This window comes from Maylandia zebra, linkage group LG15 (genome assembly GCF_041146795.1).
Source record: "Maylandia zebra isolate NMK-2024a linkage group LG15, Mzebra_GT3a, whole genome shotgun sequence".
Lineage (NCBI taxonomy): Eukaryota > Metazoa > Chordata > Actinopteri > Cichliformes > Cichlidae > Maylandia > Maylandia zebra.
Genome location: NC_135181.1, coordinates 10,204,547 through 10,276,635, shown reverse-complemented (window position 1 = coordinate 10,276,635; position 72,089 = coordinate 10,204,547). Strand labels below are relative to the sequence as shown.

Sequence of the window (72,089 nt, the reverse complement as noted above, 5' to 3'; positions counted from 1 at the left end):
CCAAGTTTGTAGGGAATCCACAAAACTGTTTGGTTCAAAACTGTCTTCAGTTCCTCCCTATCTTCTTTCTGTCCTCCATCTTTCCCTACCCTATTCCTATCCTCTTCCTCCTTCCCTCCTCCTTCTTCTCTTCGCCGTCCTCTTCAGCCGTCCAGCTAAACTTAGAAGTGACAACAGTTGCAGGGTGACAGCAAGGGCTAAATAAGACCAGAACAATAGCTTCTCCCCCTCTGCGCTTCGTCTCACCCCCTCATCTTCCCCTTTAATAGACTGCCATTGTTCTCTCCCTCCACTGTTGCTCTTTCAGGGAGTTTGTTAGCTATGCTAATGAAGGTTGGGCTTGTGTGGGTTTAGCGAGTGGGGATTTGATGCTCTTTAACTGGGCACTTTTAGAAAGGAGAGGCGATCATAAGTGTGGCTGGGCAGCTATTCACCGCCAGTCAAATGTCACAGGCGTGTTGATGTGACACAGCAGAGCAAGTACGTAAGAGATCTGTTACATTTCCTAAGCACTTGCTTCTAATTAATATCTGTGCACTGAAAGTGTCACAAAACAAATAAATAAAGGATGTATAAACAAATAAAAAGGGAGTATTATGGAAGAATATGTACCACTCATCCTCTAATGTACATTATACTGTATTCATCACCAGTCCTTGCAGAAAAAAAAAGAGTCACGTAAGACAAGATGCAGAGACTACAGTTAAGTATAGTGCAGTCAGTCATCCAATCAGTCAGTAAGTCTGTAAATAGCCTGGCCGATGGCTCCTTTGAGCTTTCCTCTAAGAGGAATTCTCTTTCTCCTTGGTGTATTAATAGTGCCTGTGCATTGTTTCCTACAGCAGCACTGCTGCAATCAAAGGAAGTTGGCCTGCCAAGTATACAGATATTTTCCTTTGTCCCTATGTTTAGCAGGCATGTAAGAGTCAGATATGTGTGTGTGAGAGACTCTGCCTGGATGAAGGTGCTGTGTGGCTGCAGAAGCAAGTGCATGCATGCTGATGGGATTATGTTAGGATGTCTGTTTATTTATGTGTGTTATCATACATGTACGATGAGACATCCTGGAATGATTTGTGTTTGTCAGTTTGAGTGTGACACACAAAGTCTGTGACCTTTTATTCGAGAATTCAGGTGCATTAAATGATTGTTGGGGTATTTCTGTTAGATGGACCACATTAATACATTTTACAACATGCTGTATTGGTCCACAGGTATGCGTTATAAACGAAGGAGATTGGGTACAGTGTGCATGGTCATTTAAAGTTTTGTTTTCACATTTCATCTAACGTTCTTTGAGCTTTTCTGAATGGCTTTTAAGTGCTTTTTCTTGAAAATGAGATATTGGAGCCAACATTTCAATAAAGTAATTAGGTTTATTTGAATGGAAACCATTACATGCTAATGTTCTCTGTGGCCCTTTATTCATTTTAGTTGAGAGTGTCCAATCGAAATATGATTGTCTGATATTTTAAATGTCACAAGATTGAAGTCAGTAGTTCAAGACCGGTGTCTTTGCAGTAAATTCATTAAGTGTTCAGACATTTTCACTTTTTCCCCCAATTATTTTGTTAATTCAAAGGTAAATTAATAAAATTGCCACTTTTTGCCCCCCAATCTTTTCTCAAAAGTCAAACCTGTCATTTATAAAAATATTTGGACAATTTATCACAGCACCGGCAAATTTTGTCCATTTTGGCACATCCTATTTTTCTTCCTTTTTGTTAATTATCGGGAACTTTACTGGAATTTGCTAAATCTCACTTCATGTCGGGTAAATAAATCAACTCCAAGAAACTTGCTATAAATATTTAAAGAAGATGTGGCAAAACAGACTATTTCTAAATTCTGCAACCTCAGTAACTCTGAAATGGAAGTTTAAAACTAACTCTCTAAGCTTTTGGACAAAATAAATAACTAAAAAATACGGACTGGTCAAAGTCTTGAGCAGTCAGTCGAACATATCTTTGGAAATCCTTTGCAAATATGGGCGAAACCTGCTGGAAAGACCACCATCCCACTAGTGCTTCCTTTTAAAAGGTCTTTATGATAGAGTAGCTACAAAGAAACCTCCTTTGAGTCAAAATCTTACGACACTGGGAGTTTTCCAAATGGCATTTAACAGCTCTGAAGGCACGAGGGAAGGGATTCTTTGGTCTCATTCAACAAAAAACTCTACTCGTTGAGCACAACTCCGAGCACTATGTCTACCACGTACACCATCCACTAAATACCCATGCATACCCTGTCATACCCCTGCAGGCATTAAAATACTCGGGTTAATCATCCCCCATTGCACACACGCACATTAAATGTAAGACATGTGCGGTTATATCCTAAGTGAAGCTGGTTGGTCGTCCAGTGGCCAAGTGGTGGCGTTGAGGCATCATCAGTCACTTGGAGTCTGTCAGTGACTCACCAAGGGCACAATGGAATTAGTGAGATTCTCTGCAATGTGACAGCTTGCTCTGGCTAAATGGTGTAATAATCTACCCCTCCTCTCGCAAACCTCCAGCAGCACATGCACTCGTACACACACTCATTCACGCACCCCCCCCCCCACCCCCAATTTGCCCTCCCCATACCAACTGGCACAGATAACATTGTCTTAAGCTATAAAAAAAGATTTTTTCTCCTGCCTCCATTGCGGTAATTATTGAATTAATGCAGATGGAGAGAGACATCTGCATGTTAAAGTGTTGGCCTCTCTCTTATGCACAGCAGATGTTCCCCTGTCATTTACTCAAATTATGCTGCTTAGATACAGAAGAGAGAGAGAGGGAGCGAAAGAGAGGATGCAGGAGGGAGGGACAGAGTGACAGAGAAAGTTGCTCGACATTGTCTTACAGTCCTCCAAGTGTCAGCTACCGAATTCATGTTGGATCTGTCCTTCAAGTAAAACGCCTACTTCTCTCACTCAGGCAGTCCTCACAAAATATTTGCTACTTCTTTTATTATAAGTTGTGGCACCGTAAATTGAGCAGGATTCACACCTACAATTTATGTAAAAGGAATTTAGAGAAAAACACTTGATTTTAAACTAAAATCCATCAAATCTAAACACGTTTAGGAGTTACGTACGACTATAATAGCTATTAAATGCACGCTATATTGATGTCAATATTCACTTTGATAGCTTCACCCAGCAGTTGACCTCTTGACCCTTGCAGTAAAGATGAAACCGAAAGGACAAGATCCTTTTAAGATTATGAGTCGATTATTTGAAGCGACGGCGAGACATAGAAAGAGACTGTGTATTAGCGTGTGTCCATATGTGTGTATGGGTGTGTGTCCCTGATGACAGATAACCAGGGGACCTTCTCCTTGGGATTATATTCCAGGTTGGTTTGGCCTCATCTCTCTGGATTATGTTGATAAAAACATTCTTGTATTATATTTTCTGTGCTTATTTTATTAATACTCTCAGGCAGTTCCCAGAAAAAGCTCCGTCCCACGCCTGCTTTAATGTAATCTTCTTCCACTTGAGCTTTTAAAATGTTTTTGGGGGGGGTTAGCTGTCTTTGTAATACCTATTCTCTCCCACTCTTGAGGTTATATTTACCCCTTGCTGCATCATTGCGCACTGTAAATGACAAAATTATTATAAATATTTGGAATCGGGAAGTCCCTGACTGGGCTAAAGCTTTAGAAAGTTTCTCCTTAAACACAAGTTATTTTAGGATATCTTATTGTTGTTCTGTAATGATAAGATTTAGCTGCTTTTAACAGTCAAACATTTCAGATGACACGTGTAATAGAAAAAGCAAAGCATTTCTATTACATTTTTTGAGAATGTGAAATCAGTTTTCAGCATTTCAGCTTGAAAAATCAAACAATTCCCAAATTATCAAAATTACTTGACAGTTTGTTTTTTATTCCAGTTCACCTTGTGTAGCTCTTCCATTCATTGGTGCACAGCATGTGACGCTTTTTAAAAAATTATTATTATTCCTACTCACAAATGTAGCTAAATAGCAAAATGCTGCCATCCAGGCTTAGAGAAGTAGGATGTTACTTTTCCCAAATGGGCTTTGGAGATGTACATCATGAAATAGGTGCAGCCTGTAAATTGTATTCACCCTCATCTTCAACTTGAGGCAGCTGCTCAGTAGCGCACAAACATAACCGAAATGCATTATAAAGGTGGTGTTTAGACATTTTAAACGCATGAGTCAGATTTCCAATTAGCAGGCAGTGCACTGAAAACAGACCTCATCGTGTGAATTTAAGCTGTTTTCTCTGCTTGTGCATTATTTCCTGCAGTTTGTGGCACTGAAAGAGGTTTTGACCATAAGTTAAAAAAAAAAGTCAGGAACTTACATCATTTTCCAGTATGTTTAAAAATCATCAGATAACAGGATATCAACCCTTTTTGGGGTTTTTTTTTTCACTTTTTTCCACAATTTTCTTTGTAATTGCTTTGATCCATTTTTCACTTTATTAGCTTTTTTTTTTTTTTTAATATACATCCATGATTGACTGGATGATGGTGATTTAAACCTAATGGACCTCATTAGGTCTTGTAGAAATGTTTTCGTGCTTTTCCCTCTGTGCCTTACTTTGGCGAACTACATACTAGTGTTAGTGTTTTAGCTTTGAGTGCTACAGTGTAATTTTCTTGTGCTGGTTTGCCTGCAGTGCACATCCAATAAGTAATATGCAATCAGACCTGCATGAGGCTGACTGACCAGTCATTGATCTCAGCCCAGATCAGTGATACGTCAGTGTTTTTTATATCAACCCTTGTCTGAATGTTGAGTGACTATCAATTTTTTGGGGGGTTTGTTTTTATATCACTGGGTTTTTGAGGGTCAATCCTAAATACATGCTTTTGGAAATTGACTTTCTTGGGGTTTGGGAAACTGCAGTGCCTCCAAAAGTTGTGTTTTGCAAGTTCTACAAGGTCACATTAGTTTTTTTTGTGATCTACTTGCAAATACACAGTGGACTGTGCTTGCTCTCACATGTTCTCATGGAAGTTTTACTTTATTTTCCCGAGAAGCATTCTATGAATCAGCCCATCCACACACACGTATACGCGTACTCGAAGCCCCTACCTCTTTTCAAAACCCAGCAATCCAATGGAGTCTGTAAAACTTCTGTTCTCAAACCAAAAGCCTTAAAGCCAACAGATGCCTTTTCGTTATCATTGCCAGTTATCACTCTTAGCTTCCTCTGATAAGACTTTACTTTCTGACCCACATGTTAAGGAGTTCAATTTATCAGATGCACCAGAAGCGCGGATGGGGAGGTGGAGGGATGAGCGAGTCTCAAAAATACCCAGAGGCTTGAGAGATGAGACGTAATATGCCTTTTTTTTCCCTGCCAGGCTGGTGGTGTTTCTGAAGCGGCGTTAGTACAGTAAGGAGCTCAGCATCTAAAGAGGCTTTGGTACATGCGGAAAGATGGGACATATTACAGCGAGGCTAGAAGCCTGCTTGATTAATGGGCCAGGATAATCACCTCATCAAATCACTCTCACTTATTAAATCTTGTTTAATATCGTAATGAGGGCCCTCCCGAGCTGCTTTGGCAAATTCCCCTCTCTCCCCGACTCTCCACTGCTCTTGCTTTTCCACTTCTGCCTTTCCGTTTCAGCAGGAAGGCTGCCGGTGCCAAGTTCCCCTCTGTCCTTGTCTGTCTCGCTTCCTTTTGTTGTCTTAACTTCCCTTTTCTCTGTCTTCACCTTTGCTCTGCTCCTTAATATACAGAAAACTGAACCTTTAATTTGCTGCTGTAGCTTTCAAGACTGTGCAGTTACAATACATCATCTCTAAAGCTGGAATTGTTGTATCCACAGCCTCAGTCTATTCACCTAATCTCCCTTATTTATGATGGATGATGTGCTAGATTGTATGATCATAAATCAAAGTATGTGTGGGTCAGGACCTGATTGAAGAGTGATGCTACTTCCCAAGGCTTTGGTACACTGGAGTTTATGGAAACACTTCAGGTGAGGTAATATCTCACCTGTCTCCTTCCGCATGATTTGTGATCTATATCTGTAGTATCACGGCATTCCTGAGGTTACTTCTACGTGTGCATAATGTGTGTGAGGTTTCTGGAATGGGCTGGCATCTCCTTCACTTGACCTCCGAGCGAGACGATGTGCCTCAGAAGAAAACAACATGCCATTGTCTTATTTATGGTGTTCCATGTGTCACTGTGCAATCTTGGTCGCACAGCTGTCACTTTGCAATTCTTCCAAGGAAATAAAAATATTTCTCCTTCCCTCTTTTGCCCGCTCTCTCTTGTCTCTCTTGCGAATTATATATGCCTTTCAATATTCATCCCCCTTCCACTAACTTCATCTCAAAGTTGTATTCTGGTTTGTCGTCTCGGAAGGCTGGCAGGCAACAACTGGCTCAAGGTGACCAGTTCAGGCTTGGGATAGAGGTTAGGGCTGCATCTTCTCCCTAAGTGCCTTCCATTTTTTGCCTTTATTGTTGGGGAGCAGCTGTTGTGTACCTGGACCCCATGAGTGGCGCCTATGCTGGGTATCTTGGCAGCCAAGCTCCCTAGCTTTGGATACCAGAGTGAATCAATTCTTAAAGATGACTGTCTGCGTGCCGTGTCACATGGACAGGCCCAGAGTGAAGGGCTTAGGGGGCTCTGGAGCTGGAATGCTCTTTGATGGAGGGGCTGGAGAATGAGGAGGGAGGGGAGGAAAGGAAAATATGGAAGGGTATGGTCCTATTGTTGTGCCAAGGAATGCCCTTGACGGAGATAGAGGGGTATTGTTTTAATGTCCATGAACTCTTTTGGACATGGAAACCTAAAGGTGAAGGAACTGCAAGGGTGATGAACATCATAGCATCTTTGCTGATTTCATACATGCCTGGAGAAGTTCAGCTGTCAGATCCTGCTTTTTGCTCTTAACTACGTGCTGAAAGTTTCTCTGGGATGTGGCATGTGCTAGCAGCTTAGCATCAAGCAGCCATGTGAACGTGTAAAGGTTGGCCAATTATTTGGGGGCTGATATCGCCCCTCTGCCATAATACCCACAGAACCAAACTCATCCTAAGCAGCGACTGACAACAGCTGACCAGGACCTTGGTGATCTACCTGGCTCATAAGACTAACCTGTCTAAAGTCTGCTCAGAAACCTGAGAAAGTGAAGACTATAAAGGATGATAAAAACACATTGCCACATAGCCTGACCTCCCTCCCTCCCACACTCTATCTCTTTTTCCTTCTTCTTATCCTCCTTTGGAAAACAATACCATTCGGACCGCCCCCTCCCTACCTTTCTACCTTGGAAAAAGCAGGTTTATTAATAGTTCATAGCAAGGTGCTTGGGGCAAACTGCACTAGAAGGTTAAGGATGAGGTGAGTTTGCAGTCGGTGCTCAGCAGCCATAGCAGCAGCAGTAGCGGTAGCAGTTTCTTTTTTGGAGAAAGAACCTCATGGTCATCCCGTGTCCGTATCCATTTCATGACAAATGAAATACCACAGGCCCTCGCCAGAAACAATGGCTTGTTTGGCTGGCTGGAGGCTGTGGTTGTGGAACGGTGTGTGTGTGTGTGTGTGTGGTGGCGGTTGGGGGTAGCGGGGATGGGTGAAGGGGGGATTGGAATAAGATTGGCTTCCAACCCTTGCAGCTGTCCCGGTTGTCACTCCTTGTCTTAAGGCTCACTCCTGGCTCAACGCTCCAGCCCATGGATCAAGGGGATGTGTGTGTGTGTGGGTGTGTATGTGCATGCATCCCGAACCCCAAGAGATACTGCATGTCGATTCTCGGTACTGAAAAATGGCTCCAGACACAAAAGGCAAGTTGTACGGTGTTAAGACCCCTTCGGTATGGAGCAGACCCCAGGCATGAGGTCATCAGCCTTGCTTTAGCAGCCTTTGTCCTACTGCTTGATTGACAGGAGGGGTGGCTATCAAAGACAATTGTGGGATCAGTTACAGCTATGGGTGTCGCTCAAGATACAGCAGATCTCAAGTCAAAACACTTGTGAATGTAGTTTAGAAACGTAAAACTAGAACCACGTAGACTGTGTGCAAATGCGCTGCGATGTTCAAGCATGATAATGGTTTCGCACCTCAGCCCTGGTGGGCTCACCTTAATGTCAATTATAAAGTCTGTGAATCTTTTAATCTGCGTTGATAACAGGTGATGAACTTTAATACGCAGCTAAAATTCCATAAGCAAGCCTATGTGTGCATTACAAAGAATAAGACAAATTTCCCCCCCACCCTTTATCGCTCTCTCTCTCTCTCTCTCTCTCTCTCTCTCTCTGCCTCTCTCTCTCTCTCTCACCCTTATGTCTCAGAGATTAGCCTTTGCTCAAACACCTCCTGTTCATCTAAGTAATTAAAACATTAGAATTACTGGATTATAAACTGCTTTCCATTTAATCCAGCACTCGATGCTCCCATCATCTTGCCAAATGGGTCAAAAGGAAATATAATGGGGCTCTGTGATTTCTGTTTCAGGGATCTGGAAGAGGCAAAGGATGCCAATAATGGCTATTAAAAGAGATGTGTGTTTGTGTGTGTGTATGAGGGAGTGATGGAGAGAGAGAGAGAGAGAGAGAGAGAGAGAGAGCGAGAGATCCCAGACTGGCTTTGCCCCGAGTGCCATCTGTCTTGGACCCACTAGACCCAGTTTAGCCTGGAAGAAGCCAAACCAGTTCAGCTTCTATCTCTGCCCCCAATGCACAGTTATGTACACACAAACACGTTCCCTGTGAACGTATCTTCTTTAAGTGATTAATAAAGAGCTTCTTAATGAAGAAAAACATCTAAAAGGGAGTCTTTCATCATTATTTGAGAACTCTACCAAGGTTGGGTGTTTGTGTGTGCGTGCTTCATAAAACCTGTTAACAGGTGTTTGCCCTTGGGACACCCACCTCATCCTCACGGCCTTAGTGGGTGTCTTCAGTGGGCTGATATGTTTTATATATAAAAATTTCTTTCTTTTTCTTTTCAACTGGCTACTTTTAGCACATGTTCTCACATGTGCACACATTCACAAACATTCACTTTTCTTTCAGTTTTCAGGGAAGTCCCTCCCTTCTCACTTCGCCCCCTGTGACATTTCTTGGCAGCTAAAATGAAGGGGTGCTGCGGGGATTCACAGTTGCTGTCTTCTCACCTACACTGTCTATACTAATTTGGATGATCAGTATGTGCTTGGCATGTTTTCTGTTCGTGCGTGTCTCCGAGTTTACATCCCATATCTTTGTGCAGCCTTTTTATTTATTTATTTTTATTCTGTGGTTATGGAAGCACGCGCGTAGTCTCCTCCGCAGCATGTTTTCTGTCGGTGTGTGTGTGTGTGTTTTGTGCGCTCGTTCTTGATGGTTTGTGTTTGTGCTCCTCGCAACAAGAGGTCCAAGTTGACACAGTGACAGTTCCTCGCAGAGCGACAGTGGGGCCCTGCCATCCAACAACAGAGGCTTTGTTGCTTTGCTCCTCTTGGCTTGTTACGGACTTCCTTCTTTCTCTCTTTCTGTCGCTTTCTCTCCCTTTTTTATTGAGCCCATTTTCTTGTCTGAAGTCTTAATTTGGGGCGCTGGCCAGTGGGGAGAGGGAAGAGAGGGTAACCGAGGGAGGGAAGAACAGGGGGAGAAAGAGAGAGAGAGAGAGGAGAGGAAGTGCAGAGTGGTGATAGCTGCAGATGGACGGCACTTTGTTCCTTCTTTCCCAGGCTCCTCTCTTGAGCCTCCGAGGCTCCAGTTGCGTTCAAGCCTTCCAGGGAGAGAGAGAAAGAGAGGGAGACTGGGAGGAAAAAGAGGCCACAATGAGCTGCCCAACTGGAATCTTCCAATTGCACAAACGAATTTGCACACATGGAGGAAAAATGAAAGCAGAAGAATTGAAGAAATAAGTGAATGAAGAATAAACAGAAGCGCGCAAATAGGGACAAGATGGGACATGCTTAAAAAAAAATCAGTGAGTCTAAACTGTGCATACTAACCACTAGGTGTCCCCATCACTGGTGCCAAAATGTGGGCAGCCCAGAGTTAATCCCATGATTCTGCCAGTGGCTCTGGAGCAGATCGGTGTGCTGCTCCATCGACAATAGCTGAAATCCAGTGTTAAATCACCAACACATGCAGAATGAATCCATCAATCTGTGCACTGCGGAAATCGCTTTTCATGGTTTCAGATTAAACCCGAATCATTTTTTCTGTTTAATTATAGGTCCAATAATCAAATAAAAGCACAGATGAGCAAGAAAAGGTGATGCACAAATGCGGGCAAATGTCCATTATCTGTATAAGGACGGAATTATTCTACGATTCAGGCTTTTAGCCCGCAGTCATTTTGCAGGAGTAGGTGTCAAAATGTTTCAAAGAGTGGACAGCTCATTTGGTCATTAGTAGGAGGATTGCACAGAGAAGAAATCGAAATGAAATCCTAAGTCCTTGTGTTTCTTCATCACAAAGGTTCCCCAGTACGGGGAATTACGTCAGCTCTTGTGTGTGGTAATATTTACTAAAAGTTCTTCTATTTGTTGTTGGGTCGGCGTGCTGTAAATCCCTCGCTGCCACAGAGCTGTAAAACACACTTTTAGACTAAATGCATGATGAAAGCTTAAAGGAAGCCTTTCCAGCTTAAAACAACACTCTTAACTAAATGGAAAATGTTCTTGAACCTGAGTGTGTGTGATAACAAGTGATCACGAAGGGAGGAGGGACTTGGATAGGGACCTTGGGGACCATGTCAACGTTTTGTGTGCCAGAGCAGGGACAAACATTGGACAAACATTGGGAAAGGCTGGCAGCCTTTGAGATAGTGGGCCGTTGATCTAAGACTGAGGAGCTAAAGTCCACTATCTCCTGTGTGATACGGCAGCCAAGGTCTTTCTGACACACAGAACAAACATGGATACCTGAAGACAATGACCTTTGAACCCTCAGCAGGGTCAGTGGAAAAAACAGGAAGCAGGGAAAGTGACTCTAGTGACTTCCTCTCTGCAGGCCAAGAATGAATCAGGTGGAATGATTGTAAGTACACGGGTCACTGTACATAAACCATGCGCGCACACATACACACACAGGTGCACACACAATGTTCAAGAGTAGGAAGCACAGATGTGGTGTGTGTGCATGTGCCTGCTTGCGAGCTTGTGTGTGTGCGCGGAGGAGGAAGCGAGAGAGTGAGTCTTCAGATGTAGCGACAGATGGTATTTGATTACAGAGCAGACGGTCGGTGTTGTACAAAGATGCTGTCTCAGCCCAACCTAAGGAGCTGTAGCCTCCGGTTAAGGCGAGCGCAGGGAGGCAGGCAGAGGACGAGAGGGAAAAAAAGAACACGAGAGAGAGGGAGAGAGAAAAGAATAAAAGCAAGCAAGCAAGAAAGACACAAAAGAAGCAACTCCAAAAATGAGCATCAAAGCAAAAAGAGTGAAAAGCAGTCAGGCAAGAACAAAGGAAGAAAAGGAACAGCAACGGGCAGGCGTGGTGGAGAGTACAACCGAGGTCACCATAAGAAAAAAGCAAAATGATACAGAGAGAGCGAACCGTGCCTTTAAAAAAAAAAGAAAAGAAATAGTCCCACGTTCTTCGTAAGTGATTCCTAAACTCACAAACACATATTTTTAGAAAACTAACAAATAGGGAAAATATAACGGGATGAGTCATGCATCTTCTTGTAAAATGATTTTTTAATCAGCGTCTCTTTTTTGTGGCCAAACATTATTGTAATTTGAAGAAACACGCACACACGCACATAATTTATTGGTTAAAACTGCAACGATTACATGGATAATTGCCCGATGGACAAATAATGAACATTAATGATGACACATTTTTGAATAAAAACATATACAATGCGTCTCATCTTCATTTCTTTTGGATTGTTAGCCGATCAATAGAAACGCAACTGCTTCACAGCATTTCTCACTACTAAAAAAAGCGTGACAGAGACAATAACCACAGATTAATAATGAAAACGACGACTCCTCAGCTTCAGTTGTGAATTCACTTTCAAGAGGTTTGTCTCTTTGCTCGGTCCTCAGACTGTTTTCTAAACATTTATAATCCCCCTTTTCCCACTTTACAAAGTCTTTCATAAATCCTTTAATTATTTCCTGCAACCCTTTTTTCTAATGAGGAGAATACTTCACTGTGTGTGTGCGCCCGTGCTCGATTGTTGCATTTAGCCTGATGAGGCAGCACCTGCAGTTGTCTCCGGAGCCTGTAGAGAAACTATGATGGGAGGACGGTTCTCTGCAGCCAAACTCCTAATTAATGATCACTCTGCGAGCAGGACAGCTCTGATTCACTCAAACAGGACAGAATAAATTGCACTGTCGCCAGTGATCCTTTGATAACCAAAAAACCTGGGAAGCAAGGTAGTAAATTTCAAGCGAATACCATTCACCATTAAATTACAGTAAAGTACTGACAGATTTCCCAGCATGAAACGGTGTACCTTCGATAATCCATAACATTTTGTTACTCTAAAAAAGATTTGACTGTTATCATACCGTTATTCTTCTTCTATTCTTCTATTATTTTTGTCTTTCTTGACAAGATATCCCCTTTGTTGCAGTTTTCCTATCCCTTTTATCATGCGGTTAAATGAATTTGTTACATTCAAATTTTAAAAGCTACCCTGAAGCTGATTAGTCATTACAGAACTCTCAACTATGGCCATTACTAGCTGAACCCTATTGCTTTTTGGCCACAGAAACCCAATAAACTGCTTTATACACCCATCAGCTTATACAGAAACTAACTGAAATTACCACAGCACTTCTAAATTGATCACTTGATTATTTCTATTTCCATGATTCTTTTTTTTAATGCTTGCTAGCGGAACAAAATAGATTTCTGCTAGTATGTTCTTCACTGAAAGCACCAGCTTTTACAGCATTCATGTATATTTCTAAGTATAGATATCTTTATAAAGTCAGATTCCCCCCCCCCCCATGCTTTAAACACAAACACAGAAAACAAACCACAAACAGCTGCCACTTTTCACTCTCTTTTTCATTTTTATTTCAATTTTTTATTCATTTTGCACAAGCTTGCATATATACTGCACATACATTCAGTTCATAGAGGGTGAAGGCACGAAAGGCAATTTGACTACTGGTTGTTTTTGGGCTGGGCCAAAGCAATACAAGGGAAAAAATCTCAAGAGAAAATACAAAACTGCTTCAAACTAGTTTCGGCTTTCAAGTCCACCCTCTGCCCTGTCAAATCCAGTTTTTTTTGTTTGTTTTAACTGTCCAGTTTCACGTAGCTGCCAAAATCCCCACTCATCTTTTCTGTCAATTTAACTTTTTTTCTTTTTTGAAATTGTAAATTCGTTAAAGTGTAAAATCTTTTAAGTTGGTTCTACTTATTCAAATGCAGTACAGCCTTCCCTGTTTGAAAAAACAAAATGAAACAACATCAAATAAATTAGGATAAATTAAACCAATAAATTACACAAAATCTGCAAGACAAATAGACACCGATAACAGGAAAAAAAAAAAAAAAGCAGCCATGTCATGAGTTTTATTTTTACAACCTGTGTAACTATTCAGACTGTATCTGAAAAACATGGCTGTTCCAGTTGGAATTACTGCACTAAAATTGAATAATAATGTCATACAAAAAGCATCAACAAAACATTATTTACATAACATATTGCTAAAGTTATACAAAGGCAGTATTTATCACTGTAAGTCCACGTCATTGATATTTACAATAAAAGAGGAGCAATGTGATAATAATAAAAAAGGAATTACTACTGAAAGCATCGAGAAACAAAAACCTCTTTCAAACAGGTCAGAAAACAGATCAGAGGAAATTATCGCAACACACACACACACATGCGCACACACCAAACACATGTTGCCAAACGCTTAATGAGAGTCATTTACATGTCAGGATGGTACTCCCAGGGGTGGGGGAGGGGCCACAGTGTTGAGAATTGTGTCACACACTGGTTCACAGGTTCTCATAATCGGTCTTTTCTCTCACGCAGACACACGCAGTCATATACAGTGCACACACACACATGCGCACGTACTGCAAAGCATACAGAAATTCCACAAAATTCCAAACTTTCATCAACTTTTAAACCCAGTGAAAAGGGGGTACAAATCGCTGTTTTTTTTTTTCCCCTTCAATCCGCAATCTGGGTTTTTTTTTTTTTTCCCCTTTAATCTGTCACTGTACAGTGTTCCCCATCCATGGATGGCACTAGTCTTCTGATGACAATGAGTTCCTGTCTGTCTCTTGGGTCAAATCTAGAGCTACGTTGGCGGAAATCTGCCCTTGTTCTTTTGGATGACACAAAGAGCACAGGCTGCCAACGGGCCGCGCTGTGACATCACCGTTACCCCACCGTTACCCCACCGCTCGTCTGATGCATCGTTCTGTTCGGAAAATTAAAGAAATGAATGCTGGTGCAACTTCAAGGGCACTGCCGATGGGAAACCGTTTCCCGTTAAAGGCATGGCAGAGGGAGGGGGGGAACAAACAAACCAAAAAAATACCCCACTCCTCTGTGGATATTTCAGAAGAGTGCTTATGAGTCCAGTTGGAGAGTGGGTGAAGTCTCCTTTTTTTCCTTTTTTAACCACTCACCCCTCTCTAGCACTCTGAGTGATAATAGAAAAAAAAAATCTGTACAGCTATTCTTTGTTTCATCCTGACAGTATTTACAGCAGCGACAACAATATTTCATACTCTGAAAAGGTATTCCAAGTTTATTTTTCTTTTCTTTTTTTGATCTCCAGAAGACAGCCATTCAGCACAATACAAAAAAGGTAAAGAAACCAAAAGGAAAAACTGGTCACAAAACCTGCAAAAAACCTACTACTATTGCTCCTAATCTACCAACAACTCATTCAGAATACAGATTGCAACAAAACTGTCACTAAAAATACCCTCAGGATTTCTTTTATGAAACAGTTTCTAACAGTGCCTTTCAAAGAACTTGCACTATATATTTTTTCCCATAGATTTATACTTTACATTATAAAAAAAAAGGCTATATATGCATTTCAATAATGTTATCCTAAAAATTAAACGACCCCAGAAAACAAAACCTGACAAAAATATTCTCAACACGGCGTTAAGGTCTTGCTAATCCTTATTTTATTTATTTATTCTTTTTTTTTTTTCCTTTTTTTTTTTTTGCACACAAGTTCTTCATTATCCTGAATTAATCTTTTTAGACGCAGGAACTCTTTAAGTTTAGGGTGGAGTTGCAGGAAGGGAGAGGGCATGGAACGATAATAATCTGCGCATCAGATAAAAGTGTCCTTTCCTTTCTTTATCCTTTGTCTGTGGCGCTTTAGAGCCCTTGGCTGGTGCTTTGAGACTGAGACATGCAGGGCCTAGCCCATCCTTCAGTGAGAAATGTGCGCCGCTCGCTCTCTCAGGGCTCCGGATCTTAAGAAGAACACTGTCCGGGGAAGAGAAGGGGGACATAATGAAGGGAGTAGCTCTCTGTCTTTCTCTGCCTTCTTTTGTCAGGCCTTTTGTCTCGCTTAGACAAGTCAGCAGGTTAAGCAACCTGCCCCTTTTGATCTTTTGTGCCGCACACACAGACACACTATAAGCCAATGTCGCAAGGTGAGATCACCAGCTAGCTCGCACGCACCAAGCAAAATATCAAAGTCCACTCATTGCTTCAAACTTACCTCTTCAAAAAGGTCATCTAATATCTAATACTTACTGCTTCGTAAAATCTTAACAGCCTGAGAGGATGGGTGAAGGTAAAAAACAAATCAAAAACAGTACATATAGAAGTTCAGCTCAAGTGAAAAAATTTGGGATTAGAACTTCAGGTAAAAGTGAAAGGAATGCCGTTTAACAAACTGGGCACAGTGGCTTGAACAGAGACACACTTTGGGTCTTAAAAGCTGCCGGTGTGGGACGGCAGGACAGAGCAGAGGGCTTCAGGTGCATGTTGCTCCTTGCTCTGCGCCTTTGTCCCTGGTCTTTGTAGTGCTGAGAGCTTCTCCGTCTACCCCCTGGGGGAAGAGTGCTCACCTCTAACCTCATGTTGTTGCACTGAGAGAGAAGCTAAATCACTCAGCAGCAGGTGAACATAGAGGGAAGGAGCATTGTGTGTGTGTGTGTGTGTGTGTTGTCATCAGGGTAAGTTCTACTTGAGGCAGAATTAATAAACGGCTGTTTATCAGCCTCAATAGATTCCTTTTATCTTCACGTCTGTTCAGTTAACAAACCGGTACTTCAGGTTTTGATATATTCAAGTATCGACTGCTATTAAAGTAACTTCATAATGCCATTTACACCATATATAAGCTAACCACATTAAGAGCCAGCAGTGTAAATATGTTAACTTCTTTCACGTGAGCTGTTTAGTGCTATAAAAATTAAAAACAAAACAAAACAAAAAATCAGACTTGCACTTATTATGTATGTTCACTAATTCAGAACACAGACGTAGAAAAATATTTTGTTATTAGATGAAGAAGTGCTCTTTAAGGGGGAGCAGATTAGTTTTCAAAGGTGGAACAGCTATAGTAAATCAAGAAAACACACTTTTACCAAATACTTCTTATTTACTTCATGTTTCTTTAGACTATGTTGGTTATTTTTAGCATCATTACTGGACTGATCCTGTGCAGGATGAGCTTGTCACTACAGGTGAATAGAGAAGCCCACTCTAATAAATTCCCTGGAATAAAATCCAAATCCAGCAAAGTTGCCCCAGCAACCAAACAGCGAAACAAACAAAACAAAACCAAAGTCCACGCCAGTGATGAACAAACTGAGGAAAGTGAGTAAGGAGAAGGAAATGGGGAATGAGGAAGGTGGAGGAGGAGGAGGGGGGAAATACTTCAGAATCTAAAAATCTTTTGGAATAATATTCATAGCAATAATTTATTTCTTTCAGCAACGGCATCAAGGGACAAACAAATCTTGAAGTGCCAATCTTCAGCAAGCAGTAGTGACAAATAATAATCATAAACAACAACAATAAGAATAGTAATCAAAAATAATAATGTACACCCAATAAACACAATGCCCCTATTTGCAGGGAAAACACACTTCAAAAAAAAAAAGAAAAAGAAAAATGGTAGAGCTCAGTAGCTATTTGAAACTGGTCCAAGTCTCACAGACCAGTACCAAAAGTCCAGTTTTAGTCCAGTCAACAACCTCACTAGGCCTTGCTTTTTGTGTGCATGTGTGCATGTGCCTGTCCTGTTAGGGACATCTTCAATAGCACAGTCTATTAGGCACCCACTTTGTATTAGGGAAAGAGGGGGTAGGGTGGGGCAGTTCACATGGATACCCCCCGAATTGGAGGGGCCTCTGTGGGTGCCACGAGTCAAGTCTTCAGGGAACCCAGCCTATGTTCTTAGCAGTATAAATGGGAACTCGGGAACTCTTTCCACACATGGAGGGCGCCGTTAGTGTTGATCACAGAACAGGCCAAACAGAGTGTTCACACGGTCCAAGAAAATAAAAATAAAAACACCCAATAAGATCAGAGCCTCTTCAATTCAGAGTCATAGAAAAACAAAACATATAATAACCAGCATAATATAAGAACAAGAACACAATAGCTAGGTCATTTAGGAACTGCCACAAGGGGCTTTAGATTGGGAATGCTACTCCATAACTTTCATACATTCAAAAAAAATAAAATAAAAATAAAAACAAACAAACAAGAAAAAAAAACAGGAAATCAAAAGTAAAGTTGAAGAAAAGGGAAAAAAACAAATCATAATATAATTTTGAAATTCTATGAAATCAGAAAAACAAAGAAAGCGCAAAGCGGTAAGCAAGGAGGAAGAGGAGGAGGAGGTGAAATTTACTCATGTAGAAGCTCTTGGAGACAGTTTGGGGACTTAAAGATCTCTGGGACCTCGCTGTCCAGTTTGCAGATGACCTTGTAGATGGCCTTCTTCCAGGACGGGTCCACGTCTTTGCCGGCCACGATGGCATTGAAGAACTCTCGCAGTGTGATTTCTGCCACCTCCAGGAAACGATCAGGGACCTTCGCGAACACAGAAAGGAAGGAATGAGCAATTGTGTAAACAGATGTGAGGAGTACACGGAGGAAATCCTATTTTAAGGTATTTTAAGTCTCACTGCAAAGTTTGCGTCCTTTATGTCACTCGACACAAAAGCACCGTTGTAGTGGTTTGATTTTAAGGCACTTCGTTATAATGCCAACCCTAAAAGTGTTTCGACCACTGAATACTGAGGAAAATGGGAACGAAACTTGACCGACTGCCAAAACCCAAACCAACTTTCCCAAACAGCGACAGTCTTCGCCCCCCCCCCCCCCCCCAGTTGTAGAATATGTTCATATTTTCAAAGTGGATGTAAAACCATAAATCTCCTGTCTCTTGAGTCGCTACTTCCTTAAACGCCGGTTGAGGTGTTGGCCTGAGAAAAGTCACTTCTTGCGAATTCTCAGGTTTCTCACACCTCCCACTTCCCCCACCTTCCACCAGCAGCGTGGCGGGCGTGACATGTTTATGAGTCCCACTGTAAATCTGCGACCAAACAAGAGAGCGGAGCTGAAGAGCGACAGAGAGGTGCTGGCGAAAGAGGAAGTACTAAATGCTTTGGGAACGGGGAGACACGCTGCCTCTTTAGTGTCCCTGACAGCAGCGCTCACCGACACCATGGAGATGATTAGTCTGGCAAAGATCTGTGACACCTTCCCCCAAGCCAACACTCTGTCACACACAGACACACACGCTTATGCTGGTGTGAGCACACACACCAGCGGACACACCTCCTTGTGCCAAGGAGATGACACATCCTGTACTGTGACAGAGCTCTACATAATGCTCGCTGCACGCACGCACACACACATACACACTCACGCACCGGGTACCCTGGTGTATTTGGCTGAGTCTCTTTCCTCGACTCAGAGCTCCAGGGCGACGCAGCCTTCAGGGGTCACCTGCTTGGATAATGCTGACTGTCTGCCTGCCCGCCTCCCTCGATGCTCACACACACAAACACATATTGTCTCACACACATACAGCAGCAGCCTGCCCAAATGCCTGACAGTGCGTACTCCACTCCTCTCCTCCAGTGTCCTGCAGATACTCATCAGGAGTGTCAGGACACAGCAAGGTTAGTGGCCACTGGAACACACACACCGATGGACAAGGACCCACACACACCGACAGGCCTCTTCAACCACACACATATGCACTTAAACACACATGGGACAGCTACCAACCCCCCTCGGGGTGATGAATGGAGGCTAAGATGCCTGTGTGTCTGGTTGGTGTGTGTGTGTCTGTCCACTACTCAAGTGAAAAGGTGAGTTGTGAATAAGGAGCTTGTGCACTGTGTGTCTGTGTGTGTTTGACGGAGAGAGAGAGAGAGAGGGAAAGGAAAAAAACGAAAGATAACCCAATTCCCCAAATATTGAATTCCCGTCTGGTGGGATAAAAGTGGATATAATTCATTGTTTGGGCTGCTTGTCGTTCACGGAATACTGGCACAATGACCCCGCTTTGAGGCCAGCTACAGTAAGTGTGTGTGTGTGTGTATGCCCGCGTGCACTTTTCCCGAAAGACCTCGCTAACGGGACGGTGCCGCGTAGCGCCCTGGTGTTAGATGCAGGGAGTGCCGCATTACTAAGAATATTCCTGCATGGAATTTCTCCTGACGTTTTGACTATAAAAGGACAGCAAAATGCTGACTGCAAGGAGAAAGCAATGTCAAGGAGAAAAGGGTATTGGTATTTCAGATCCTCTTGACTGAGAGAGTGAGAATGGGAGGGAGGGAGAGATGGCGAGAGAAGGAGGGGCCGAGAAGAGTCTAAGGAGAGAGAGCGGCGCAACAGAACAAGGGAGTTATTCCTGTCCCACAAGCCTTTGTTTTGCGAGTACATGTGAGTTGTGTGTGTGTGTGACTGAGCTTCCTCCTGACCAGCAGTGAGCCTAAACTGTTTGCACCCCCTTCCACCTTGTCCAATTCTAACCCACCCCCCCCAAACCGCCTCACTGCCTCCCTCCCTCCCTCTTCATCTTTCTATGTCTCTCTAGGGTCAGCTGTTGGGCCTTTGTTCCAGAGGCATTGTGGGGGATTATCCAGTGTGGCCGTTCATTCGCTCGGCTGTCCGGTAAATGGGGCCAATCGCGTGGCTCACAATCCTTCATACATATTTCATAGGGGTTTTTAACAACTTCTCAGCAGAGCCCAAAATTAAAGGACAGATGTACAAACAGAGAGGGAGGAGAGAGGGATGGATGGAAAGAGGCAGCGAGGTGGTGGAAAGGGAAGGATGTGGAGTTGCATGTGTGTGTGTGTGTGTGTGTGTGTGTGTGTGTGTGTGTGTGTGTGTGTGAGAGGAGTGACGCCTGGAAAAGGCAAACAAGGTGACTGAGAGTGAATCTATTGCCAAGCAGGCTAAATCTGAAAACGAACCTTTTCTCTTTGACTTTTGGTCCATTTTTCAAAAGTGGAGTAAAAAAGTAAGCTTAAATGTAATGCCTTTAATTTGGACTAGCAAAACACGGAAGGGGTAAACTTTCTTGTCTTGCTCATGTTGAATTTTGGCTGGCAAACGCGTGCGGCAGGCAGCGGCAAAGCATTCAAAAATCAACCAATAAAGAGCTCTCATGAAAATGAATGCTCTCGCCCTGTGTAACACAATATGAAAAGCGGAAGACGGAGTGGGAAAAGGGGTGGAAAGAATCGGCAAAGATGATAAGGCTGCAATACCCTGACATTTACATTGTGCTTGGTGTTAGGGGGCCTTCTAATCAAGGAGAAAGGCAGGGTGGAAGAAAAAGGAAAGTAGGGTTGATAGCACTAAGGCGGTAAATCAGTCTTTTTCAATGGCTGCCCCCTCTCCCCCACGACACTCTCTCCCCATTCTGTCCATCTCTCTCTCACTCGTGACAGGTTGCTTTGAGACAGAAGGATAAGCTCTTTTTCAGAGAGAGGGAATCGGATTTCCTGCTTTTTGATGAGATAATAAAATATGACGGAGGACAATAGGAGCCTGTGGACGGCTTGCTGGGAGCTATTCACTCGAGCAGCAGCCCTCATCTTAAGACTGCTTAGACAAACGTTTAAAAAGGTAGCCAGAGGCCCAAGCCCTCAAAATAAAGGCTACTGTTACACACTCTGTGTGCAAGTGTGTGTGTGTGTGTGTGTGTGTGCGCGCGTGCACGGGCCTGTGTCTTTCGCATGTGTTTCGGTAAAGCCTGAGAAATCTCTTCTCTCTCGGTGACTCAGGGTTGGCTGTTTGTTTGACCAACGTGTTTCTCCCCTTTGCTTTTGGGAACTGTCAGGAGATGTATTGCACCTTCTATTTGCACAGTGTTAGCCAAACAAGACAAGACCCTGGAAGATAAGGCTGTATGCGTGTGTTTGTGTGTGTGTAAGTGTGAGTGAGTGTTCTAGCAAGCTTTTGCCTTGAAGGATGAAATGCAGGGACACAACATAAGCCCTCGCTGCAAGCCAGGTTAATTCCTAACCCCAACTCAGCCTGGGAATACCAACACTTCCCATGCTTTTTTGGTCACTGTGTTTGTGTTTGTGAGACGTGGTATTTATAGATTTTGTAGCGCACTCAATGCCACAGATGGGGGGTTATCTGACTCTGATATCCAATAAGTATTTTTGTGATACCCGTGTCTTAAGTAATCTAAAGTTTGCACACAGTAAAGGGTCTGAAAACAAGAGCTGAAACTGACATTTGAGCGAGTCAAGCCAGAGGTTTGCAAACCTCGAACATGCACTGGCCCATAAGCCTCCCGTGCCTCACATATCTGCTCTAATCAATAATCTACAAAGGTCTTGATAAGCCCTTGGTCCATACTGTCATTTTGGACAAACACAACCCATGTCCCCTCTCTTCCTACCCCTCACCACGCTTGCCCCCCCATCCGATAAGATTGTGCCACAGCTGAAGAATCTGACCAATCGGGAAAAGTCACAGAAGATCCGTAGTTAAATTTTTTTCTTCATTTTCGCAACATTGTCCAAAATATAATTTCATTCTTGACATCTCTCATTGGAGAGGTTTGCACCAGCGTTTAGGAGACTGCTGGGACGGGAAATGGGCCTCAAAGCTGAGCAAACATCAGCCACCCTCACTCCACTGATAGCCTTGAGAACAGGGAGCCTTGAGGGTCTGTCGTGCATACATGTGTGTGTATATCTTGCTGTCTGGTGTGCTTATGTGGACACGAGCATAAGCGTCACATGGACTTTTCTCAAGGTGCACCTCTGCTGGCGAGTCAAGGGCATGCCAGGGTCAAAGACACTGATGAAGTCGCTCTCCTATCCCATCCACAATGGTAATTTTTCTTTCCTCTCCTCCTGCTGTCCCTTCAGTTTCAAGAAATTGTCAATTGTTTGAAGGCTACAATCGACAAAACGTGGTGTGTACAAAGAATAGCTGCTAACAGCAGGGGAGCTCTGAAATCACAGTTTGTCCCATGTCTGGAGACTTAAAAATTCATCGACTCAGCTTGCATGGGTGAGAGAAGCCAATCTGGGAGGGGGGGGGGGGGGGGGTCACTGAGCGCTGTAACAGGGCCTCCTGAGGTCAGGAAGTCAGCTCAGCTTTGAGAGACTGAGAGCGCAGGAGGCAGAAGGGAAAGAAAGGAGCAAGGGAGTCTGGAAGATAGGAACAGGACATCTGGAGAGGAGGAGAAGAGGGGGAGGGAGGGAGAGGAAGAATAGAAGGGTAGGAGGAAGGAGGGTGTTGGGTGGGTGGGTGGGCAAACAATAAAGGATGGAGCGCAAGGAGGTGCGGCAAAGGAGGGAGGATAGAAGATGGATGGACGGATAGGAGTAGATGGAATGGAAGGGCAAGTGAAGGAGCAAGATGGCAGGAGACGAAAGAAAAATAATAAACTGCAGATTGGATTGAAGGAGGGAGCGTCTGGCATCAGTGGGGGAAGCATGAGTGTGCGTGTGCGTGCATGTGTGTGTGTGTGTGTAAGATATTGGGGGGTTGCTTTGACACATCTGCAGCTCTGATGCACGCCCTGGTCATTTTGGCATGCGTCCCTTTGCCACGCTTCATTAGCCTCTCTCTCTCTCGCTCTCTCTCTCTCACACACACACACACACACACACACACACACACACACACACACACACACACACACACACACACACACACACCAAGGGAGACCAAAATGGTCCAGAAATAATGACATAATCAGCAGCTGTGCCACAGAGCAGGCTGCCCCTCACAAGGTGACCAGGGACAGAAGGAGGAGCGAAAGAAGGAGGGAGCAGAGGGGAGAAGAAGAGAGGAAGAGGAGGATGAGGTGGGTGTGCGCTGTTGGAAAAAGCAAGCTAGCACAACAAGATGGTGTGTGTGTGTGTGTGTGTGTGTGTGTGTCTATGTGCACGAGCAGGTGAAAAAGGAGCAAAGGGATCATGTAGTTCTTTAAGTGATTCCTTGCTACCCCTGTTGCCCCAGGCTCTACACGCAGCTCCGGTCATTTAATCGGAACACAGAATAAATCTGTAAATCACATATATGCACACACACACACATACATGCAAACACACACACACACACACACACACACACACACACACACACACACACACACACACACACACACAGCCTTCACAGTAAAGAAAAGACCTGTCAGGGTGTGTCAAACGGGGGTCCTTAATAGCCCCAAGCTATTCAGCGAGAAGCAGATGATCACACGCTCTATTCTTTTCTTTCTCTAAGTCTTCTCCGTAAGAAAAAAATTCAAAAGTCATGAGACAAGTTTGAAGTGGCGCTCACGGTTCAGTGAAGGTCTGGGTTGATATCTGAAGGTTTGTTAGAATAAGATCCATTTTGCAGATGCGCTTACTCCTGCCAGCAGATACCACCTGGGAACAGTAATCTTGATGCAAGTCTCACTTTGAACAATTAGCACCACAACAACAAATGTCTTCACTTCTTTTTCGGTGGTATCTTGCCAGCTTGTAAGAAAGCAGAATTGAAGTGAAGAATTGACGAACAGATTATCCAAAAGGTAAGTAAAGTTGTTGCTTTTTGGGGAGATGCTGATTTTTGAGCTTCAAACAAACAAACAAACAAAATTCCTTCCACCTCAATTCCAGTGACACGGCAGAGTGTAATATCCCTAATTCTATGACGGCAAACTTTGGAAAACGGACCATTCGAGCCTGTTATCGTCACCAAGTTATTACATCTCACAGTCTTATTTATCTCAGCCCGAATCTACGAAGGTCTACCTGTGACTCAGTTCAGGTTTATTAAAACAACAAATATGATTGCACAACGCAAGACATTTCCCGCCCTCAGGTCAGCATCGTTGCCTTAACTCGAAGGCTTTTCATCATCTCTCTGAAAAGCAAAAGGCAAACATATTCATGAATATGTTTACACAAGACGAGTGGATTATTTTACGTATTGCCGCTGCGCGTGACGCATTGCTCTGCAGATTTAAATGTTCAGGAGGAGAGGTGAGATTTTAATAGGCAGGAAAGTAAACCAAAGTAGATGCTGTGTAGACGAGATGAGGGAGAGAAGAGGGCGATGGGAGGTGTGTGTGCATGTGTGCTGTTGACATAAACCCACTGGCAAATTGTACTGGTTGTATTTTTGGCAGGTCTGAACCTAAATCTATACCGCCAGCTTCTCATCTCTCGTGCTCCATCTTCTACCTCCTTTTGTCTTCAATCGCTTTTCAAAGAGAACCCTAGAGCCGTTTGAGTACAAGCGCTACACCTGTGTGAAAGCCTGTGTTTTTAGGTACTTATGTATGTTTATACTTGTTTGCGTCACTGTGCATCCAATGCAGTGACTCTGACCTTTTCACCTCAAATTCCCTGAGGTCAAATGCGGTCAATGCCACCCCATCCCACCTCCGAGCCCCACAGACACACACAAACACACCGTAGCGTATGTGGTGAAGGAATAGGGGGAAAAAAGGGGGTCAGAAATGAAGGCGTGCAAGACGGGGAGGGGATAAGCAACAGTGGCGGCAGGAGGAGGAGAAAACAGACATTAGCCTCTCTGGGTGGAGAACAAATGGAGCCCCGAGAGGGACGTGAAGAGGAGGAACGAGGGAGAGCGGGGGGAAGGAGAGGTGAAGCACACAATGCTATGGGGCACGGCGGTTGGACAGACAGCATCTGCTCTCAGCTCTCTGTGGCTCTGGTAATGGATGGAGAGACACTCAGAGCACGGGAAGGAGGGAGACGCTGGGAGGAGAAGTTGGGGAAAGGAAGAAGAGGATGGACTAAAGAAAGTTTTGTCCCTTAGCTTTAAGAAACAAATAAAAACACAGCAGAGAATCTCCATGGCAGGATGTTATCAATTCAAATAGAGAGATGACAGACGGACAAAAGGGGAAGAGAGAGAAAAGGAGTGAAACATCTTTGCAATAGAAAAAAGAGCAGCTGATAAGGGAGGACACATGATACCCGGGTGTGTGTATGCAGACGGGGGCTTCTCACCGCCTTTGCTGGTACCTCCCTCTCACATAGAGATCACAGGGACTTCCTCTTTAAGCGCCCAGGTGTGTGTATGTGTGTGTGCCCTCTGTGGGAGGAGTGGTCACTGACAGAGAAAACTTGGCCTAGGCTGCCTTATGGAAATCTGAGAGTTTCCCAGAGCCATCATAAAACTGCCTCTTTATGAGACCCTCAAACTCTTTCTCTCCCCCCGCTGTCTCTAACCCATTACCAGGTCACACACATTCCTGTCTTATGAAAGATGATGTGTGTTGTCATTGGAGGTTCAAAGACAGGCAGAGGGGCTGCAGAGTAAAAAGAAAAAGGACACTAAGTGAGAATTTTCACTTGAGTCCTCACATGAAAGCGCTGCTCGCTCAAAGTCAAGGCTTTGGGAGGCCGGGTGTGTTTCGGAAGACTTTGATGGCGATGGACAGAGCGAATGAGAAGCGGAGAAGAAAGAGAAGAAGAGAGGGGATCAGGAGGGGGGTTTGAGAAAAGAGGAAAGTAGAGCCGGGGTCTAGATAATTAACGGCAAGCTCTTTAATTACTGCTGGTGTTCATTGTGCCAGAAGGAATGTGACAATTATGCCATTAAAACTTCCTAATGGGGGGGGGGGGGGGGGGGGAATGGGGAGGGATAACGGAAGACATGCAAAAAAGAAGGATGAAAGAATGAAAGGAGGGAGGGAACAGAAGGAAGAGAGAACGACGAGAGGGAATGAGGGAGGAGGGATATGAAAGGAAAAGGGGAAACAATCGCGACAAAAGAGAAGCTGGGAGGGAGATGGGGAGCGTTTTAGGCCAGCACAGTGACAGAGCAGATTAGCATCAAACAAGAAAGGCCACAGACGTGTGTGTGTGTGTGTTAATGTGTGTTTCAGTGTGCGATCACTGAAACAGAGGACATATTCATTCCAAAGACGCCACCAAGGTGGATGGAACTTTGATGATGCAGAATCTGGCAAAGGGAAAACTCAGTGTGTGTGTGTGTGTGTGTGTGTGTGTGTGTGTGTGTGCTTGCTGAATCTGCGTAGGCTCCTGTTTCAAGTGGTGGTGCAGGCAGGTAGGGGAGGAAGAGGAGGAGGAGGTGGAGGAGAAAGGGGAGAGATCCACAGAAAAGGGCCTTGGGGGCATCCTGATACACATCCAGTACATTTCCATCTCCACATTACCTCTATGACTCACACACACACACACACACACACACACACACACACACACACACACACACACACACACACACACACACACACACATAAGACGGGAAAAAAAACATAACAAATGTGTCCGCGCACATATGTAATACACACAAACACATCATTCCCACACAAACATCAAAAAGCAAAAAACACACAACCCACGCACCCACACACACACACACACACTCACACACACATTAATAACACCCACACATGTGCACCGAAAGCCACACACTAACACTCTTGCACGCAGAGTCTTCGTGCTCACCAAGGCGGTTGGTTTGTCAGGGGGGTTAGAATTTGCATGGCTGGGCAAATTTTCCTTGTGCTAAACTCTAATCAGCTCCTGTATCTCTCAGACACCTGCCCAGCAAAAAAAAAAAAAAAAAACCTTAATATGCAAAACACCTTCCCACCCTCCTCCACCGCTGCAACTCCTCGGCCAACAGAAGACTTATTCACCTGGCCTCTCTCACTCTTTTCCTCTCTGTCTGTCTTCTTGCAAATTTTTACATTTATGTATGCAAATAGGCTGTTCCCCTTAAGCCTGTTTCAACAGTAACTTCCTGGTTCCAGGAGAAGAATGATAGTCTTGTCTAAAAGGTGCCTCATCTAATTTATGCTTCAGAAACAAGGGGTTTTGTCGGGGGAGGGGGTGGCATGTGAACGCTGTGTGGGCAAGTACGGGATATTCACTGGATGTTGCGTGCATAGTTTTTTAGGATTTGCAAACTCCAGTCATGGAGATTACGTGAGTCACGCAAACCTATCCAAGAATGTCATTTCGTGTGTTTTGTATGTATGGTGCCATTTGTAGTGTGAGCTTGTACGCTGTGTGTGTTTACAGGTTCACTTAGTTACATTTTTCAAATTTACTTACATTAAAAGCCAAAAAGCCAAACCTACTTGAAATTTAAACTCCATCTTCAGCCAACCTTTACTAGTTTAAGCCATTAGTAGTATTAATGTGCAGTCCACATATGAGCAACTATATAATTAATATATATCATTCTGCATAGAGCATCTTTTAAAAGATCTCTGTCGGCCTGACTGTACACCCAGCAAATTTCTGGAGTGGGGTGTTTTTTGGTAGCTCGTTTCCCAAAAGGGACTTCCATTTCCTGTTAGGGGTGTCAGGTGATTCCTCACAGGGAGAGCATAATTTGATATGAAAGCTGAAGCAGTCTTCTGGAAAATATCAAATTTAAGGGAAAAAAAGAACCCTTAATGATTAGAACACAATAAAGACATAAAATAAAATAAAATCCTTACCATTGTCCTGTCAGAGTAGGTAAAGCGCTGCTGTTGTTTTAGTTTAGACCCGAGTCTTACTAACTCACGCAATAATTTCTGCGCTCCTCACGAGCAGTTGAATAGAAGGACTTTCCTTCTGTTTTGCTCTGATGGCCTTTTGCCATATTAAGACCTCATATATACAAGTGCCTGCTACACTCTTTCAAAGCCTCCCTTAAGAGGGTTGAAGATGGATGTGGGGAACTGCATGTGTGTGTGTGTTTGGGTGCACATAGAAGAGCCCCAGTGGACAAATAATGACAGAGAGAGATAGACGGAAACACAGAGAAAGAGAGTGAGGCACTTTAAATGTGAGTGCTTGCAAAACTCCCACTGCTCGCAAGGGCACTTCGCTCCTGCACGTCATCTCTCTTTCTCCCCCCCATCTCTCCTTCCACCCTTCTTTCTCCCCTTTCCATTCGCCCCTCAATTCCCTTTTTCCATCCCTCCCTTCATCGCTTTCTCCTTTGTCTCTAAGCTCTCACCCTCTATCCCCTATCTATCCATCTCCCTCTTCCCCCTTACCCCCCTCTCACTCTCTTTCTCTCCCCTTCCCCTCACTAAAACAGTAGGACGCTTAACCTTGATAACAGTGAGATTTTTCCCCCCTCAAAGTGACACACACACACACACACACATATGCTGGAGAAGTGCTTTGCCAGCATGCCAGGCCGGTCCAAGGGACGGCCGTACCCTTCGAGGTGAACAGGACACTGGGAAATGCAGCAACAACAAAACCCTCGCATACACAGGCTCAATCTCTCTATAACAAATACACAAACACGAGTGCTCACCTGCATACACACACACATGCGCGCACACACCCCAAATCCAACTCTCTTCAGGGCCATCTTAAAACAAGCTTTTAAAAGGTCTTTTGTCAGCTGACATTGAGAGAGTTCGGGTGATCCTGAAACATCATACACACACCGCCACACACGCACGAAGGTAGGCAAAAGGAGAAGTGAGAGAAATGAAACACATTAAAGGTGAAGTTGCCTGCTGAGAATTTATGATTGCAATACACTAGAAGATACACACATAAACGTCACGCCACAGTGACAGGTAAATGAATACGGGGAAGTAAAATGTCGTTTTTCAGAAACAAACCTGCAGACACACACACAGGCGCCCTCCCGAGAGGAAATTAACAACGATAAATGCAAAACTGTTAAGTTGTCAGCGAGGCTTCTTCCTCATTAGATGAGTTTCTCACGAAGACTGGAGTGAAAAACACGGATCTTCCGATCTGGTGATTCGGAACTTTCCCTTCACACAAACCCTGAGAAAATGCACCGTCACAAACAAAAACACTCTGGGCTTTATGTGATGGCGCAAAAGCTACCTTATACTGTGCATTACAGCACGGTGTCACAGGATGTATAAGACACTTGAACTCAGCATTGAGGACAGTTGCAGTGAGACAGTGTCAGAGAGGACACGGTGTCACAGTACCCGCCTACATCACCAGGTATCAGGTGAAATTCAGCAGTTTTTTTTTCTGCTCATAAGGGCGGCATGTGTACTCAGTTCCTCCTTAGGAGCATGTGCAGTTTTTACGGTGTGGCGTGCACAGAATCGCTGAAACCTGGCTGGTGTTTACCTCAAAGTCGTTGGCCTTGTTGTAGTGCATGTTGAGGGCTCGGAAGAGCTCGCAGTCTCGGCTGACGCTCAACTCCTCTGCTCCGGTGACTCCGTCATTGATGGACTGCCGGGCAAACTTCTCCATCTGAATGTAGTAGAACTCCCGGAAGTTGCTGAACCACTTTATCAGCTGGGAGGTTATGCAGCGGTTAAACTGGAATAAGAGATGAGGGAGGGTTTAGCAGGTTTTAGGAAGACTGCTTCACACGAAATTCAATTCAAAGACATTTTGAAATATGCAAATACGCTTCGTGCAAACTTTACAAAGACAAGGCTGTCTTCTGTAGACCTAATTAAGCTGTTGGATTTGAGCGTGAGGGGAGAAGAAGTGTAAGGATGACACAGTGTCTTTTCATATACGAGAGCTGAAGCGTGATCTGAGGTGGCGAGAAACCCGGGTTATGGAGTGAGGGAAGATAATAGAGATATTAACTAAGACAGCAAGCCGTGAGGGGGGCAAGGCGAGAAAAGAGGGAGTGGAAGAGAGTGTATGTGTGTGGCTGTGGTTCATCTTCCCCGCTGGGAGCAGACCTCCCCCCTATCATAACCCTGAGAGTGGAGGGAGAGGTGGAACAGAGGGGGTGAGACCGCAAACACATAATTGACCAGAAAAACGATTAAGTCATCATCTGAAGCGCCCTGGCCCGCGGGGGGCTCAAACATGTACTTAACCCCATTCACCAATTACACTCTGATCCTCCTCCCCTTTCCGCACCTCCCGCACAGGAAGAAAGGAGAAGAAAAAGAGCAAAGAAAGAAGGAAAGGAGGAAGAGAGACAGAGATAAGCACTGTGGCTATCTGATCTGTGCCGCTCGGCTGGATTCAATAGGGCGAGGTAAACCTATTAAGAAGCTCTACGGGTCTCCCAGCTCTTTTTTCCGGCTGGCCTCATCAGTGAAAACACACTGTCTAAACATCCATACAACTAGATAAGGACACCAGGGGCTCAGGATTTTGCCTAACCATAAAATGTTGCACTCAAAGTTGTAATTTAATTCCTAAAAACACATACACACAGAACATTTTTGCTTTGCTGCTCAGACTCCTTGAAACTGCTTGAGCTCAAAATTTTGAAAAGCTTGTACCCCTAAACCATCGCTCACATCCACACACACAAAAATACACACACACACACACACACACACACACACACACACACACACACACACACACACACACTCACAGGCCTTCACTCCTCCCTCCTTTCTGCTCTTTCTGTGGTGCTTGAAGAATAGGAGGACAAAACGCTACTAAACGCTGAGCGGACTGCTCGCTGGGGAGGCAGAGCGGTTTTGACATGGAGATTAGACTCTGGCCATTGTTCGACAACACAGACACACAAACACACAGACACACACACTTTGTAATCTGGGATGGCAGTCAAACACACGCAAGCGCACCAAAATGGGAGGAACCAAACGGGCAGAAAAGTTGGGGAACCAGAGGTGGTGAAACAGCCGCACCAAGGTGGAACAGGGCTAAAGGAGTGGGCCGTGCCTTTCTGGAATGATCAGCGGATGACATAATGGCGGAGTGGAAAAGAATAAGTCCGCTCGACATTGTTTGGCAGGGGTTTAGGAGGGTGTGTACAGAGAGGAGGGGTAGCATGGCGGCTGTCCTAAAGTGCAGGGTGAGCATAAATGGGGTGGAGGGGAGGGTTGCAAGAGAGGAGGATGGGTGCAGGTCAGTGCTGTCGGACAATGGCGTTTCACTGGGGGTGGCGGTGCGGGGGGTAGAGGGTAGGAACGTGAGCAGTCAGCAAGCTGGGGTCGTGACATCAGAGTGTCAAACAAACAAACTACTGACACTTACAAATACCTGGGCTGCACGGGGCTATTCTTAAACACACATAATGCAGCAGGCTGGCGAAGTGTGACGGTGCACAAACGCGTTGTTTCACTTAAGTTGTCAGTGTAGCGTAAAGCATTTCTCGCATTCTATTGGGGGCAAATTAGTGAATTGGTGTTTGTTTGGCGAATCCACGAGACCGTGCGTGTGCGTGCGCGCATCTGAGCACATGCACAATTGAGGACTACATACTGAGATTGAAGTCAGTGAAAGAGTTGCCATCGCTCATGCAGGAGACCTTAGGTGTCACTACAGCTGAGTGACGGACACATTTGTCACTTCGGACAAAGATTACTTTATTATACCGACAGCTTGGGAGAAGATGTATTAGGGCTCGACTGCAGTAGCACAGGGCATACAAAAAAAAAGATACAATATTTACTAGAGTGCAGGTAAATACACTAAATTATATTATAGCCGCATTAACTGCACTCAATACACTCAGGGATTTAATTTTGGCAAGTCCCCCTACAGCTTCCAGCAGTCTTGGTTCATTAAGTTGCTGGTGGGGGGACCGACACCCCCTGATAGCAGCTAAGGACGAGTGTGTTCAGTGTAAAAGGAGGGAATCGGTTCAAAGGAGCACATCACTGCAGCTCCTTAATCAGAGCTGGCAGGGGTCAGCCAGCACAGACATGAGATGCAGTGAGGAAAACGTCTGTGTGTGCATGTGCGAGTCACACACACACACACAGCATATAAGCATATATAAAGGTGTGTGTGTGTACGTGCACTCACTTGGCTGAGAGGCAGATGAGAGAGAGACAGTGAAAGCGTGTTTCTCACACTCACACTCGAGAGCCTGTGAAAGGTCAGCGCTTAGTGTTAAGAGCACAAGATAGAAAGCGCCGCACACACGCTCACACGCATGTTGTGCTCATGCACAAACGCATACTTAAGACCACAAAAGGAAAACACTGCAGTATCTTTAATCTGAACCATATTAGTAGCCTGCCAAAAGTATTCCAGTGCTTTGACTGTCACTCACAAACTTCACACGCACATCATTCATATTTATGTAGACTGTTTTAAAGTAGATTTTGTTTTTTGTGGTGTGGGGTTTATTCAGATGTTATTCAGATGCTGAAAGGCATGCAGATGAAAGGCCAAACTGTCTCTCTCGCCAACATTTTCTCTGATATGGTGGTCAACAATGGAGCAGAAAGCACACAGATGACCTCAGAGCGCTAAGCTACCATCCAGAACAACCGGAGAGGAGAGCAGAAAGACAGAGAAGCCTGTGCGGGCCTCCCTCGCTCTCTTTCTCGTTCTCCCGCTCTCTCTCTCGTAAGCCCCTTCACAGTCATCAGGGCTTTCCAACGTTTCCTGTTTTCGCAGGAGTGAATTGTGGGAGATAATCTCTGGCTGCCTATTGGCTGACTGCACACAAAAAGCGGCCCTGGAAAGCGGGCTTTTGTTACTGCGGTGACTCAAAATCCAGCCGCTGGCTTTTCTTTCTCCCCGGCCCCGCCGAGGCGCACATACCATGCCACACCATCAGCGAAAAAAAGAAAGGAGAAGGAATGACATATAGAAAAGAGAAAAACCGTCCTGGCCTCTGCTGCCGCCACAGCACATGACTGGCCCAAATGCTGAGGCTTGTTGCTAAAAGCCACAGAGAGATGGACCAGAAAAATAAAAAGTGCAGGTGAGGGAGGTTGTGGCTGCTTGAAAATGAAAGCGAAATGTAGAAAAAGCAGCAAAATCAAAGCTACCTATAATTCATATACTGTAAAGCCAAAGTACAATAACTTTAGCTGACTTTATTAATTGACTGAATACGTTTATCTAATATTTCATTATTCGCCAATCATTATAACAATATCCGTAACAATAACAGAGATGTCTTCGAGCTAGTGAGAGGATATTCTGTCATATCAACAATGGAATCATGACAAAACATTTAAAAAAACACCTCAAAGTAAAGAAAGAAAGTCATAAAAGAAGCTTAATGAAGGGGAACAACAGTCATGGCGTCCTCCACTTGTTAGGGCAACCCACTTCCCACGTTCACAGGGTTCTTGACAGTCCCGACTTGATTAGTCAGGACCCGATTAGCCTTCACGACTTTTTGTCTGAAGACAACCACTCGCTAAGAGGCTGCGCGGGGTGAATCTAATTAGATGGTCTCATTCCCATACATGTCTTCTAACTTACAGCTCGAGTCTATTGTCCTCCTCTGGAAACAAAAACAGACCAGTGTGTGACTCATAATCCCCTTAATTATCTTGACCTTGTTTAAGTATCTGATGAGGCCATTCATGAGGAGAGGCCACCTCCATGGGAATGATTAGTCACTGGAGCAAAATGGTTAAAAGCCTTCAATATTAAGTGTTTGCGCTGTTTAAAAAAAAAAAAAAATAGAACAGGAAAATTGAAATCAGTCTGAAGCTGTAATGTTGTTTTGTTTTTTGTTTTTTTTAAATGATGTGAGAATTTCCAAACATCCAAAGAAATCACGAGTGAAAGTCAAGTGAACCGCGAGTCACGGTTGGTGGTGACAGCACACAAGAGCAGAGGGGAGAAAAAAAGGGAACCGTTATCTTCTGATTTGAATGAGAAAACCTGGGTCTGTCACAGTGTTTACTCCTCTGTGTAGTCCAAAAAGAAGCATACATACATAAAAAAAAAAAACCGATAACACAAAACGACCATGTTATCTACAACGGCCATTGTGTTACTGGTCCTTTTTTTTCTTGTGCAGTATTGTTCTTCCTTTTCCAAATTTTTCGTTAAACTCCCAAGTGACGCTTGCACTTATCCCTTCTGTCTTCCCCGACTGAACTTGTTTGCTTCGCCTCTCCCTCCATTAAACCGTCCTCCTTACACCTGCTCAGATAACCACTCCTCTGTCTCTAGGCTCCATCCTCCTCTCTGCCCTCTCCACCCTTCCATTACTCATCCCGGTCTTTATCTTTAGAATACTTATAGGCTCTACAGCTCCCTCACGTAAACCCATTCCACTTCCTCTTCTTTCGTCTTTTGCATAAAGCCAATGCCTTAGTAAAGGAAACAACATCGTTTTAAGGGAAGACAAGTGTACATTGTTCGTGGCAACCGAAGCTGGCATATCACAATTAACAAATCAAACTTCCCCTTTTAAAGCAGGTGTGTTGGAAGTAGAGAAGAAACTGGAGCAAAAGACAAAGTCGGAGAAGGTGTCTGCCTGTCTTTCATTTGTTACACACGAGACAGCAAACAGAGAGATCGTCAAAGCAACATTAAAAGCAAATTATTGAAGGGTGTCTGGCAAAAATGGAAAGGTTTGTAAGGTCAAAGAAAGTCTGTAGATCATGAGCATGTTTTGGACTCACCTTGACATCAGAGAAATACATCTTGAGCATGTTAGAGCTTGGGTAGCGGGTATAGAAAAACATGAGCTTGGCCTTCTTCAGATGATTTGGGGAGAGACCTTCTTGGATCTGAAAACAGCTGGTATTAAGGAAAACGACAGTAGTTTGAGGGGGGAGAACATCAAAAATAAACTTCTACATCAAGCAAACACAGACATTGCCACAAACTAGAACTTGGTAATAAATGGCAGTAATTTTGGCAAGAAATAATCATTTGGATGGTGGGTAACCAAATTTCCTTTTAGGCATGAGTGCGGGGTTACTGCAGAGGGGGGTTGAGGAGGCTGAAGACAGTGCACCAAAGCAGAACCATTTGCTTGCAATTAGCATCGTGCGTATCAGGTGTGAGAGCGTCACGGTAAATAAAAAGCTGGCCAGCACTACAGCTCTTGCTTTTACATAAGGAGGCTCATTTCACAGTCAAAGCGAGCAAACGCCTTTGCCTACACCCTGTGCTAACCTCCGCCCCCCCCTAAAAAAAGGAAGAAGAAAAAAGGAGACATTTGCATATCACAGACAAAGACAGCAGTTAACGCCAGTGACGGGCAAGAAGGCCTAATGGCTTGGCGACAGCACATGCCAAGCCTGAATATGACTGTCTGATGTTGGCTTCATATCAGTGACAAAACAAGGTCTAGGAGATAGTCCTGAACACCGGCACAAAAACCCAGCTCGTGCTCACAGAGACTATATTCAAATACACGTCAGATTCCCTCGTCTTCCTAATGGATCGCCTGGATTGAGCAGCAGCGAGCGGATGGAGATGGGTTGGTGGGGGCACCTTGAGGGATAGCATGGTTCCAGCCTTCAATTACATCCCCCTCCTCCACCCCCTTGCTCCACCCCTGCCCCCCAGCTCCTCTGATGCTGCCAAACCCTTGGAGGAGCAAAAGAAGGAGGAGGAGAAGGAGAAGAGGGGCTCTGAGGCTTTGGACTCAGCCAGTGATGGGGAGAATGAAACACATCTGCGCCACCGAACGGCCCAAGCCATTTCCATGGTGAATTAACGGCCGTATAATGCAACTGATAATATCAATCTGGAGGATAAGACATTGAAAAGGGAACAAGGGATGGGGGGCGGGGGAACGTGTTAAAACCCCGGGCTGTTTCAACAAGGGTTTTCATCAGCGAGGCAGGGATTTATATCACACAGGAGATACAGCTCTAAGTTTTCCCGAAGACTGTTTACACTTGAGCGGACAGGATACATTGCTCGACATAATTTATGATGAACCGGGGTGACTGCGGCCGTTAAAATCAGTCAAGTGTCCAGATGTAGCTGTAACTATAGAGCGGGAAGAAGGCATCAGCTGCTCGATTGGATTGCCCTTGGCCTCGGGGTTACACGGCAAAGCCAGCAAATGCTGAACCACGCTGGGTTGGCTCCTTAAAGACCCTGTCTACTTTGTGTGATTCAGTAAGAGAGAGAGAGAGAGGGGAGAGTCAGTTGTATACGCAGCGAGGGTCTTGTGGGGGAAACCCTGGCAGGCTGGTGTTACTCTGACAGGCCTGGCCAAAAGAGCAGCACTTCACTTTCCACACCACACCATCTGCTCCGAGTGGAGGGGATACAATGGGATCTTCAGACAGAGCGAGCGAGAGGGAGAGGCAGAAGGAAAAGAGATCTCTGTTGCAATAAGGCAAGGTGGGATTTGTTTGAAGCCCCGCTTTTACACTTAGATTAATTTGTTTTTGCTTTTTCAATTAGTATACGGGTCGCTTCATCCCCCCCCCCCCCCCCCCCCCCTCTACGTCCTTATCGCCGAAATTAAAATTTGTTCTAAGACAAAGATGTTAAGGTCTCACCTCTCCGGTTATATCACCATACCACCTCCACTGAGCCACCAATTAAGAAGCTTCATATTTCCTAATGAGACATTTCTATTTCCAATTCACTCACAGCTTGCAAATGTAATTGTGATTGGACTTAGGGGTGGTGTGCAAGGCTATTATTTTGTCATGATGGTGCACTCACACCAGCTGGCCCACTGTTCGCCTGCCACATCTGACAAGACATCATCATTCTCACAACACTTCCCCAAAGCCCAAAGTCATGAGAGGAAAATAGCTGCTCTACTTCCTAATTCCAGGTGTAAGGACAAGAAAATTTGGAGTCGGACTGTGAACAAATGAGGAAATTGATAGCAGCCATCTGCTCCACAATACTGCCGAGACCTGGTGAACTTGAACACACCTCGCAAAATGTCTGACAAGCTGTCCCTGACTTCTGAGGCTTAGGGAAAAAAAAACACACTAATGGAAGCTGCTATAAAAACAGATGCAAATTCAAACAAACAAATTCATACATGTCACGCTAATTAAAATAAAGAATGCGCAAAACTATATCTCGTAAATGGCCAACTTTGCTTCGAAACCTGTGGATTGAGAAATAAAATATGAAAAAAATAAAAACAAGCACATGTCAAACACATGTGGACATGTTCTTTCGATTCTTTTCCATTTAAGAGTACGTCTGTTAATGCCCTGAATTTATAAATGCTACAATGAAAGCCACAGCATCTGGCATACGTGGTTTGATTGTTCTCTACTTTCTCTCAGTCTCTGTATGTCTCTCTCTTTTCATCCCTCCATCGGGAGCCTGTAGAAGCAAAGGATTATGGATCTCTGGAAAGCGTTCACCCTTGGGTCAGAAGACAAGACAAGGCGAGGTAATGAAAGATAAACAGCTCGCTGCAAACACCTGTTAACGTCCGCTTCAAAGAAAAGACAGAAAGGAGGGAGGAGGGGGGTGTGGGGGGTTGCAGGGAGGGAAAACAAAAAAAGAAGTATTTGGCTGCCAAGCAACAGCCGAAGGGCCCCCCGGGCTGTTGACAGATCTTTATGAAATGAAAAAAAGAGAGAAGAAACGACAATGATTGTGGGCTTTTTACAACAGCGATGGATGATAAGAGGAACACAAGAGAAAACACAAGCAATCATAAATATACATCTTTCCCGAATCCTCGGGCAAACCTTTTGTGACACGCACACACAAAAAGACACGCACACACGCATCCATGCACACAGACACACAAAAGGCTCTGCACTCAGGTGTGCACAAACGAGGGAACCAAAGTGTTAAGTGTACATATTCACTCGCTAATAATATCGACAACAGGTACAAAGCGGTAGGATTAATTAGTTAAGCACATAATGAATGTTAATGATACGAAGACAAAAAAAGGTAGTGTGACGCCAATCAAACTTTTATGAGGGTTAAGGGGTGTTGAATACTTAGGGACTAAGGAGGTACACAGGAAACGGAGAAGGCACTGAATGTTTAAGCTATTAGTCCCGTGTCCCCAGGGGATTCAATTTGAGCCTCCCATAGGGGATAGCCTCTTTATCCACAGGGCATGATTGGGGCACACAGGGGTTAAACTATAAGGCAGGCTATATAACACTATTGTGTGCCAAGTTCCAGGAAGCTATTCCCCTCCTTGCTCTTCCAGGCCATTTTTATAAAGAGAATTGGGGTGGTTAATGTCGTGGGGGGCCTAATCTTTTGCGAGTAAGCGATATGTGACAAGAAGGCTTTTAAAGCACTTAGGTTTGAAGATGGAAGAAAAAGCTGTAGGGTGCTGTGAGAAGGAAGAGGTATGAGTGTAAAAATAAATACAACAATGCAGTACAATGGAGAGGAGAACAGCAGTGGGAGGAAAAGTGATTCATCAACAATTTCTCAGTTTCTTAGGCTAGTTTCAAACATACTCAAAAAGATTTGATTTTTAACTCTTTGTGGCTCAGATGCAGTGTTTCGAACCTGTATCTATGGGGAATTACCACCAGAAATCTGATTTTTTTCCCCCCCCTGGCTTACAGAGGCATGAGATAGTCTGATGCCTCTGTAAGTTGGGACCACACAATGTTAAAACATTTATTTATTTGGCCTTTCAAGCGTCAAACGCAGCTGAGACCGATAACACGCGCACACTCACACGCACACCACCCTGATTTGTTAAAGGATACATTGCTGCCTGAGTAGGGTGAGATGTCAGCCATGTCCTGGAGATCACTGCACTCAGACTTGATGAGGGACAGGGAGAGCCCCTCGGCTGTGCTGCCGGGGTGTGCTGGAGAACAAGAGCGATGGTGGTGCCCCAGGTGATGACCTGACGACATCTTGGTCCTCAAGCTGGTGCTTTCCCTGGACAGGTCCATGGAGTCTGGTGAATTACGGTCCTTGCCTGTATAACTACCTGGGGGTGCGCCAAGAGGACTCTGGAAAGGGTAGCCCATGAGAGGCAGTGGAAAGGGGTGTCTAAATGATGGGGGGCTGAAGCCCATGGAGGCAGAGAGTGAGGAGGGGTGAAGGGCGGGGTGGTGGTTTCCACCGTGGGCACCCACAGCTGAGGCCTGGTGGTGGTGCTCACTGGGTGTTTTCCTCACTACTAAGGGCAGTGCCTCAGTTTGGTCATTGGTTGCGCCGGGGATCCCGGGCATGCTGGTAAAGGAGTCGAGCGGATTGGGAATGATGACATCGCCAAAGCACTGCAGCCTCTGGTTGGCGGTGTGAAAGTTGGGGTTGTCTCCATTGACAGCAGAAGGAAATCTTTCAGGAGGTATGGAAAGTGTAGGAAAGGCTTGCTGAGGTGTAGGGCGTGGAGGCTTTGCAAACACCTTAACCACTGTGTCCACCACCTGGGTCATGGCAGAATTGAGTTCCTGCTTCAGCGTTTCTGCCAGCTGTTTGCCTTCAGCATGCATCGAGGAACCCGGACCTCCGTGTCCTTTGTTCCTGCTAAGCCCTTCTCTTCTTGGCTTCTCTCCGTCAGCCAGCAGGGCTTGCTCCTGAAGCAATGCCCTCGCCCTGTCTATGAAATGGCCCGGATCCAGGTCAGACATCTCATTGTCTGAGCGCAAGTCATCTCCACCCCGATCGTCACCTCCGTTATCAGACCTGGCTGGGCTGTCCTCTGACATGTTTCCTATGTCATTGTGGAGGTCGTTGTGTTCTGAGTCATCAGTTGAGTCGTATATCTGAAAGAACTTCTCCTGCAGCTGCCGTAGTTGCTTCTGCATGTCCTCCAGCTGCAGTTTGAGCTGCCGTCGCTCTTCCTGCTTCTGTTCCTTTCTCTGGCATACCAGCTGGGTGAAGCTCTGCTGTTGCTGCTGTGGCAAACGCTGTTTACGCTTGTTCTCTCGGCTACTGCTGCACACCTCGCCTCCCCGTGGGCTGCTGGGGGCCTGCTGTTGAGACTGAGGAGGTGGGCAGTCCAGCTCCATGTCCCGTTCTCCATCCATATCATGGTCACGCTCATGACGGGTAGCAGCAGGTACTACCACGCTGGGGGAATGGCTCATGCCACGGATAATGTTCTCTACGCGAGCTCTCTTGGCACGCAGGTGTTCATCATTGAGACGTTCTATGTCAAAGGTGGCCAGGCCAGGAGGACGGCCAAATGGTGACAAACACTCTTGTGGGGTGCTGTCCTGGGAGGAGTTACTGCAGGCATCCTCTTGGGGAGCATCAGAACTTGCATTAGAGAGCCCTGATCCAGGGAAGCCAGAGTCCCCTCTATCACCCCGGTCCCCTCTTTCTCCCCTCTCGGGCCCTCCTCCATTTTTGGCGATGTTATTCTTGAGAAGCTGAGAGATAATGGTGGTGCCAGGGAAGGGCATCATGGTGTCCTCGTATGAGTTGGCCCTCTTCAGTAGCTTTCGGAGTACATTGGACTTGGACTCACTGTCACTAGCTGACACAACGCCAGGCCCACCATGTGGCTGCACAACGGAGCACTCCATGGAGTCGGTGTCTGATCCGTGGTGAGAATGAGAGCTCAAAGAGTTCATGGCACTAAAAATGGCTGCTTTGGCGCGGGCAATGTTATCAGTGGTGGCTGTGGTGACTGCTGCTGTGGAGGAGGATGTGCTGCCCACGGTCCGCTTAACACCAATGTCCACACGTCTTCGCTTGGTCTGTCTGTTCAGGAGGGAGTCGCTGTCATGGTCCGGCATCACGGGCTGCTGCTATTGGGCCATATCCCACACACCCAGTCCTCTAGGATCAAAGCCTCTGAGTACCTGGAGGGGGAAAAAAATCACAGCTGCATGACTCACCAAAGTGAAAAATATTTTCAGAATCTAACTCCCTCACTTCGGCCTGTCCTTAAGCAAGAACCAAAGCTGTACCAAAAAAAAAAAAAAAGAAAGAAAGAAAAAAGCTTAAACATTTTTTCATATACTGAAAAAGTCAGAATCCGTTAACCTCTAGAGAATTGGAGTAGCCGATTCGATGGGTCTAACCTAAAGATATTTTTCTCAAAGCAGCAGGGAGTACCTCGTCTTAGTTTCTGCAAGTGATGAACGTTAAACATTCATGATTACATTTAGGTAGTAAGGACACAGGGCTAAAGGGAGACGGGGTCAGAATTAGGCCTTGGCTCGACATTCCAGGGCAAAGTCCTACATTTTATCCTGTCCCATGTTACATGCTGCGCGACACTGAACCAATTCCCACGGAACACAAAGCTGCATAAAATTATGATAATTACTTAAGTACTTGTCCTCATTTCCATGATTGTGCAGTGAGAGCCAACGTAGGAGCTCACAAAATCAAATAAAAAGAAACAGGGTTAAGATCATCAAAAAACAAAAAAACATGCAGGAGGATGCCGTACACATTCTACATATCACTGCACACACTGAAGCCTAAAACGCTGTCGGTCAATTCAACAAGAAATTTCAAAATATTTAAAACCACGTTTAGTCTTTGCGCAATTGTAAAAGTCCTGCATTCACATTAATCAATATGGCCATCATATCGTACTCAATGGGAAAAGTGACACAAAAAAGAAACACAAAATAGGCCTATTGATTATGGTGCCAGCATGAGCTCACTTCTGTGTTTTTTGTTTGTCTTTTCATCTGGCAAGGGCAGTTAATTCTGCTCAAATGAATAGGTCACGCGGGTCAACTCTGGCAAGGAGCAACTTAAAGCGCTCTTACAAAAAACCCTAATGCCCTTCTGAAAGCAAAACGTTTTGTCAGTACAGGGCTGCATCAATAATGCTATGTAAGCAGCGGTGGCAGTGCCTCAGTCAGAGCCATATCAGATGCAGCCTATCTCAAATGTTATTGTCAGAAACAATTTAATATTTCTGTAAAAAAAATTACATATTTTGAGGTGAGTCATTTGTGAATTGTTTCAGTGTTTTCTTAGGATAAAAGTGTAGGTGGACATTTTTATTTTAATTTTTAAACAAGACAGTTTTTGTCAGGACTCGCAATGGCTCAGTCAGAAAATGATAAAATCTAATGAATTTAAGGTAACTTAATTTTTTATAGTGTGCAAACATAAAAAATATTGATTTGGCTCACATGGAAATGCAGCTGCAGTCATGTCACATGGCGGATTCAGATCTATGTTTATAATTTAACATTCAAAGGCATTCATTTCGAAGGCTCTCTTTGAAGTGCAAGTGAAAGCAAACAGCAGGAGAAATTTCTCTCTTTTGATTCAGGAATACTTTTTCCTCAGCTACAACTAAAAGAAATGTATCATCTTTACATTGTCAGTGCATGTGAAAAGACTTTTTAAAAGACTTCTGTCTTGCCACTAAGGCCCACACTTTCACACTGCATGCGCACACACACACACACACACACACACACACACACACACACACACACACACACACACACACACACACACACACACACACACACACACAACATCGCTGTTGGCTTTGTTGCAAACTGTGCAGTGTGGTGCACATGTTGCACATGGTATTTGATGTAATTCAGGGAGGAAAAATTACATTTTGTAGCAGATAAAACTGTGAAAGTACAGACTTACTGGATGCACACTGGGTTAAACTGTGACACCAGTATTCTAAAATAAAACATTTGATAAATGCCTTTGGCTCAGGTCGTGATAGCCATATCCAGGCATACAGACAAGACCTGATACATCCACACGAGTAAAAAAAAAAAAAAGAAAGAATGAAAGAAGAAAAAACGCACTTCACTGTCTCGGGAAACTTGCTTGAAATAGTCACCAGCACCTGTCTTTGCCGAACACGCACCTGTCCCCTATTGCCCATGCGCACTCTCACACTCTCCCGTTCTCTCTCTTAAAGAAAAAAAACTTGCAACAATTTTAAGCATCTGTCATACTCACATACAGAAATTCACTCAAACTTAAAGGATACACCTTAATTAAAAACTCATAAACAATACACGCATAAAAGGACCATTTAAACCTCTCACGGAAAAAAAGGAAAATGCAAAAAGTTTTTTTTAAAGGAGCAAAGTTCAAGTTTTAAACTCAATTAAAAATAATTCTTTAAGGTTTGAACTAAAAGTCCGGCAACATTTCTTCAAGTGAGACTGAAATCTGTTGGTTTGGATATCTGTTTAGTTGCCAGCGAACAGACTTGGATATCAAAAGAGTTGCGCACACAATCGAAACACTGCGCTTTATCACATCTGTCCTAGAGAGCTACCGCACAAGATAGAAACCCCATTTACCAACCGGGAGGGCTGAGTACCTCGGTAGTTTACTGTGCAAGACTCTTTGTTTGACTTATCAATTAAAAAAAAAAACCCGTAATGAGTCGAAATAAGACTTAGCCAATGGGACAAAGACAATATGAGGTCATAGCAAATTCACAGTTTACAATAAGCGCGGAGGAGAGCCAAACACATGAAGCCTAAAAAAACAAAAAACAAAACCCAAAACAAAACCAAAAAACCAACCAAAAACAGCCCTTGTTAGAAATCACGATTCCTTTCGCACAAAAACTCGCTTCCCAAACTTACTTTTTTAAAGTTGGGAAATCAACTTGATCTCTGTGCTTTGATGAGGAAGGCTGGGCTACCGCTCGCAAATCATCCTCGAGACAAACACGGGCTGCTCGCGCAACTCTCACCACAGATCAAGATGAGGGTACGAAACAGAGCAAATAATGTCGTATCGAAATGATTAGCAGTTGATTACCATAATAAATTTCCCCGTTAACGATGTTTGATTTGTTTATTTTTTCCGCCCACCGTGCGCAGGCGAGGCAGAACGAGAACAAGAGAGGGAGGTATCCGAGGACAAGGTTACTTACCCTTTTGATGAAGAGGGGGACAACCTGAACTCCTGCGGGGGGGAAAAATGAGAATACGCGCAGGGCACCGAGGATTGTTGTATGCTGGAATATAACAGTGTCTCAGAGAATGAAGAGCTGGAATAAAGTCGGCGACGCGAGCGAAAAGAACAAAATAGGGGAAAAATATAGAAGATGAAAAGAGCTCTTGCGCGTCGGTCTCTCCCTCTATCCTGTGCTGTGTGAAAGAGTGAGAGACATAGAGAGTATGCTAGAGAGAGAGAGGGAGAGAGAGCGCGAGACCGCGTGTATGTGTGTCTCCGAGGCGCACTGGATGCAGAGGACTGGATGCTGGAGCGCTCCTCCGCCACTAAGATCCACTTTAAGACACGGCTGAAGGAAACAGGAAGACGTGCGCGTCATGAGCGGCGTGATGTAACGGTCGCAACCTACCAATAAGAAGCGTCCGTCGGGTCCGGAGAACAACTCGCTGAACTTGACCAGAGAATGGGACTTGAGCATGCTACCAAAGAGAGAGAGAGAGGAGGAGAGAGAGAAAAAAAGGAAATAGCAGTCTTACTAATGTTTCTTCACAAATCACCGACGACGCGAGTAAGAATCGTTACACACTTTGACATGACACTTCTTAAGCAGCGGGGAAAATCACAACACACAGACACACACATACACATGGCTATGTTATTTATTTTCATGGTTATTCTTTAAAAAAAAAAAAAAAGAAAGTTTCTGTAATAAACGGTTTAAGTGCTGCGTAGTCCCAGGAAATGTGGAATAAAGTGTCAGTAGCTTCAGCCAAGAATTTTGAATGTTTTTGAAATAATAATTGTTGGGAATATGAATCAAATAAATTGATTCATTTCGAAACGGATTAAAAATCATATTAAAGTTATTGTTAACAGTAAACGTTGTACCGTTTTTACGCAAATGTCTCCAGACATCTTTCAGCCTTCGTTTTATTTGTTTGCAATAAATTTCAAATTAAAGGTCTCTTTTGGAATCCAGTTTTTTTTAACCCTTCTGTTATTTCAAGTTTCGATCATACTCGATTAGGCATTCTTTCAAACCCAGCCATCTTTAATGATTGGAATATAATAATATTAACTGTGTAATTTGATCCTTGTATGTCAGAGGAAACTATGCACGGCGTATTTTTTTTTTAGATCAGTCATGGGTATATACCGCATATACTTTTTTGTTTTATTTTTATCTTTCCGGCAAAAACACTGCCACACGTTTAGACCGTGCATTCTCGTGGGGGACAAACAAGTTGGGGGTCACTTGAGTATTGGGGGATAAAAATGGCATGTAGAGATATTTTACGCACGCGGGTTTCTCATTGGTTGCACCCAAGTCTGATTAATGGACGAGTAAAGCAAAGCAGCACATCACGCTTACAGCTCTGCTTTTGAATTCAGATTATCCAGAGAAGCCACTGTCTGAAGAAAACTAAACATCACTTTTGTAAAAAGCTCAATTAAGAGCCGAATATCGTCACGAAGCTTCTGTCAGCTTGCTGTCACTAAAATATCCCCCCTAAAGATGAATTCTAACCTGGTGGTAAAACGAAGAAGAATAAAGAAAAAGAATTTACCTGTATGTTTGCAAACCAAATGATTTTCAACATATTATTAGTTTTTCCACCCACCTGTAACACAACCTTGCGCACAGTGACACCTGATCCTTTCCACGAGGCTTCTGATTTATGAAATGATGACGGCTGCTCGCTCTCAGTCCTCCTGCTTTCTTACAAACTGGATGCTTCATCATAACACAGCCGCTTTTGCGCGCGGCTAAACAAATGTTTTAACCTTCGACATTTACAACAGGTGATATTCACAATTTTTTCTTAATATTACGAACATTTTACTGGGGCTGGATTTAATGTTTAGGATTGAGAGAATTATTTTATTCGATTGTTTTTGAGGGTACATGGCACATTCATCTATACTGCTGATCTTACGTTCCAGGTTGGCAAATAATAGTTTTCAGAAGAAAATTATTATTATAATTAAAATTATTATTATTATAGTAACGTAAAAACTTGATTTTTCATTTTTTTCTTTCTCAAATTATATTTAACAAATGTTTTTAAAACGGTTTAAAAAGTTCTTGCACAATTGCTCATGAAATCAGCTATTTTTATTCCATGCTTCTCGCTTCGGATCCATTTTGTTGCACGTTTTTCTTTTTTCTTTTTTCTTTTTCTTTTTCCTTCTTTCTTCTTTCTTTTTTCTTTTTTTTTTATCCTACTGAACAAACAGGATCCTAAAGTACTTAACGAGAAATCTTATTTTCCATATGCCCCTCTGTCAGGCGCCAAAAAGGAAAAGGCGAGTCTCTTTTCCATGTCGCAAGCAAGTGTTTTTTAGGACGAACGAATTGCAACGAAGTCAGCAAAGTTTGGTGTCTGGAGTGGCTTTTCCAAAGCAGGTGTCCCGGCCCCCCTCCTGCTCCCTAACTGGCCTGTGGCTGATTTGGCCTCGGCTCCCCTGGGTGCCGTCGGTGCGCACACAGGCTGGAAAAACAGGCCGGGACATTAAAGAAAGCGTGTTTGGAAAAGGAAGACTCGGATGAGGTGTAGAGGAAACGTGTGGTTTAACACTGGCTGCTCTTATCGCGGCCCATTCCAGGTGGATCAACCCGTGGATTTGTTTCAAACTCCCTCTCTCCTCCCCACCACCACCACCTCTTTTGGATCGAGTGCGACACACCTCGATGCCCAAGACTGATAATACGCTCTGACATTGCGCACTGATGGCCGAATTTACTGACATATTTATTAGAGCTGTGCCCAAATGCAGAAGGAGGGAGGCTACAAAAACAATATTTCTCCCAGAGGTGTTATAAAGCCACATTTTTATCTCGTGCTGAGTGGTAATAAGTGCACGCACTCGGCGCATGGTATGTCGAAGTGGAGAGGAGCCAGTGGATTTTTCCTTAGTATGAATTTTGATCAATGTCGCCATTATTATTATTATTATCACTGTTATTATTATTATTATTATTATTATCTATTATTATTATTAAGCCGGTGGAGATTTCATGAATTTAAGTTTCCTGAATTAATGAAAGAATGAATATTATTTGGCAGAAGAAGAAATCTCTTGAGCAGCAGTTATAAAATGACCTTAATCAGATAATGACTTGATGAGCTCCTACAACAGCTCATTTCTTTTCAGAGAGACAGTTTTTGGAGAAATGAGAGAGCGACACAGAGAGAGAGAGAGAGAGAGAGAGAGGGGGGGGGGAGAGAGAGAGAGAGAGATTTGCGAAATCATAAGCAGGGCGAGATGGTAGCGCTAAAAGCTGTTTTGTTCCGGAGAGGTCTCCGGGTCCCTGAATAAAAAGGTTTAGGAGACAGGACAGAGGAGAGGAGAGGAGGATTTCGGGATTCGAGTGTAATAAGTGAGTAGGAGTCTGAAGTCCTTGTTGGGCCTCATGTCCAGGACTTAATGTATTCAGCTTTCACGGCGGAGATGAGGATGCAGGAGGAAAATGTGCACTTGTTTTTGTGGTCAAGGTAAAATGGAATCTGAAATATAAGAAAGCTCCATAAGGCCCCAGCGCTGTAGTAAAATAACAGCAATTTACACATGTTTATTAATGATATTACTCCTTGGCTACCGGGTTGTGATAACTGGCACAGTGTGTTTACCCCCCCACTCCGCAACCACTACCACCCTCCGTGACCCACATCTCTCTTTCTAGGCTACAAGTAGTGGCGATTATGGAGGCGTGTGCTTGTGCGCGTGCGTGCAAGAGGTGGCGGGGGTTGGGGTCATCCTCTATCGCCTGTTTTATGGCAGTTCACACGCACGCACACAAAACACACACTATCTTAAATTCAAATATGCTTTATTTGCATGAATGGGTATTGGCCATAGCTGCAGAAGCAAATGTATGACACAACATAAAGAGAAGCTAACAGGGAAATATGAGATGCATGTGCAAACCAAACACGGAGCAATGATAAACAGTGACACACACACACACACACACACACACACACACACACACACACACACACACGAAGACGGCACATGTAAAAATATTTCCATGTATATATATATGTTTATTCTGACATTCGGGATAAGGTCTGGGGGATAAAACACACCTTTCTACAGATTAACCCAGTTTCCAACAGTTAGATATGAACCTGTTCGCTCAAACATCTCATGGATCTTGTCAGGCCTGCCTGAAAATAATAGCCAATTAAAAGAATGCTGCTCAGTGAGGCTGACGGGAATATGGCTGCAGTCGAACTCATTAAAATCACAGATGCCGCATATTCCGAACATCGTACATCTGCTTTGGACGCGTAAAATCTGACTATAGCTTTACGTTAACGTGTCGCTCTGATTTCTGTTAAGTCTGAGTAAATTATTTCTTGGAAGAATCTTTTTCTTTTTTTTTTTTTTAAATCATTGGCTATGACGGGAGCTGGGCTAAAGTCAACAGGAACGAAGGGCGCACTCACACATATCAGCACACACACCCACACACACACATACAGAGGGGCACACACACAGCGCCTTGGAGGTGCTTGGGCGAACAGACATGCTGGGAAATCGCCTGGAACTGTATTAAGCCTGACGTCCTTAAAACAAACAATGGCACCATGAAATAAGGGCTTATGCGCTCAAAGTCAAAGAGCCCCTTTAGCAACTCTCTCTGTTTATCTCTCCCTCTGTCTGACACACACACAAGCTCTCTCTCGCGCGCGCGCACGCACTCACCATTTCTTGGGGGGTTACACACTCAGGCTCGCAGCTCCATCGGGAGGGGACCAACTTTGCTCCTATGAACTCTCACCTGTCAACATGGAGCAGAGGACTTTACTTGGTAAACATGAAAGGACTTTAGCTGTTTACTTCTGGCGGTGACTTAGCCTGATTTATCCCACTGCAAAGCCACGGTCACAGCTAGTTATGCGAGTGCTTTTCAAGGCGAGGTTAAATCCACACCGATCCCCGTTCAATAATGGGACGATTTGAATGCGTAGCTGCATTTTCAGCGACTTCAGTTATTTCCACTGGTCACCTGTCTGTGCTAGTCCAAGCTGATTTGACTGGATTAAAGTGACACATCCAGGTAAACGTTTGGTGTGGCTTAAGATGCCATCGCCCCATATAAGTTATGATTACACTAAAAATCTCGTCATTTTTCGAATTTAAAAACAACTCTTTACCAATGAACTCTGATCATATGTTTTTTTTCCCCCCAAACATGGTGGCCCCGTGTCCACAAATAAAGCAGCATCACCTTCTATGTTTTTCGGTGTAGTGTGGCATCAAGCTCTGCATCTGCACCACCTCTGCCTGCAGTTCTTTTCTTTTCCCCCCATTTAAAAAAAAAAAAAAAAACTTCCACAGCCACAGAGCCCCCGTCTGAATATGCTGTTTGAAAAAAAAAAGGAAAGGCAAGAGCTGTAGCAGATAAGCGGCGGTCTGTTTTCACTCCTCTGATCAGCGGTAATTATATTTGTTGGCGTGGAGGCAAGTGGTCCTCCCCGGGGGGCGTATTGTACTCGACTCACTCCATGTCATAAAACAAAATTACAAGGAAAGGAGAAGATATCCTACAATAACAGAGGCGAGTCATGAAATCAAAGAGGAGCTAAATTAAATCTGAAGAGGGGGGGGAAAAAGTCACGGAAAATACATTAGTGCTATGAAGGACAAGGGCAGGGGGCCTCAAATAAAACGCAGGTTAATGAGTTTTTAATAGCTTCTACGACTATATGGTTGGTTAACAGGCACACATACACCTACCCTGACACACACACACACACACACACACACACACACACACACACACACACACACACACACACACACACACACACAAAGCCTTCTCCACCTCACTGAGACGTTTAAGAGTAATTAGTGATCATTTAAGCTTACCTGTGCTTCAGCCTATCCGCACTTACCCAAATACTATAAAGAGAGGCGTCTATATGGTCTATAGTGACAGGCTTAAGTAGCTTTAAAGTGCCTCTCTCACCACATATTAGTCTCCGGTTATAAGTTTAGCTCTTTGAAACAGTCTGCTCTCCTGTTACAGTAGTGGACATTCACACTTCTCCTCCTACCTGTTGGCACCCTCTTGCCTGCTTTATGTATCTGTGTAACCTCTGACGTGCAGCGTGGATGTCTGGCCTGCTTTACCCAGCAGGACCTCCCCAGCAGAGTGGCCTTTTGCTGGTGACCTCTCATTGACCTCTCACACCAGAGGAGCTCAGTCTGCCTTAGCAGAGGTCAGCGGGAGGGTAAGAGTTATAATTGGCCTGTAAACACATACATGGAAACAGAGACACACATAAACACATACACAGACTAACACTCACCTTTGAGGAGAGTGCTGATTTCTGGTTACTCGTTACCAGCTTATCAAAATAAACACAACTCAAATAGGGAAATATTGTTATTCTTGTGCTCCTCTGTGTGTCTGCTCACTGTAGTTACTTTGCAAATTAAGATTTGACATCAAATTAAATTTACCTAGTTTATGGACTGTGACGGTCCATTCTTATGTATATTACCCAGTACATAAATTTAGTATACTTAGATCACATTAAAATGCAAGGAGATGTTATACCATTGAGTTATAATGCACAATGTAGGGGTCATTTTTGTGACTTTTACTTAAGTAAAGGATGTCACTACTTGTTCCACTAGTGTGAATTTCACCATGACATTACTTTACTGTCTCCCATAGTTTTTCTATTAGTTACTGTGTTTTACATTACCTATAGGATCAAGTGTTAATGTATGCATGTAGCTTGTAATTACGCACCATCTATCCTCTGTTGGGCCATGCATGAACATGCCCCAACCACAGGTTAAAAACCAGCAGCCTCAAACTGCTCATTTAAGTTAATGCACACACACACACACAGAGGGCACGCACACTCGAGAATCTGCTGTGCATATACACGGGCTCATGTTAATGCAAACGCGTACACACGCACACGGCGTTTTCAAAGACTTCCCTGTGGACAGAAGCGTCTGCCAGCGCTGCTATAAATCACATTGAGGCTGGTGCTGAGGGCAAGGCGCACCTTGTCCACATCGCCCCCACTCCTGGGCTGAATAAACCATAACATCCTGCCTCTCGTGCTGCCCGACGCCCTCTGAGCATGACCCTAGAGGAGACCCCCCCCCGCCCCGATGCCCTCATCTGCCCTCCTCCTCCTCACTCCATCCCCGTCATTGTTCCCCCCTCCTTTCCAGTCTAACTTGTCTATCTTTAGGAATTTTAGCTGTTGCTGTGGACTTTTGGGCAGGGCTCTGTTTACTTGGAACAATACACAACCCCCTCCTCATCTTAATTTAGGACCTTTTTTCATTCCAATGACTTCCTGCTAAAAGAGTGGGATTAGTGAGGGGGGGAGCAGAGAGAAGGCGAACACTGAACAGCAAAACAGCAGGAAGCAAGCATTTATGGGGGTGGGCGGGGGGGGGGGGGGGGGGGGGGATGGGATGCTGACACCCTCATCCTGTCGTGTGCCTACTTGGCACAGGTGTTCTCGGCCAATCAGCTCCCTCTGTTCCATTTACCTCAGGGTGTGCCGAATTTGGCTGAGAAGGTGCACCTTCCTTTCATGACCCTCTCTGGAGGAAGTATAATGTTTCTGGAAAGAAGGAGAGGACTTTGCAGACCGGTCAGGAGAGCCAAGTGTACAGGCTTATAATAGAGCAGATAGCAAACAGACACATAAAAGTGAACAAAGACCTTATGAAGTGTTGAGTTATCTACTGACTATGGTTCCCTTGATTTTTATGGCTGCAGCGGGAGAAGCTAAGCAAACAATCCACGCAGTGGTTGGTTCTTGGCATTCCAGTTGAAGGTCTTACAGTAGACAAAACCCACATTGGAAAAGAAAATCTCAGCTGTGTGTTGCTTGGCATGAAACCACCGCGCTGATTACTTCCTCTAAAATTCAATTTCTAAAATATCTCACAGTTGCCAATAAATCCAATGATATGCAAGAGTGTGTTTTAATTTAAAATGCTATTTTCTGAGAGAAAGGTGGTTGAGATGTTTTTGGGTTTTTTTAATACTTTGTTGAAGCACAGTTACAATATGTTTGGGGAAACTAAATAAATGTAGCACTGTATTTATTTTTTTTAAGTTGCGTGGTGTAATGAAATAAAATGAAAATAAATTAAAGTGCAACAACTTTCAAATGATTTAAGCACTAAATCATCACATGACAATGTAATAAAATGTTGCTTTCAGTGAACATGTTATCATTTTGAATTTGATTGTCAGTGTTTCAGAAAAAGCTGCTACATGGATAAGAAACGACTGGAAATCTTGTATAGTGTTAAATTCACACATGGGCAAACGTCACACAACTACTTTTTAACCCAGTAACAGCTCAACAACATGACTGGGTATCAAAGGGGTCTTTTTGAGGGAATGTTGGGGAGGAGGTTTGAAATGCTGACTCCCTCTGTGGAGGCCTTATTAATTACTTTACAATTAATATAAATGACAATTGGGGAAGCTAGAACATGTATAGAGGCCATGTAAATGGTAAATAATGCATATGTATACAGGATTTGGAGAAATATATGTTACTGTCTAGACAATACTTCCAATCCATCCATCCATCCATCCATCCATCCATCCATCCATCCATCCATCCAACCAACCAACCAACCAACCAACCAACCAACCAACCAACCAACCAACCATCCCTTTAATGCTTATCCAATTTAGGATTACAGTAGCCTGAAGGTATCACAGTCAGAGGGTATAATCAATTTAGAATACATGATAACTCATGCATGTCTTTGAACTGTGGAGGAAGCTGGAGTACATGGAAAGAACCCATGCATGCATAGGGGGAACATAAAAGCTTCACACACAAATATCCCAGCTGGTTGGTGGATTCAAACCCAGAAACATTTTCTGCGGGGAGACACTGCTGGCAGAGGGGTTCTTGGTTATGTCAGCATGGTAATGCCAAACCAAATTCTGCATCTTGCATGGTTACATAATGAATAAAAATATATGACAAAAAGTTTCTAAACCTCTGAACGGAAGAAAGAAATGCTCGCAAATGCTTGTACCGTGTTAAACAGAAGTAAGAAACCCACAGTTTGAAGTTTACACACTAATATTTGGTAAAATATCTCATAGCAATTTCCATACAACCAGTTGCTTTTGGTGGCCATCAACAAGACTCTGGCGTAATTTTGGCAGGACCACTCTTCCTGGCAGAATTGGCAGAGGTTGGTTTCTGGGCTTGGTTCACACATTTTAATAGGGTTGAGTATTTAGTATTTAGTATTTAGTATTTATTTATTTATTGTCATTGTCAAGAACAATGAAATTGCGTTTGGGGCTTCCATACAACCCCAAAAAAAGAAGAAAATAATAAATACCCCTTAAAACCCAAGTGTACATATTTAACCCAGTGTGACTCCAATGCAATAAGACAATCCTTAGCAATAATGTTCGTAGAAATTCAGACAAAGACCTGAGAAACATGACAAAATACAACAATGCAACCCATTCAATATTATTGTACTGTGAGATATGATATCAGATATGATAGTTATCTATTTAAGAAAGAGGGGGGGGGGGGCAGGAGGGGGAAGAGAATAAAGATATGATGCACCAATGCAGACCAGTTCATTGCTATTAAGAAGTTGGATATGGTTATTGTCCGTGAGAGGGGGGCAGAGAGTTCAGGAGCCTCACAGCCTGTGGATACAGGCTGTTGGCCAGTCTGGATGTTCTGGCCTGTATAGACCTGTACCTTCTCCCTGAGGGCAGCAGATGGAAAAGGTGGCGCGCAGGGTGATGTTGGTCCCGCAGGATACTGTGCACCCTCCTCAGACAGCGAGTGGGGAAGATATTACTGATCTCTGGCAGACTTGTTCCAATAATTCTGCCAGCTTCTTTCACCACCCGCTGGAGTGCTTGCTGATCGGCCTTGGTGCAGCTGGGGAACCACACTAGAAATCCATACGTCAGAACGCTGCTGATGGCACAGTTGTAGAAGTTCAACATCAGAGATCTGGGAATGTGTGCGCTCCGCAGTCTCCTCAGGTAGTAGAGGCGCTGTTGGGCCTTCCGTACAACTGAGGTGATATGGTTGCCCCAGGACAGGTCCTCGGTCACAGTTACCCCCAAGAATTTAAAACTGCTCACCCTCTCCACCGCCTCACTGCCAATGAAGAGAGGCAGATGGTTGTTATGACCCCTCTTCCGGAAATCTACAATGATCTCCTTGGTCTTTTTGGTGTTTAAGACCAAGTTATTGTCGTGGCACCATGACTCTAGTTGTTGCACCTCTGTCCTATAGTTTGTCTCATCATTGTTGGATATAAGTCCGAGCACTGTAGTGTCATCTGCAAACTTAACAATGAGATTGGACGCGCAGGAGGAAATACAGTCATGGGTGAAGAGAGTGTATAGCAGAGGGCTCAGAACACACCCCTGAGGGGCACCGGTGTTGACCACAAGGGTGGAAGAGGTGTTCTTACCCACTCTGACACTCTGTCTACGGTTAGTGAGGAAGTCCACAATCCAGTTGCACAGAGAGGAGTTAAGTCCCAGTTGGTGGAGTTTGGGACGGAGTTTGTATGGCCGGATGGTATTAGGTCAGGGCTTTAGGAAGGCCATTTCAGAGGCTTGATGTTAGCCTGCTGTTGTTTATCTATTACAAAACCAGTTTTGATGTATGTTTGGAACTGTGTCCAGGTTTCAACTGTCCAGCTGCTATTTTGAGGTGAAGTTGAAGAATTGCAGAACTTTCAGTACCACTGGCAGCAAAACAGCCCAAGATCATGATACTAACACCACCATAGTTTACAGCTTCTGTAGTGTTCTTGAGCTCGAAAGCCTTTACTCATCCAAACACCCAAACTCTTATTTTTGTGGTCAAAGAACTCAATCTTTGCCTCATCTGACCACAAAACTTTACCAGAAGGAATTTGACTTGTCCGTGTGGGCAGCTGCAGTCAAACTTGAAGGTATCAATTGTGGAGCAGAGGATTCTTTCTTGGTCATCACCCTCTTAGTCCAGGACATTGTAAAACTCACATCACTGTGCACAGTGATGCTGGTGTTCCAGTATTTTCCAGATCATGCAGGCTTGAGCCTGCATGAAGAATTTCACCTTGAAAAAAGAAAGTTCAAAGAAAACATTAAAAGCCCAAACCTACCATGACATTCATGCCCATGATGTATATCTGTAAAACAACAAAATATAAAAAACATTTCTCACTTTTAACATTTGATATGTTGAGCTTTTGTGTCTGTACTATTTATAATTTAACATGGGGGTTTGGATGATTTGTAATTAATTGGATTCTGTTTCATATATAGTTTGCACAGCAGCCCAACTTCTTTTGGAAACAGGTGTATATTTGATTATTGATGTGCACATATTCACACATAGATCCTAATCTCTCCCTAACCCCTTGTATGCTTGGATACATCCACCAGAACACCAGAGGAGTCCTGAGAGGACAAGAATAGTGAGCCATGTGCCTATTTGTGGCATCATTGTGAGCGAGATAAAAGATCTCACTGTTATGCTCGCACACACACACACACACACACACACACACACACACACACACACACACACACACACACACACACACACACACACACACACACACACACACACACAGTTGCACTCTCACACACATGCTTGAGCAGCTATGCACTATATTCATTAATGTAACCTTCAGCAAAAGAGAAATATTTACTTATCACAACAGTAAGATATAACCTGAAAAAGGCAAATGTCCAACTGTGCAAGTTTCTTAACCTCTCAATCTCTCTCTCTCTCTCTCTCTCTCTCTCTCTCTCTCTCTCTCTCTCACTCACAGATGCAATGGGTAGTTCTTAGAAGAGACAGTAATTTTCTTTTTATACACCCATAAGCAGCTTCTTTTACTCTGCTGCCTGCAATGTGTTCACTGTGTGTGTGTGTAAACAACACACCGCGGCTCCATGCCTTTACCATGGCCTAACCTGACTATAAATGAGTTGCAGTGGCACCTGTGCTGGTGCAGCTCCAGTGTTCGGACAGAGGAAAGTCCCATAATAGGACACAATCTCTTTTGTTCTGTTGGTATGAATAGCTCTAGGAATAAGTTCCCCTCCTCTGACCTATAACTGTTCTGAGATGGACCGTGTCAGTCTTAAGGTGCCACTTGTGTTTTACACAGCAGATAAAGACACCTGAACAGATCGGTATTATAAAACATTCAGCTGTAAATGTGCTATAGCTCAAGGTCTCATAAGAATCAGATCTGAGTAACTGGGACACAACATTTCTTTTTCTTGAGCCTTTGTTGCTTTTATCCTTCCTTATTCTTGTCAAAGTTTATGGGATTGTCATAAACTTTATTGCACATGAATTTGAAAAATTTTGCTAAGCTAAGGTGTCCTCTCCTGTCATTATCAGGTCAATCTGATTGATTCCCCTTTGTAAATCCATTAATTTACTCATATGTCTGCTAAACTTCAGCCTTAGGAGTCGCTCTTACACTTTTATCCGGTTTTAGCTTTAGTTTTCTTTGTGGCATGCAGTGTGATGAGATCAGTCCGAAAGAATGAATGTTACAAAAGTTTGTGCATGCCACTGCACACACTGCTGTTTTCTGTGTCTTTAGCTAAGCCAGGGGACAAGTGATGCCTGAGGCCGTTCCTGATCCTCCTGGCCTTTTCCTTGCAGGAATCTCCTCTTCCTGTACGGAAGTTTATTGTGGCCAATCCGCCTGTCACTGACGTTTCCCAGAGGAAAGTGACAGCGGCTTTATTCACCCGCTGACCTGTGAAAAGGATAAAGGGGAAAAAACAGCTAAGTATGTGTCTGCTCATGGGGGTGTAACCTGACTAAGGGCTTCTTTTCTCTCAAGTAAGGAGACAATGTGATTCTTCTACAATCAGCACAACCTCTGCACATGTGTGTGTTATGTGTATGCATCCAGTGTGGTGTCCTTTAACTGACTTCCCTACTCCTTTCGGGGCTCTTTTGTGTGTCCAGACAAATCTTTGTTTTTGCCAAGTGATACAGTTTAATCTGCGCTCTAAACAAACAGTCCAGTTCCTTTTTTTAGAATTTTCTTTTTTTGTCTTTTCATCTGAAAGTTGAGGCCACACAGCTTGAAGGGAGAGAACAAAATAGATGGATAGAAGGATGAAAAGATGATGTCCATCTGCTCTCATGATCTCTCTCCAACTTTGACTGGCATCAGCCTTTTCTCCATCCCACTTTGGTCCCATCAGCCCCACAGGACTTAGGCACTGGCCTTGTCTTGGCCCAGTTCAGGGCCTTCATTCCGGGCTAGCTGATCTGTTCAGCCCCCCTCCCTCTTGTGCTAGGGTTCAACCGAGAATCCTGAGATTACCAGATGGTCACTTAAGAGGGACCGAGAGAGACCGAAGTGCTGTCCACTTAGCTGAAGATTATCCTTTAAAAGGAAGGGCTGACGGTGGAGATGGAGGAGAGAAGGAGAAAAAAGGATGTGCTTAAGAGATAGATATAGAGGGGGCGGATAGAGGGAGAGATTGGGAGGACATTCAGAGATATATAGAGAGGGCAAATGAATCATATGGAGATAAAGTGTGTGTGGGAGAGGGTTAACAAAAAAGCGAGGAGAGAAACACGGCATAGAGGGAAATGTCTAAACGAAAAGCTGAGATGGAGGTGATGCGATTGAGCGAGAGAGAGCGGAGGAAGGCTGACAGAGAGAGGCAGAGATGGAGAGATAAAGTAATAGGGAAGCAGGACAAGAGCTGGATTAAGCTGTAAAAACAGTGACTGTGAAGAGTTCACCACCCAAACTGAAGGCATTTAGAAAGGTTTTTCTGGGTTGCAGGGTGCACTTTCCAACTTATTTGTCAATCAACAACAAAACAACTGCATGCTAGATTTGATTTATTCAGAGTGGGGATACTTGTGATTTAATTTCTATGTAGTCTTTGTTATTTTTAAGTCTGTAGACCATTAAAGATGTTGCACATTTGTTACATGAAGGAAAGGAACTCTTAATTTCTCCAAATCATTTCTGCTAGTTATTATAAAATACAGGGAAATAGGGGGATGCTGGCTATCAACAATCTGTTGATACACAGAGTTTTTCTTTAGATGCGAGCACAAGATTTGTCGTCATGCAAACTCATGTAGAATGAGCTTATATTAATAGTCGACGGCTTCCTGAGGGAAACATCTGACTGCTAAATGCTCTGCACAATCAGCCATTAAATACTCCTGGTACTGCGTAGGTCCATTGCCTCGTGCCAATCAGGTCTAATCCATCAGTCACAAACATAGAAGCTCTCGGGGTGTTGTGTGGTGTCTGGTGAAATGTTGGCTGTGAATCTTTAATCTTTCAGGATGAAGCCTCCCTCCTGTGTGTCCTGCAGATACTCGATTAGATTTGGATGTCAGGTTGACGCTTTGGGTTATTTGCCCTAAGTTGACCCTGAGCATTTTTCGAGGTTCTGTGTTCTTCATAATGCAAAAATCAAAGTTTTAGCAACAAAACATTGCAAAATAACCAGACAATCTTTGTATTTCCTTCACCTGTTAGTGGTGTGCCTGATCAGTGTGTCCACTAATTATTAATTGTTTGTCTTTTTGGTTCAGTGTTTGGGCCTCCTTTGGCGAAAAAACTAAATTGTCTTCATGGGAATAAAAATGGCCTTTTGAAAAATAGAGTGAACCGTGACCAGTGAGCTGAAAGATAAAAAAAAAAAAAACTCCACCTACACTTACTGACTACTTCATCAGGTACACCTGCTCAGCTGCTTGTGAATTAAATACCTAATCAGCCAATCACCTGGCAGCAAACTGATGCATTTAGGCATATAGACATGGTGAAGATGACCACCTGATGTTCAAGGAAAGAATCTAGGGCAGGGGTGTCCAACTCCAGGCATCAAGGTTCCTGCAGGTTTTACATGTTTCCTTGATCCAATACAGCTGGTTTAAATAGCTACATGACCTCCTCAACATGTCTTGAAGTTCTCCAGAGGCCTGGTAATGAACTAATCATTTGATTCAGGTGTGTTGACCCAGGGAGATGTCTAAAACCTGCACGACACCAGCCCTCAAGGCCTGGAGTTGGACACCTGTGATCTAGGGTTGTAAGTTTAATGTTCCCTTTAATTTTCTTTCTTTTTTAGCATATCCTTTTGGTCAGCTTTAGCAAGCTGTTGTGTCAAACACACTTTCTTTTGCTAAGAGGAGCCCTATAAACGCTCTATAAGCTCCTCTTGTTAGTCAATTTCTTTTTATTTTATTATTTTTGTTTCTATTATTGTTTTTTTTTTTAATGATTATTCACATGAATGTGTTTTTAATCTTCAGTCCCACTAGCACACACACTTTACAATCAAATTTTGAAGTGCCCCTGACCATGCATGAATAAAAATGAAGGCCTTTAAACAAGCAAGTCTTTAGGAATACTACTACTATTACTAATACTAATAATAGTAGTAATGATTATTATTGTTTTGATTATTGCTTTTTGGTTGTTACTTACAGTTTTCCAAAACACACAACTTACAAATTGCTCAGAATTATAGTTAAATTGCAAAAATGTAAAGAAAACAAAATAATAAATGGAAAAGTGTAAGGCTTGACCTTTTAATTTAAACATATTCCAGTATTCCATATACAATATCTTAAGTTGTGGTAAATTTCATTAGAGTTTATATCACTGCTGGGTTTCTTCACAAATTTCATGGCGCTATCATATGGATCATATGGGTGTAGTTCTTTTCCCCCATTTCATTTCTTGCCTCGGGCTGACACCTGTTATTCTTTTTTCATTTCTGCTCTAAAATCCAAACTTTAAAAAAAATTGAGCCATAATGAATTTCTCTTTTTTTGTTGTTGTCATTTTTGTTTTGTTATAAGCGCTTTTTTTGGCTTCCTCATTAGATGCATTTGCTTCAGTTTCTTCAGTCGTACTGTCTTCTACCTTTTCGTCTTAGAGGTGCAAGCTTCACTCATTGACAGTTATGCGATCGCGCTCGTTTCTCACAAGAAATTTTGTCCATAGCTGCTCATATTGCGGCCCAGTTGTGTTGTGTTGACCGTGTTTAATCATTCATTTGTTTTCTCCAATACTTTAAAACTCAGCACCATCGATTCATGAAGTTAAGTCAGTGAATAAAGTGAGTGAGCTCATTCGCTCGTCTCATCAGATCAGTGGCCTTTCCAGTGCCCAGTTATTGCATTGCCCCAGTAGACAGGATGTGCGCACATACACAACGGGTAAACTGAAGGCTGAAACTGAGTGTTTCAAATGGGCCACACGAGCTCTGTGTAGCTGCCCCTCCCTGAGCATGACGAGAGAGATGACACTCTCATTTGAGGCAGCAACGGGGATTCAAGGATGAGAGGTAGGGAAAAAGCGAGAGAGTGAGAGAGGTGAGTGCGAGAACAGAGGAAGAGGATGGTAACTCAGCCCCACCACCACCTCTACACACACACACACACACACACACACACACAAACACCCCCTCACCCACCATGTTAATCTCCTCATTTTCATTTCTCTTACCATGTGGGATTAGAATGATTTTATTTAAAGTGTCAGCTTGAGCCTCTGGATTGAGAATTCTGGATTTTATAGGGATTAATATTACAGAGAAAATGCACACACACACACACACACACACACACACACACACACACACACACACACACACACACACACACACACACACACACACACACACACACACACTTTCACACACATTTCAGATTTGTTTCTTCTCTGCCACTCACTAATGAACTGCTTGACCAACAAATGTTATTTATCCTCGATATCAGTGCAGGGGAGGTGGATGGACGTTGTGATACATAGTGAAGCATGTGCAGCTCTGTTAGTGTGTGTGTGTCTGTGTTTGTCGTGTTATTATTTGTTTCGTTTTTTGTTAAGTCTTAGGAAACAACACATTAGCTCTTTTTTTAGACTCTTCAAATTCAGACCCCCCTTTTTTTGACCTTGATATATATGTAATATACTCACATATCTATATTATTGCTAATATATATTTGTAATATATCTATATCATGGCTAAAGCACTTCTGGATGGATGCAAACTGCATTTCGTTGCCTTGTACCTGTGACATGTGCAATGACAATAAAGTTGAATTCTATTCTATTCTATATTCTTTTATATGACCAGAACATCACGCAATCTCCTGTTAACTTAGGCCAAGCCAAGTGAAATGAGGTGAACAAACTCTAACGAAAGCTTCACCCTTCTGTGCGTCAGATTTAACATCTAATCTACATTAGTATAAGGCTTTCAGGGGAAAAAAAGAAGAATAAAAAATGGCATCACCTTTTTATCCTAGGGCCAAGCCTTTTATTCCGCCTCTTCTCATTACATTAAAGGATGAGGGCGGCCGTACAGTGGCTGAGCGGTATTTAAAGACACCATCCCCTTCATCTGTTTAATTTCTCTATATTTAAGAGACTCCCTCCTCCCTTCGCTGCTGCCTCCCACTGTTTAATTTCTCTTTATGTGAAGACTCCCTGCCTTCATCTCACTGATTGATCGTTGTCTCTGTAAATGACACAGTGGAGTTAGTTACCACAAGATACAATCTTTAGGACAACCAGGATGATGTGTCTGTGCAGACACGGAGCGACTTTAGGTTTATACACCAAATCTTAAAAGCTCAAAAATGTTTTTACACCTTTACCACCTTCTTTAACTGTTTACAGTTCCCTTAAATTACCATATTTTGTATCTTTTTATTTTATAATATGTGCTCACCGAAAATCCTTTTACAGTTGAATCTCTCCACCTTTAACTGGTAGTAGATACAAAACAGCATTGGCAAATGATCAGAAGGATGATTAATTTACATTATTGGGGAAAAAAAATGATGTTCAAAAGAATTCACTATCAAAATACACACGGTAACGGTTTGGTAATACTGATTTTTCCAGTGCGCATCAGATGAGCTCTTTCATGGTTGCTACTTTAAGACGACATCCCAAGTGAATAAAGTCTTGTGAGTTTGATCATCAAAAAAGATGAAATTAAGAGTGATTTAGGGTATTTTTTATTTTTCTGTCTGGTTGTTTGTGCTTTTGCTGTTTAATATGTATTACAATATTCTGAGGATCTTTTTTAATCTTACAAGAGTTGACAGAATTGATTCCTATAATGTTTTGCCTATTTGTTGTAAGCTCTTGTGGTTGGCGTGGTCAGCCAATAACTTCAAAGATGTTGACAAACATTTTGTGCTTTAACCAATCATTATTCTAATTGCTGATTGACTTGCCAATATGTTTTCCCATCAGCTGATGAATTGCTCTGTCTAAGAAATTGTGAGATTCACTATAGAGTTATAAATCGCAGGCTTTTCTTCAAATGAAGAGAAGCACACACACACACACACACACACACACACACACACACACACACACACACACACACACACACACACACACACACACACACACAAATCAAAACATGAATAATTAATGCTTTTTATAACCCTGAGATCAGTCAGGGGTTATGCTGCAAGTCATTTCCATTACATACACAACACTTCATACCGTTACAGCAAAAGAGCTCATGATGTCAAAGTATACAAGTATTCAGAGGTTATCCTAACGCATAAACACTGATGCACTCACACCCATTTAAAGAGCCAGGTCTTGGGAAGTAGGTTAAGCATGCCGGGTTCACCTCTCACTGCCTCGTGGGAGGGACGGGTGACGGAGGTGGATAGAGTGGGAGTGCTTAGAAAAAGATGGAGAAATCTTCCAGAGGACATCTGTCACTGTGAGCAACTTGCGAGCTGCTTTTTTCCAGCCTGCTGTGTGACCCACAGATTCTCTTGCATGACTGACCAAGAACTATGAGCGTTTTTAGAGGGGCCCTTAGCCCCTGAGCATGGCCTGGGAGACCCCGTGTGGCTCTAGATAGGTTAAATCATATGAGGCAAACATGATACTGAATGCTCAGTCTGAGTCTTTGGATATTTACCAGAATATTCAAAGCCTGTTTTACATAAACACACATTTTTATAAAAACACCATGTAAGACTTTAGATGTTGATTTTGTGGCCATGTGCACATCTAAGGGCGGCCTTGGTCCTGAATAGAGTGCTGCGCATTGCTAAATTGAATGCATGAGAAGATTTCTCTCCCTCTCGCAGGTGTTTAAGCTGTACAGTAAACAAAAAACGCTTCACACACATAGACACACAAACACAAAAGGCTCATTGTGTGTAACAGTGTGTCTGCTAACCCATCCTTTTAAATCTGGGATTATGGCATTCCCATCGTGATGGCAACTGAGGAAACAATGCTTTATTTCATGGGAGCAAATGTGCAATAATGATGTTAACACCTCAATCTGCCTTATTTAACCATTACATGGGGGCTCTCTGTTGTATACACACACACACACACACACACACACACACACGAACACACACTGTCACACACACTTTTTTGTATTTGTCCCTTGCTTTTGAAATTAAATCTCTTTTGAAATTAAAACCGGTCCAGGTATGAAATACAAATTAAACTACAATTTGTCAGCAACAAAATATTTGTGCGCATGTGTGTGTGCGCGAGTGAGTGCCTTTGAGCCTTATTGTGAGCATGTAGCATGGCTGGTCCCGTGGGGTGTAATCCGACACTAAAATCATCCATTAACACACTATCGCGTCTATTCTTCTCTGTTGTGTCACACTTCCATGAGCCATTTGTGGCTTTATCGCTGTGGCATTGCAGCCTCTTAAATGCAGCTCTCAGTCCAGGGTGCTGAGAAGTCTTCTTCGTGCATGCAGAATATTAGAAATCTGTGTTGCTTAAGCCAGAACGTGGACTGCGTCAGTTTTAATCTAGTGAAGACATCAAAAATGTATGTAATGTTTTTTTTTTAAAAAAAGTTTGTTTTTGATTTTATGTTTTTTGATGTGCAAGTAATCAAAGCAGGTTTCATGAGTGAAGCAGCGATTAAATGCTGTCTGGATTCAGAGATCGGGGCCAGAGGATCATACTGGTCGCTTCTGTGTTTGAGAGGTAACGGTGTGCTGGTCTGTGAATAAGACTTCTGATGATGGCTGTATTTTTATTGTGAGGGCCCCAGGTGCTGCCAGCGTCACACATGGACACTCATGGCACCGGTGTCCTGGCACACGCATACATGCACACTACCAGGGAAGGGGCCAAAATGTGGTGTGTGTGCTGAAAGAGTGAGTGTTTACATGTGTGTGTGCTAAAACAGGTCTTGGTGGTGCATGCATATATGTGTGTGTGTGTGTGTGTGTGTGTGTGTGTGTGTGTGTGTGTGTGTGTGTGTGTGTGTGTGTTTGTGAGACTCTTTTGCCAGAGAGATAACCAGTGTTGGTCTGGAATAGAGATGAGTATAATCGTGACACCCTATGCTAATGCTAATCCATCGCTGCACTTTGTCATATTTTCCCAAAGGTGTTTCATGCAGGAATTTAATTTTTTTAGGTCATGCATTGCACTCAGTGCCTGGTAAAATAAGTAAATAATGATGACACGCAGCAGAAAATCTTTTTTCTCACAGTGTGTCAAGAAATAACCCGAGTGCTTCTTAAAGCCTCGTAAAAATTAGCTGTTTATCTCTGAGCATTTACATTAGTGCTTTTTAATTTCAGGAGCATTTAATTACTTGCAGGTTTAAGTGCATGCGAATGTGCATGTGTGTACATATAAATGCATGCTGGCATGTGTGTGAATGTGTGTGCGTGAACGTACCAGCTGTCTGATCAGTTAGCAGTGGGCTAATGCAGCCTTCTTAACCCATGGGCCTCATAAGACCGACTCTGGCCCAGCCCCTCTCTCTGCTACTGACAAATCCATTACCAGGACATCAGATGTCAGTAAACACACACTTGCATGCAGAGATTGTCTATACATGCTCCAAAGTGTATTTGACTGAGGTCATGAAAGGAAAAATGTCACTAGAAAGAAGAATATTGGGTAATATTGGGTTTCGTTTTACTTTCAGTGCCAAATTGGTTGCAGTATGGAAATATGTACTGTGTATACATTTACGTAACTACTTACCACTCTGACTCACAAATAAGTTCTTAGTTTTAACTTAATCTTTCAGAAAAGAATAATTAGCCAATAATAAAATTTTTAAACAAGGGAAGCAGCCTTTGAAGGAAAAGGAAAACCTCTCTAAAGGGATCCTGGGCATTTTGTCAAGGCTCTGTGACCAAACTGCCACTCTACAAAGGCTAACATAAATAGCACATAAACTACACTGAAAACAGCCCCTTAGAAGTGCCACAAAGACTGTGGTGGTGGCTCCCCAAGGGCCTGATGGTAAGCAGCAGCGTTTACATATCAGCAGCCCTTGTGGCATGTACGTTGATCTGGCAGGTTGGAGAGCTTTGATGCTCTGTCACCCAGCAGGTCGGGTGTATCGATCCCCAGGGCGGTGCTGTTTTCTGGGCTGGCCTGCCTGGGTGACAGGGCCCCCTCCTGGAAACCTCCCTGGTGCCCATACCCAGCAGATGGCCTCAAAGAGGAACTAGAGACGCAGGGCCAACATCCAGCTCTCAAACAGAGGAGCAGAGCAGCAAATGGCCTGTTAATATTTCATACAATCACTCTCACTCATCTCCGCGCGAGGAAACGGACAGGACTGAGAGCATAGCACAAGTGTGTGTGTGAGAGAGACAGAGAGAGAGAGAAAAGGGGCAAGTGTGTGTGTCTGGGAGAAGACTTTTTAATGAAATATGGATAGTTTTCCCACTCAGAGGCGCTTCACAGATCAGCTTCTTGTGCAATCATCACTCACTTATTTGGCAAACATAAGACTTTGTGAAGACTTTTACTCAAATGTACGAAACTTCCTTCCCAGTACATGAGAGCCTCTTCTCTCTATCACACGTGCATTCAGACAGGCATTCACCTCCCCATTTACTCTCAGCACCAGATCCTTCCTCAAGCCTCTGCCGTATCTTCCGAGCGTAACCTGTGTGCTAATAGCCCATAACCTCTGTGCAGATCAGTGGAGGTTATGCTATTTGCTAGTCGGTAATTGCCCTCTTCATCAGTACTCTGTGTGCGCAGGCAACAACGTGGCCAGCCCCGGGGTCCTCCTGATGTCATTAATGTGTGATTAGGGCCGGTGGGGAGAGGCAGTTAGGAGGTTAAAAAGCCCCTGACAGCCCTCATCATCGGCGAGGAAACCCTGAGACTGATGCAGGGGCCGCGCAGATGGGCGAGAGCAAACGGCTGCCAAAGCTCTAACTTGTTATTCCTCCTCACCTCCAAAAATGAAGCCATGCTAATAAATGGTGCTGACATGGGCGTGCATGTGTAGAGCAGTAATCGCACAATTACTGTATACATGTACTGTGCGCAATACGAGCACAATATGTATAGACACAGAAGTTTTCTTAATTGGAGAGAAAATAATGTTTGAGTAAAAACTGCTGTTAGGAGCTAGACCTAGAGAGAGTTAAGTACCCTTAAATGCACAAAGGTTTGCCATTCTTTTAAACTTAGTGACAGTGATTGGACTTGAAATGACGAGCTGGTCTTGGGAATAAAAAGCTGACATGTTAAACTTGACATAAGCAATCTAAACTACAACCAAAAGTGTCTGCCTAAGTGCTCAATCATGTCAGGGCTTTCAGATTCCTTTAAGTTGTCATCTTTAATGCATGAGACAATTTCCAGCCCGGAGTGTGCAACAAAGTCATTAGATTGGGAGGAAAGATGAAATATAAATCAAGCGTCCCTCTCTGCCCCCTCCCCAGTGAACAGGTGGCTGAGTTGAATGAGAGGGTGCGCTAACTTGGCTGTCACCGTGTTTTCCAACAGAACCGCTGCCTTCTAAAGCCAAACCACCGTGAATTATACATCTATGGCAGTAATTCTCTCTGAGGAGAAAGCGGGAGAGAGAGAAAGTGAGAAGGGGAGCTAAGAGAGTTAGAGAGATTAATGGCTGGAGCAGTTGTTTTTGACGCAGCGATCCTTGGCTCCGCATCCCGCCCGCCGCTTATTGGCTTTTCAGAGCACATTTATTTATTTCGTTAACAAGAGAGAGTGGCCACATTGCTGTCACTTTTTTGGCTCGCCCAGCGTCACAGCAGACTTGTCATCTCCTACGCTGTGGCGTGTGCCTTTGAACCCTGCCGTGGACTACAGAGTGAGAATATTAATAGTGCAACAAAACAGGACTTTAAAAATAACACGGTTTTGTCAGAAGCCAAGTGTCAGCGACTCTTTTTGTCTGGCAGACTGACCTGCAGGAGAAAAAAAAGTGTCGAGGCTTAAATGCGTCACATGTTTTATAACACGTTTTCTAGGACTTGTGAGGGAAGCACTAGACTTATGATCTCATGTAAACATCTAGACAAATGCTTACTTTTTATCATCTAAATTTACTTTTAAAAATATACTTTGATTATGTCTTCCGTTTGACACCAACAAGATTTTTTTAATTGAAATCGGAGCCTATTGCAGCCCTTACTGGCTTTCCAACAAGATGTTCATGTTGATGATCAGCCTTGACATCGATAAGATAAAATTTCCCATTTGTTTCATAGCTACGATTTAATGCTTGGCACGTTTACTGATAAAATGTATGCATTTGGTACACCTACAGATGCTTGGCCGCCGAAACCCATGCCATGAAGCTCCCAGTGCACAGTTTTAGCACTGATTTTAATGCCAAAGGAGGTTTGGAAGTCTGTGGTGACTAAGTTAGCAGAGTTCTGGTGACTTCCACGTACTGTGCGTCTCAGTCCTCAGTGACTCTGTAAATTTACTTGCTCTGCTACTTTGTGGCTGAGTTGCTGTGGTTCCTATAGGCTTCCATTTTGTAATAATAGCATTTACAGTCGATCGTGGGATATCTAGCAGGGAAGAAATTTCACAGTTTCACAGACTTCATGCAATGGTGGCATCCTATTAACGTATCATAAATGTCCCATTCTCAAATGTGCAAGCGTTTGTAAAGTCTGGCTTTAAAAATGTTTGTAAAGGCAGATGTGCTTGATTTTTATACACCTGCGGCAATGGGAGGGAATTCAAAGTTTAAAAAGTGTAGGCCAATAGTTTTGTCTGTATACTGTACATCAAGTCTCATTCACATCATTAATCTCAGTTAAAAAGAAGAAAAACAGAAACCTAAAAAAATGGCTAAAAAAATCTGCAGATAGCTTTTGGCAACATGCCATGCTGAAATTTCAAAATAAAAGGGACAATTCACTCCAAAATGAAGTTTACATGTTTTCCCTCTGATCTGTAGTGCTATTTGTTATTTACTTAAATGCATATGAGGTTGTTTTTTTTTTAAATATTGCCTCGTATAGCCATCTATCTGTCCATTTCTTAACTGCTTACCTAAAGGCCCTTGTAGTGTTACAAATGCCAAAAATACCTCTGAAAGCTCAACAATAACGTCTTTTTCCAGGAATCATAGCAAAGCTACTTAAAAAAAATCCACAAACCTTATTGTAGCTAATGACTATGACATGATGTAAACATAAAAAGTGCCCTCCTGGAAAATGAACTGTAATCTTGTTGGCTGCATGCTTCTTTTGTAGACAGCAGAATGGGAGTAGCATCTTACCAAATGCTTACTTTTTTGGCCATGTAATTGTATAAATATCAAACAGGTATTGAAATCCAGGCTTAACTTAGTAAGACTAAGCTAAAGCTAAGACATTTAATTACAGTCAAGTGAAAGCAGACATTTCTATAGCTAGTACAAGGATAAATGGCATTACAGGCAAGAGATGTGTGCATTAGATTTTGGGTTAAACTGCCACTTTAAAAGTTCTAAGCAATAGACATTAAGTAGGCTGATGTCAGATAAAACTCAGGTGAAGTACAATCCAATATGAATAGTCAATCCATGGACTAATCTGTATTCAGCCTCCCAAGGGAGTTCGCACAAAGGGCCATCACCGGCTTAGCCAATAAACTTATTCAAGTCAGTTTCAACACGGCGCGGCATGTTCCAACATAATCTGTCCAGGAGGTTGTGACCTCCACATCCCCTGCCTGTGGAATAAAGAGGACCTCAGGTCGGGATGACAGGAGAAGTCTTCCAAGGAGTTCATGTTACCACATGTCATAATAACAAGAAGCTACTGTTCCCCCGCCAGGCTCCTTCCCCCTTTGTCTTGGAGGGGCTCTGAACAGGGGCAGACAGGACGCGCTGGCAGAGCTGAAACTGAATATTATCATTGGGGGGAATCTTGTTTCATGTTACAGTGCACCCTGCTAGCTGGGTGCACCGCTGCTTCACCCAACAGGGAACGGGTCACTTTTAAAATCTCGGACACAAGTTTCACATGCAAGCATAAACACCTATTCACACTTTCCAGTTAGCATGCCTGAGCTTCAGACGTATTGGTGCGTTCTACATAGATCTTGCTGCATGTTCACCTGCAAGCTTTGACCGCTTAACTTTCCTGCTTACCCTCCATGGTGATTGAGAGGTCAATATCTCACTTTACCGCCAGCTACACTTTCCTCTGTCACTCACAGCTCCCACTCCATTCAAACAGCAGGTTAGCCCAACAAAGGAGACCGCAGGGGAGCTGCCCGAGCCTTCCACTTGCGCACACACAACACAAGCTCACATGCACACAAACACACACTTAAAACGGACAGTGCATGCCGCGGTGCTGCTTGGAGCTTGACGGGCGCTTTGTGCTCATCCGTCAGCCAGCCCCTGGGTCCTGAAGATACCTTCAGTCAGCGAGACTGGCTCCCTGAAAGGAGGGATTCACACGGCTCTGAAATATTGATGCCAGGAGGGCACCTGGAGCACGCCGACCTTTTGACCTCTCCTTTACATTCTTAGAGGAGGAGAGGAGGTAACAGAGATGGAGAGAGGAAAGAGGAGGAGGCTGGAAGTGTGAGGTGTGGCTAAATGAAATAGGCAGTAAACTTTTTAGGGGATTTTGTTTTGCTAATGATAAAAACAAAGGATTACTACATTTGATATGATAACCATATGATTACCATTATTCAGGAATTTAGTCTGACAAAACAATTATGCATGAATTTTTAAAGATGCATGTAACTGAAACATCTCAAAAACACTGGAGAACAGATAGCACAGAGTTAGCCTTTGACTCTAGGACAGAGAAATGAAGCGACGATTGAGAAAGATGGATAGGGAGAGAGTGGGGCAGACAGGGAACGGGTCGGAAGTTTGACATTCCTGTGGGCGATGTGTGTCTCGTCAGTGAACGCGTTTGGATTCTTTTAACGGGAGTCGATACCCCCTTCCGCTTCCCAAGCACTCACTGTGAGCTGAGCCAGGGTAATGCCATTGAACAGGGACAATGGGACCTCTTAAAAGGCAGCTTTTAACTGGGCGTGTGCACGTGGATATCAGTACAGCTGATAGTTTTCCATGTAAGAAGATCAAACACAGAGACACTGGGTGGAAGCTCAGTGAAGAAGTAGATACATAAATAAATAAAATGACTAGAGGGAGTTTGTTTAAAAGAGCAAAAAAGTGTTGCTGTTTGGCTGTTGTACAACATACAGCCGTTCATTCTCCATCCCCTCTTTTTTCCTCTTTTTCTCTCCGTCCCCCCTTTTTATTTTTGCACAGACACACATGCTCCAGCGTAAGCTCTTCAAGTTTAAAGCATGAGATTCAAAGGCGCTTGGGTGCCTGTATCAGTGCTTTAGACAAAAGGGCTAGCTCTTAGGAGATAGAGGGGACATCTGAGGCAGTGAGAGAGGGGGAGACAGGAGCAGCGAGAATGAAAGAGAAAGAACGAGGAGGGTGAGCAGGGTTAGAGAGACAGAGGGTGAGACAGAGAAGGAGAGAGTGAGTGAGACAAGGGACGAAGAGAAGGAGGGGGCGCGATTGCACGCTTTCAACTGCCTTTTGTGGGCCTCGCTGCAGATGTCACCAGCTGTTCCCCTGCACGGAGGGTTCCAGAGCGTGGAACATCGCCTCCGGCCCCGTCCTCGGCCACCTTTCAAGTGTCAATCAGACAGGAGGGGTTGGGGGATGGTGACTGAGGGGTGGAGGACCGGCTGAGGGAGGCAGGAGAAAGGGGGAGTTTGGTGGAAGGGAAGCAAAGGGGGCTAACAGACTGGGCTTCGGTCACTGTCCTGAGAACAGTGCCAGCGATTTGCCATTGATTTAGCCCCCCTCCAACCCGCTCAATAACAGAGAGAGGATAGAGCCAGCCGTGTGCGGCGTGCAGACAAAAGAGGCCCGTGGGCAAGGTTAGCTGGAGATCACACGGCTGCTAGGCTACTACTTCCACAGGGCTAATGTTAGCCATAGTGGTAGTGATTAGCAATAGTTGATGCCCTGAACCCAACCCCTCCTCTCCTCCTTGGTTCAACACATGCATAACCGTGAGGGTGACCTACGATTAGTTGTGTGTGTTATAGCGCGGAGGAGAGGGCACAGTGGTGAGAGCAAGAAAAGTTGTCATTGCGAGTGAACAAGCAAACATAAATGAGGCTGACATATGGTGTGATTGACACTGAGACCAACAGTGTCTAACAAGGAGGAGAAGGTGTGCTTAACACCGCTTAACCTTGGAGCGTCTGGTCGGGTGACATAACTCCAAGGCACTTTTATTGACAGCATCAATATCTACTGTACACGGCCGCGTGTATAACCTTCTGATCCAGCCAAGGATGATGGAGCCGAAGCCCGCAGCACAGAGCTATTTAATCACCCAGACAGGGTCAGTCGTAGAAACTCACAGACAGGAACCCAAACGATTCTTCTGCAGTTTACATTGGCAGACACGTCGGCATCAGAAAGCGGTGCTGCTGTCACACTGATGAGATATAATTCAAAGCCTGAAAAAACACCCTTATTCCCTTGTTTTATTGACAGCCAAAAGTGAGAGTCGCAGACTGTCACTGTATCTTATCAGGGGGTGTAAGTAGGTCTATTATACACACTATTGCTGCTGCCCTGCTGATAACCTCTGTGCCGGAGCTGTAAAACAAAGGCCTTTGAAGAAGAGCGGAACCGGTAGATTTCATATGATTTATGATCTCTGAGAACAAGATGGCTGAGCAGAGGTCCCAGACCATGGTTGACCTGAGGGGTTCCTGTTGCTTCCTCATGTGTCTGCATGCATTGCCCTGGCTTGCAAAAACAAACTCATGTACATTAAGGATTACAAATGTTTTACATATGTCATGAAGAGTAAATGCTATTAAGGGAGACAACAAAGGTGGGAAAAAAGGGATTATGTTCCTAAGAATATAAGAAAGCACAGATTAAGGTTGAGTTGTGCCACTCAAGATAAGCATCATGATTATTATAATAAGAGAAGAAATCACAAAATCTGGTGCATTGTTTGTATTTTG

At 43.8% G+C, this 72,089-nt stretch overlaps 1 protein-coding gene across 3 annotated transcripts; it reads right to left on the bottom strand.

The window, feature by feature from the left end:
• Window positions 1–12,932: 12,932 nt before the first annotated feature.
• Window positions 12,933–45,815, bottom strand: LOC101476671 (prospero homeobox protein 1). 3 transcript variants are annotated; one of them, XM_012916633.5, is made up of 6 exons: window positions 45,398–45,815; window positions 44,185–44,254; window positions 38,666–40,720; window positions 34,658–34,765; window positions 29,454–29,648; window positions 12,933–17,928 (listed from the first exon to the last, which is right to left on the bottom strand). In XM_012916633.5, the coding sequence occupies exons 3-6, from the start codon at window positions 40,652–40,654 to the stop codon at window positions 17,743–17,745; spliced, it is 2,478 nt and encodes an 825-aa protein (XP_012772087.3). In that variant the 5' UTR covers window positions 40,655–40,720; window positions 44,185–44,254; window positions 45,398–45,815; the 3' UTR covers window positions 12,933–17,742. The 3 variants fall into 3 exon arrangements, with proteins under 3 accessions (XP_012772087.3, XP_004541866.3, XP_004541865.3); XM_004541809.5 differs by lacking the exons at window positions 44,185–44,254; window positions 45,398–45,815 and adding an exon at window positions 43,753–44,158; XM_004541808.6 differs by lacking the exons at window positions 44,185–44,254; window positions 45,398–45,815 and adding an exon at window positions 43,460–43,684.
• Between the last annotated feature and the right edge of the window lie 26,274 nt (window positions 45,816–72,089).

What these genes read in the sequence shown, in the direction of transcription:
- LOC101476671 (XM_012916633.5), bottom strand. Translation starts at nt 40,654, where the DNA reads ATGCCGGACCATGACAGCGACTCCCTCCTGAACAGACAGACCAAGCGA. An exon ending in TGTATTTCTCTGATGTCAAG is followed by an intron (nt 29,649 to 34,657) that starts GTGAGTCCAAAA and finishes CTCTTATTCCAG; the next exon opens with TTTAACCGCTGCATAACCTC. An exon ending in ACAAGGCCAACGACTTTGAG is followed by an intron (nt 17,929 to 29,453) that starts GTAAACACCAGC and finishes GTGTTCGCGAAG; the next exon opens with GTCCCTGATCGTTTCCTGGA.